The sequence below is a fragment of the Spermophilus citellus genome, assembly GCF_964194105.1.
Source record: "Spermophilus citellus genome assembly, chromosome: 9".
In the NCBI taxonomy this organism is placed as follows: Eukaryota; Metazoa; Chordata; class Mammalia; order Rodentia; family Sciuridae; genus Spermophilus; species Spermophilus citellus.
Window position 1 is genome coordinate 115,530,736 of NC_138191.1, and position 54,210 is coordinate 115,584,945.

Consider the following 54,210-nt stretch of genomic DNA (forward strand, 5'->3'; position numbering starts at 1 on the left):
GCAAGTCTGATCTCTGGAACTACAAAGACTTGGCCTCAAGTTCAGGCTCCATCACTGTGTGACTTTAGAAAAATGACTTAAATTCTCTGGGTCTTACTTACCCCACAGGGAAAATGGGAATCATAACACCAACCTCACATGATTTATTGGTAAGCTATAAAGATAGTGCACTTGAGGAAGAGTCAGTGTCTGGAGCGTGTGGGTTTCCTGAACCTCTATACTGGCTCTGACCCTGAGAAGTCCCTCTTCCTCCTTGTGCCCTGTGAGGAGTGTGGGACCATGAGGTCCAGCAGAGTCCCCAGGTCTGCTATGTAGAAAAGGCTCCATCCCACCTCTGATTGATGGGGACGCAGCCTGGCCAGGAGCCAGGGTCCGGCACATGGGCACAGGCTGTGCATGCTGGCAGCAGCAAGACCCCGACCCCTCTGTATTTGTAATGCAGTGTCCTTGGGACCAGAGTCCTAGGCCCAGCCTTGGCTTGTCACGGTCCATTCCTCCACCTCCTCACCTGCAGGATGAGGGAGATGAGACCCAATGCTCTGAGGCACTGGGTAGATCTCATCTGTGGCCTAGAGGGAACGCCCCCACACCCCGCCAGGTTTCTGTTCTCGTGACTAAAAGGCTCAGGGGTCACTCCAGTAAAACTGGGCTGACTGGGCTGTGCAAAATAACCACACAAGAGACACAAATACCTTTTTCTTTGGGGTCGCTGTGACAGCTCCTCTGACCTTAAGGCTCTACGGGAAGAGAGAGCGAGAGCACTTGCTGACCCCTTTTATTGAGGAGAAGCTATTCAAATGAGGCAAGGGGTCAGGTTTCAGGGGACTGAGTCTATCTTCATGATGTCCACTGTCAGCAGGTTGACTGACACCTGGGTAGGCCACACCCAAGGGCACAGTAAGAGAAGGGGACACACACAAGGCACTTCCATGGAAGATTCTATCGTAAACAGGACAAGGGGTTATATTACAAAGGAACAGGTGAGCATAGCTCCACCCATGGGGCTGTAGCAAGACACACCCATGCACGAGACACCGACCCTCAAACCCAAGAAGGGTGGGGAAAGCTCTGCCACATTTCTGCGACTGAGCACCTCAGCACCCAGACGGGGAGTGTGACTCAGTCACATGCAAGGTTGGTCTCCCACACACCCCCCCCAGATCCTGACTATAATTGTAGGGAGGGGGTGCAAATGAGGAGCAACAGCAGGGTAGATGGAGGGCCCCTGATTAGTCCCTGGAGAGCAGCCCAGTTTGCAGCTATATGTGTGTGTGTGTGGGGGGGGGGGGGTGATTTAAAGACTAGAGTATCCACAAGACACCCCAACCTTTCAAATCCCTGTGGCTCCCCCCCCCCCAGACCCTTCCATTATGCCCTTGTCTTTTCCCTCCATGGATGTCTGCTCTGTCTTCTCCCTTGGGGCAGGAACATCCCCTCCAGGGCCATTCCTGCACTTCCCCCTCAGCTCAGCACCAGGTCCAAGAAGTGCTGGCAACCCCCAGCCTTCACTGTTTCCAATAGGGTAACTGTAGGGACCTTGTCTGCATGCCCATCTGGGGACTCCAGGCAATTAGGGTGCCACCAAGAGATAGGATTGCACTAGTGTCCAGAGGATTACTGAATGAAAAATGGGAGTTATCAGGCTGATACCAGGAACCTCATCTACGTTGAAGGCAATTAAGAGGATGGCAGAGGCAGCCGAGCCCTGGCTGGAGGAGGATCAGCATGGATCTCATCCAGGGCTGGAAAGGCTTGACTGATTGGCAGCAACCCCCTCTGAGTCCCCTATATGTAGTCAGCAAGCAAAGTGCTGGTACATTTTACACTTCAACCATTGAGACAAGCCCATGGGGTTAGTGTCATTATCTGGGGGTTTGAGCAAGGAAGCACTGCTTCTCAGGGGACCGGCAGCTATTACTGAGCAGAGCAGGAAATCAAACCAGGTCCATCCAAAGCTAAAGCCAAACTGCTCCCTGGACCTCTCCTGAAATGCTCTTCAGCTTTGAGGACTGCTTCAGCAACAGGCAGCGGCCACCAGATCCGGAATCCCCTACGCTTCAAAGTGAGCTTAAACCAGCCCTCATGGGGTTGTGCAATCGTGAGTCAAGTCTCAATGACCAGCAAAGTGTCTTATGACTCCTTGGTTCAGGGGTGGACTCAGGAAGACCCTGTGTGACTGTAAGCAAGACCCTCTCCTGCTGGGCCTCAGTTTCTCCACGCCTACTAAGGACATGGTAGGATCTACCAGTTTCTTAATGTTGGGTCCTCTAACTTGCCCTGCTCAGTGCCTAATAAGGCCATTATCTCTGAGTCCTCCTCTCTGTGGTGCAGCAGAGACAGAAAACAACAGAGATGAGTCTCTTGGTGGCACAAGTTCTCCTCCAGGGTTCTGGGGACAGGCCTTCCCTCCTGCCAGGGAGCCATTCTCTGAGGCTGACTGCTTGGCAGCACCCCTGGCTTCCTCCCCACCTGTTTAGCTCTCGGCTCTATCCACCACCCCACAGCTTGGGCCGCTCCTGGAGCTCACCCCAGGAGACTAGCTGGAAGTGCTGGAAAGTGGGGGGGGTGAGGAGGGAGTGGGAAGGTGGGAGAGGAGGTGGGTACTGACCAAGGTGCTGAACTGCATCGTCATTGTCCGTCAGGTCGTGGTTATTTCTCCTTACAGAGGGATCTCTAGGATCCTGAGCCACATAAAGGATGGAAAGCAGAGGAGGAAGAGGGCGGGGCGCTGGGGAAGCACCGTCAGGAGACTCAACTTGCAAAAAAATAGCAAGAGAGGGGGAAATTCTTTTTTTTTTAAGTGTGTTCATTTTTGTTTTTCTTTTCTATCTTTATGAAATTGTGTGTTTTTTACACTAAACACGGAATAGAACAGTCTTCTATCCATTTTCAAAATTTCAGCAGGTCTATTGTATTTTGATTACAAAATGTTCCTCCCTTGCTCTAGGAATTAGATGAAGTGGGGAAAGGCTGGCACTTTGGCTCAGAGGTATAGGGGTTTCCTACCCTGATATCATGACTAGGGAGGACCTGTCAGGAAGCTGGAGTCAGGCACAGAGCCCCAGTCCTGGTGAACTCCCCCAAACAGTGCACCTGAATATGATCAAGTGTGAATACTGGAGGAGACTGGGTGACCCTCCAGCCCCACTAAAAGTCCAGAGAGGGTTAGTTTCTGGCTCAAGGTACACAGCATGTGGCAGAGTTGACACCAGAACCCAGGTGTCACTGTTCCCAACCAGCATGCCAGGGAGAATGGCCAGCTGAGAGGGCCCCAGCTGGTCAACAAAAAGAAGCAGCAAGGGTGGGCCGGAAGGGATGGGGCAGGGCTGAGGAGGGAGGGGCTCGGAGCAGGGCCTTGATTCTTCAGAGGTGGAGGGGCTTAGGGGTGCTTATCAGAATTGGGGGCCGCAGTGCCTCTGAGATGAGAAGAAGGAGACAAAGGGATGACAGAATTGGGAAGTACTCTAAGGTGGGGACAGCCCGGCTGGGCATGCCAGTCAGCACCACAGGCCCCAGGACAGGTGCGGAGAGCCCAGGGCTCTCAAATGCACTGCTGTACACACAGGAAAACTGAGGCCCAGGTGGGAAGACACCAGCCTGCGAGACAGTCCAGCCAAGCCCCAGGCCTCCGCATTCCTAGCCCCAGCTCTGGCCAGGCCATCTCCAGTCTCCCCGTGTGGCGCCCCCTCCTCTCCCCTAGAAACCTGGAGTCCAAGCAGAGGGGAGTAAGCAGGATGCCCACAGCCCAGGCACCAAGAGCTGGGCGTCTTCCTCTGTCCCTCCCCAGGGAGAAGGGAGAGTTGGCCTGGACCCCAACCACCCTCCTCCCGGGCACAGCCGGCTGGTGTCTGCCCACACCAGGTGCCTCCCCTGTGGCAACAGAGCCCAGAACCAGCACCAGCCACAGCAAGGACAGCTCAGCTTGGGCTGCTCCTGGAACTGCAAGGAGTCCCAGGGAAGTGAGGGAACCAGGCCGCTTGGGTCAGCCCTGGGACCTCAGGTGGCTGGGTGGTTTAGGAGTCTTTTCTCCTCCGAAAATGGGATTCCCCGCCCCCCTACAAGCTCTGCAGGCTGAGCCACTAGACCTGTTTTCTCTGCCCACTGCTACTTCAGACCAAGGCACCCCCCTGACCTACCAACCAGGAGCAAGGCCCTGGGGTCCAGTGGCTGTTCTTGTTGTTGGGGTAGGGAGATGAGGATAAAGGTCCTAAGAGTCCCCAGGAAAAGCAGAGACAGGCTGGAGATATTAGAAACCTGGGCAAAGCTTGTGAAATCTGAGGTGGGCCCTGGTTTTGTCCCTGAATCACAAGTGACCGTGGATGGCCCCCTTCATCTCCACCTTAAGAGTCAGCAAGAGGGATGGGTGGCCCTGAGCTTTGGCAGCCCCGGGTTCTAAGGTTCAAGCCTGAATCAACTTTATAGAGTTTGCCTAATAGTTCCCACCCGCTTCCCTTCCCTCTCTGGAGGCCTCCCTCTGTCACACTCCTAAAATGCCCCCCACCCCTTTTATTCCTCCACCCTAACTTGCCCTCCTGTGTCCCCAGGGTCACTGCCTTGCTGACCTGTACACATTTATAACAGGAGCCACTCCCAGCAGATCATAGCTAATGGTGACAGTTGAGGCACTGTGACAAGCAGGTGGGGGAAAGATTACCGAGGAGGATGGAGAGGGAGAAGGGGCTTCCTATGTTACCATATGGGCAGCACTCCAGCAGCTGCCACTGTGTGGGCACAGACTAAGCTAGAAATGACAGGGCTCTGGTCACCAAGCCGATCAGTCCTACTCTGGGTCTGGCCCCCTGCCCTCACCCTCCCACCAGCACCCAGCACAGCCTAATGGTGACCCCACCACCTTTCTGTTTACAGGCGCTTCCTCATGGGGAGGGGAAAACTACATATAATGTTAAAAGCAGAGCACCTAGGCGTCTGGCATCCCAAACCGAGAAGAGTCAGCATATTTTTGTCCTTTGCCTATCTGATTTTGCAAGCCTCCTCCTCTGCCTAGAAAGCCCGGCCCTGCTTTGCCTTCCTGTTAAAATCTTACCCTTTAGGACTAGAGTCATAGCTCATAGCTCAGTGACAGAGTGTTTGCCTCGCATGTGTGAGGCTCTGGGTTCAACCCCCAGCATCACACACAAAAACAGTCTTACCCTTCATGTCCCATTCAAGACACTCTGTGTCATTGTCCTGGTCCAGCAGAGTTCATGGCCCGGGGCCCTGAAGCCTTTCAGGTCTCCCCTGCTACTGGACCATGAGCGTATTGAGGCAGGAACCATGGCCTGCACTTCTGCCTCTGAGTACAGACAGGGCCTCAAAAAATGTGAACTGGTTAAAACTGGAATCCCAAGGACCAGAGATAGCCCCTCCCTAGAGATGGACAGATGGAAGCTAACCAGGGGAGCCTCACTGACCACCCCCTACCCCTACTGTCACACTGTGCACAGGGAGAACCAGGGGAAATGGCAGAGACTCAGAAAGTGGTTTGGGTGTTTTGGGCACTTGGCCACATCCCCAGCCCTATTTTGTATTTTATTTCCAAACAGGGTCTCATGAGTTGCTTAGCACCTTGATTTTTCTGAAGCTGGCTTTGAACTTACGATCCTCCTGTCTCAGCCTCCTGAGTCGCTGGGATTACATGCATGCACCACTGCACCGGGTGATTTGGCTGCTTTTTAAACAAATTATAAAATAACTTATGTTCATTGTTTTTAAAAAATCAAATAGATGTACGAGTAGAAAGTAGACAGTTCCCTCATCCTACTCCCAGAAGTCAGCAGCTGCTAACAGTTGGTGTGGGTCCTTCCAGGCAAAATGCTTATACATAAACAAAAATGTCAATTTTTTTTTACAAAAACATGATCATTCTTCACATACTATTCTTCATCTTTCTATGCATTTTGTAGAAAATTCCTTCAAATGGGATTGTGGGTCAAAAGGTTTGCTCATTTAAAGTGTACTGCTTTTAGGCTGGGAATATAACACAGTGGTAGTGTTTGCTGAGCATGAGCAAGGCCCTGGGTTCAATCCCTAGTACCATAAAAATTAAAACATGTATTGCTTTCCTAAGAAATTTTGTTTCTTAAGACATGCTAGTTGTAGAAAACTTGGAAAATATAGTCAAGACACCCAAAGAAAAATCACCCTTCAGCCAATGACCAGAGGTAATCACTGCTAGAATCTGATAAGGCTTAAGATCTTTTGGCCACAGGATTATATTTTACAAAAAATTGAAACATGTTCTATCTATTGTTCCATAGCCTGGCTTTTTTTTCACTTAACAAAAGATCATGCACATTCATCCATGCTGTGAAATAGACCTTGACAGCGCCAGTTTAATGAAGTAGGTTTCAGAGCACCCTGGAAGCCCACTTGCTGCCGCCGCAGGCAGGCAGAGCCCTATCCTCCAGGATGCAACCTCTGCCTCCCACTCACTCCCTTTTAGGAATGAAATGCCCTGGGAGGGCCTAGCACCTGCTGCCTCTGTGCCTCCCCAGTGCCCTGCTGATGGAGATGCCGCCCCCCTGCAACTTCTCTCCTGCATGCCCAGTAAGAAGTGCATGCCCACCCCTTTCCCCTGCCACTTCCCTGGACCCTGGGCTCTCCCAGTAACGCTGTCAATCTAAGACCCAGAGTAGGGAAGAGGTGGGAGCCTGCGTGGTCCTGACTGTGAGGCGAGGAGGGCCCCTAGACTCAAGGAGGGCAGTGGCGGGGTAGAGCAAAGGTTGGAGGCAGGAAGACCAGAGAGGAGGCTGCGAGGCTGGTGGGCTGAAGCCTGCATGGGGTGAAAGAGGGAAGAGGTGAGCAGGCTGGGGTTTCTTCTGGGAGGGCTGAGGCTGTTTCAAAGCTGGTTGCTCATCCTTGCCTCCCTGTTTCACAGAGCCCCAGAGAGAACAGAGATGGCCTTCCCACCTCCCCGCTGGGTAACCTTGAACAAGACATTTCACCTCACCAGCCTCTTTTCCCATTTGAAAAATACAAATAAAAATATCTGTCCTTGCTGGGAGGACCAAATGCACCAACATAATAGTAATAGCTAAAGAGAGTTAGAATTTACTCAGGGACTCCCATGTGCCAGGTGTTATCTTCCTGGGATGGGCCACATGCCTGGCTCAGGGTAAGTGTTTCAAACTTGCTTACAGGGAAATACTTGGATAGCAAGATGCCTGGCAGTGTGTAGACCTGGGTTCAAATCCTGCCTCTGTCTCTTACCAACTTCCTTTTAATTTATTTTTTATTTTGATACAGGGTCTCACTAAGTTGCATAGGGCCTTGCTAAGTTGCTGAGGTTGGCCTCAAACTTGTGGTCCTCCTGTCACAGCCTCCTGAGTTACTGGGGTTTTTTTGTTTTTGTTTTTGTACTGGGGATTGAACTCAGGGGCGCTCGACCACTGGGCCACATCCCCAGCCCTATTTTGTATTTCATTTAGAGACAGGGTCTCACTGAGTTGCTTAGCACCTCACTTTTGCTGAGACTGTCTTTGAACTCGCTATCCACATGCCTCAACCTCCCGAGCCGTTGGGATTACAGGTGTGCACCACTGAGCCTGCTGGCACCAACTTTTTAATCTCAGAGAAGCAGCCTCTGGTAAATGGCAACAGCCCAGATAGCTTGTCAGGTTGGAAGAGGAAAGGCAGGGAAGCCCCTATGTTAGCAGTACCTCTCTCCTTGTAGTCCAAAAACATGGACCAAGCACCTACTGAGTGTCAAATGCTGGGAGAAAGAACTATTGGCCACATGCCCAAAGCCACTCAATCTTGGCCTCCAAGTCTGTTCTTGACCTGCACCATGCCTCCTCCATCTTGTAGGTCCCCAGTGTGGTCTGGGTCATGACTGCTGAGGGCAGGGGCATAGCCTGCCCTGGGAGTGCTGTCCACCATCCCTGCCCTGATGCCACCACCCCTCTGGCCATATGTGGGTGGTCTGCTCATCCCCTCTTCTGGTTGTCAGCTATATCTTATGGAAGATGTGCCACCAGAGGTCCTGGGTCACCTGTTACAGCCCAGCATCCCCATGAGGGGTCCAGACAAGCATCCCAAGGACCACAGTGATGGAGAGGATCCATTTCTCTTTGGCTGTTAGTCTCCTTGTGCCAAACACCCAGAAAAAGCCCTGTCACATCTGCATTGCTCAAACATGAAACATTTAGATGTGTCATAAGGGGAGAAAGTCATCTTACTCTCTTGAGGCAATGAAGTATGATGTGCCCCACTGGATAAAGCCCCACAAAGACCACAACCATGGCGTCTGATCTCATTGACTTCCTTGTTCGGTTTCTTCTGGACACAACTCACTGTCCCCCTGGATCAAGGAAGCTCCATGCTGACATGCCTGCAGCTGTGGCCCTGAGTGACTGTGGGCAAGGCTGTCCCTGGCCACACACTGCCTCCTTACTTCCCTGGGACCCCCTGAGCTTGGTGCCTCCACAGGAAACCTTACCAAGGAGCAGGACATCCTCCTACAGGGACTAGATGGAGGCATCCCTGGTTTCATCCCAGCTGGGATATGGCTGGTCACACTGCCCAGGGTTTGTGGCCCTTAGAGTTTTCCACTCCTCATATCTTAAAACGGCCACACCACCTGTGCTTTTCTGAGGAGATGGAGTCCCAAGAGGTGGCTCTCACCCAGCTCGTTTTAAAAGCCCAGAATTCTCACTACTGCCCAAGATCTCAGCAGGCTGCTCTGGTTGTCTTCTGGCCACAGGGTGGTGGCTTCTTCCAACCATGGGGTCTCATCTCTCATCTAGATTATTCCAGACCTTTCTCCCCAACTCCTCTCAGCTCTTCTCCTGTTCATTCTTTAAGTAGAAGTTGAAGTAATTCTCTTAAATGAGATCTTGATCATATTACTTCCTGTCTTGAGTGTCTTCAGGGGATGCCCAATGCTTGGATACCCAAGTGTGTACTGTGTGCCAGGCATGCCAAGTGCTGACCCAGAACCCAGGGTCAGAACAGAACAGTGACAGCAAGGTAAGAAAAGTGCCTGGGTGAGGCCCGGGGCCTGTGGGAGCACAAAGCAGCCAGAAGAGGAGGATTAGGAAAGTATTCCAAGAACTGGAGTCTAAGCGGAGGGTGGGGGCTTGCTGGAAGGAAGAGCAAAAGGGTGATCCAGGCGGAAGGAACAGAAAACATAACGAAGGGCTGGCAAACCGTAGGCCATCTCCTGGTTTTATAAATGAATTTTTCCTGGAACAGCCCCATGTCCAGTCATTTAGGTATTTTCTGGCTGCTTTTCTGTGCACGGCAGAGTGCCATAGTTACAAGAGAAACCCTGTTCTTGTTTATGTTTTTGAATCATAGCAACAGCCACTTATGCTTTAATATGTTTTTGGACTATAAAAGGTGGACTCAAACCCCAGGAGGGGGTCGAAGGGTGTAGACTTGAAGCCTGCCCCTTGGCCCGCCAGCTGGTGGATCCAGATCACCAACTGGTGAATAAAGTTCCGTCTCCAGCTTTAAGATTGGTGATTTATTGCCATCTCGCCTTAACAACACAGGTATCACAAGAACTTTCTTCAGTGCTCTGCTGGATTGTCCTGAAATTCATAATATTTTCTGTAGTAGGGGGTCTGCATTTTAGTTTTTGCACTGAGCCTCCTAAATTATGTATCTTGTCCTGATGGAGGGTCCCCCTGCACACACCTCTCTCTCTGTGGGCCCTCCTCACCCCATACTAACAGTTAACAACCAGTCAATAAATATTTACTGACCTAAAAAAAAAGAAAGAAAGAAAGAAATCTCCAGGAGATTTTTAAACTCTTCCCCAGTGCCCCGCATGCTGGCCATTCTAGTGAATGCCACCCATCACTACCAACACCACATTACCAAACCCTGCACCATTCCCTTTTCTTCCTTCTCTTTAGTTACCACATAAAAATCCATTGCCAAATGTCTTCCATTCTTTTTATAAATATATCTCAAATTCATCCCCCCTTCTTCACCCCACTACCATTGCCTAATTCATGTTCCTATCATCTCTCTCCTGGCCTACAAAAACTGACTCTCCTAATCTTTCTGCTTTTTCACTTTGCTTCTAATCTCTCTGTTTTCATTATCATTGTATAACAAATTGCTCTAAAATTATGTAAAACTTAAAACCACAAACATATGTCATCTCACCATTTCTTCAGGTCAAGAATCTAGATGTAGCTTAGCTGGGTGTATAGATACTGGGGTGTGGGATCACCTGGAACATCTTAGAGACTAACTGCCACACCCTTTTATTGCCTCCTAGTGCATCATTTAAAGTGCAAAGCTGGCCTCTTCTCCCCTCACCACTCAAAAAATCTGTTGATTTGCTCATACAGCACATAACCCTTCATAATATTCCCCCTATCTCCAGTCCATTCTCCTCTTCCATTCTGTACTCCAGTTCCCAGGGAGAACTCTGAAGTATCACACCACTAGTCCTTTTTTTAATTCAATTTTTTATTTGTTATTTTAGTTTTACATGACAGTAGAGTATATTTTGGCATATTATGCATACATGGAGTATAACCATTCTTGTGGTTGTACATGATGTGGATATTCAATGTGATATATTCATATATATATAAATAGGAAAGTTATGTCCAATTCATCCTGTCTTTCCTAATGCCATTCCCCCTCCCTTCCCTTCATTCCCCTTTGTCTTATCCAATGAACTTCTATTCTTCCCTCCTCGGCACCTTATTGTGGGTTAGCACCTGTATAACAGAAAGGACATTCAGCCTTTTGGGGGGGGGCAGGGATTGGCTTATTTCACTTAGATAGTCTCCAGTTCCATCCATTTACTAGCAAATGCCATAATTTTATTCTTCTTTATGCTTGAGTAATATTACATTGTGTGAGGCTGGGGATGTGGTTCAAGCACTAGTGCGCTCACCTGACATGTGCAGGGCACTGGGTTCTATCCTCAGCACCACAAAAAAAAATTAATATAAAGATGTTGTGTCCACCGAAAACTAAAAAATAAATATTAAAAAATTCTCTCTCTCTCTCTCTCTCCCCCTCTCTCTCTCTCTTAAAAAATATTACATTGTGTATATAAACCACATTTTCTCATACATTTATCTTTTGAAGGGCACCTAGGTTGGTTACTCAGCTTAGCTATTGTGAATTGAGGGGCTATAAACATTCATGTGGCCACACCACTGATGTATGCTGATTTTAAGTCCCTTGGGTATATATGAAGGAGTGGGATAATTGGGTCAAATGGTGGTTCAATTTCAAGTTTTGTGGGGAATCTCCATACTGCTTTCCAGAGTTGTTGCACCAATTTTGCAGTCCCACCAGCAATGTATGGGTGAACTTTGTCCCCACAATCTCACCAACATTTATTATTACTTGTATTCTTGATAATTGCCATTCTGACTGGAATGAGATGAAATCTCAGTGTAGTTTTAATTTGCATTTCTCTAAATGCTAGAGATATTAAACATTTTTCATAGATTTGTTGGCCAATCATATTTCTTCTTCTGTGAAGTGTCTGTTTAGTTCCTTTGCCCATTTATTTATTGGTTATTTGGGGTTTCGGTGTTAAGTTTTTTGAGTTCTTTATATATCCTGGAGGTTAATGCTCTATCAAAGGTGCAGGTGGCAAAGATTTTCTCCCATTTTGTAGGCTTTCTGTTCATGTTCTTGATTGTTTCCTTTGCTGTGAGCAAGATTTTTAATTTGATACCATCCTATTTATTGATTCTTGATTTTCCTTCTTGCACTTCCAAAGTCTTGTTGAGGAATTCAATTCCTAAGCTGACATGATAGAGATCTGGGCCAACTTTTTCTTCTAGTAGGCATAAGGTCTCTCTTGTCTAATGTGTAGGTCCTTGATCCACTTTGAGTTTTGTGCAGGATAATCGATAAAGGTTTAATTTCGTTTTGCTACATATGGATTTCCAGTTTTCCCAGCACCATTTGTTGAAGAGGATATCTTTTCTCCAATGTATGTTTATGGTGCCTTTGTCTAGTATGAGTTAACAGTATTTATATGGGTTTGTATCTGTGTTTTCTATTCTATATCATGGTCTACATGTCTGTTTTGGTTCCAACACCATGCCATTTTTGTTACTAAAGCTCCGTATTATAACAAGTTCTGGTATTGTGATGTCTCCTGCTTCATTTTTCTTGCTGAGGATTGATTTGGCTCTTTGGGGCCTCATATTTTTCCAAATGAATTCCATGACTGAATTTTCCATTTCTAGGAAGAATGTCATTGGAATTTTTTAATATTTATTTTTTTGTAGTTGGACACAATACCTTTATTTACTTATTTTTATATGGTGCTGAGGATTGAACCCAGGGCCTCATGCGTGCTAGGCAAGTGCTCTACCGCTGAGCCACAACCCCAGCCCTCATTGGAATTTTAATAGGAATTACATCAAACCTGTATAGTGCTTTTGGTAGTATGGCCATTTTGACAATATTTATTCTGCCTATCCAAAAACATGGGAGATCTTTCCATTTTCTAAGGTACTCTTCAATTTCTTTCTTTGGTGTTTCTTTCTTAGGTCATATTTCTTTAGAAATATTTTTTTCGAGGCTATTGTGAATGAGATAGTTTTCCTAATTTCTCTTTCAGTTGATTCAGGAATGATGAATAAAAATGCAACTGATTTATGGGTATTAATTTTATACCCTGCTACTTTTCTGAATTCATTTATGCGTTTTAGAAATTTTCTGGTGGAGTTTTTTGGGTCTTCTAAATGTAGAATAATGTCATCAGCAAATAGGGATAGTTTGAGTTCTAATTACTCTGGCAGGAGTTTCAAGGGTGATTTTGAATAGAAGTGGTGAAAGAGGGCATCCTTGTTACAGTTTTTAGAGGAAATGCTTTCAATTTTTTTTCCATTTAGAATAATGTTGGCCTTGGGTTTAACATATATAGTTTTTACAATGTTGAAGTTTGTTCCTACTATCTCTAGTTTTTCTAGTGTTTTGAACATGAATGGATGCTGTATTTTGTCAAATACTTCTTCTGCATCTATTGAGATAATCATGTGATTCTTGTATTTAAGTCTATTGATGTGATGAATTACATTTATTGGTATTGAACAAATCTTGCATCCCTGGGGTGAAGCCCACTTGATCATAGCATACTATCTTTTTAATATGTTTTATATGGGACTTGCCAGTATTTTATTGATTTATTTATGTTCATCAGGGATATTGGTCTCAAATTTTCTTTCCTTGATGTGTCTATCAGGTTTTGGTATTAGGATGATACTAGCTTCATAGAATGTGTGTTTAAGGCTTCCTTTCTGTTTCATGGAATAATTTGAGGAGGTTTGATGTTAGTATACATAAGGTAGAACTTGAAGGTCTGGTAGAACTTGGTTTAGAATCCTTCTGTTCCTGGGCTTTTCCTTGGTAGGCTTTTGATGGTGTCTTCAATTGCTCTGCTTGAAATTGATCATTTAAATTTTCTTTCTTTCTTTCTTTCTTTTTTTTAGTTGTAGGTAAACAGAATGCCCTTATTTTATTTATTTTTATGTGGTGCTGAGGATCAAACCCAATACCTCATGCGTGCTAGGCAAGCACCCTGCAGCTGAGCTACAGCCCCAGCCCAATCGTTTACATTTTCTATGTTCTCCTGATTCAATTTGGGTAGGTCATATGTCTCTAGAAATTTGTTGATATCTTCAAGATTTTCTATTTTATTAGAGTATAAATTTTCAAAAATAGTTTGATTATCGTCTGTATTTCAGTAGTGTCTGTCATGAAATTTCCTTTTTCATCATGAATTTTAGTGGTTTGAGTTTTCTCTTCATTAGCTTGGCTAAGTGTTTATAAATTTTATTTATTTTTTCAAAGAACCAATTTTTTGTTTCATCATTTTCTTTTGTTTCATTTTCATTGATTTCAGCTCTGATTTTAATTATTTCCTGTCTTCTAATGCTTTGGTATTGCTTTGCTCTTCTTTTACTAGGACTTTGAGATGTCATCTTAGGTTATTTATTTGGTGACTTTCTAACTTTTAATGAATAAGCTTAATGAATTTGCTTCTCAGAACTGCCTTCTTAGTGTCCCTTTGATATGTTGTATTACTATTCTCATCTACCTCTAAGTATTTTTTCACTTCATCCCTGAAATTTCTGCTATCCACTGGTCATTCAATAGCATTTTATTTCATCTCCAGGAATTACAGTAGCTTGTATTTTTTATTGTTGATTTCTAATTTCATTCCATTATGATCTGATAGAATGCAAGGCATTTTATCCCTATTTTTTTGTATTTGCTAAGAGTTGCTTTGTGGTCTAAGATATGGTCTAATTTAGAGAAGGCTCCTTATGCTGCTGAGAAAAAAGCAAATTCAGTCATTGGTGAGTGAAATATTCTATATGTCTGTTAAATCAAAATAATTATTTGTATTTTTTTAGTTCTATAGCTTTTTAATTAGTTTTTATTTGGAGAATCTATTCAGTGGTGGAAGAAGTGTATTCAAGTCTTGCAGTAGTATTGTGTATGGTCTATTTAATTCTTAAAATTGAGACTCAATTGTGATGTATGTAAATGCTTCATTGTTTGGGGCACAAATATTTACAATTATTACATCTAGTTGATGTATGATTCCCATAAGCAGTATGAAGTGTCCTTCTTTGTCCCTCTGATTAACTTTGGCTTGAAGTCCACTTTATCTGATAGGAGGATAGAAACCCCTGCTTATTTATAGGACCCATGTGAGCCATGTTTTTTCCCATTCTTTTACCGTCAGTCTGAGGGTGTCTTTGCCTATGAGGTGAATCTCTAGGAGACAGCATATTGTTGGGTCTTACTTTTTAATTCAGTCTGCCAGTATGTCTGTCTGTCTCTCCCTTTTGTTGGGGGGTCAGGCAGGCAGTGGGGTACCAGGGATTGAACTCAGGGGCATTCAACTACTGAGCCACATATCCAGCCCTATTTTGTATTTTACTTAGAGACATGGTTTCATTGAGTTGCTTAGTGCCTTACTGCTGCTGAGGCTGGCTTTGAACTCATAATCCTCCTATCTCAGCCTCAGGAGCCACTGGGATTACAGGTGAGTGCCATGCACCTGGCAGTCTGTGTCTCTTGATTGATGAGTTTAGGCCATTTATATTCAATATTATTATTGAGAAATTATTTTTATGTCCTGTCAGTTTGATTTATTTGATTTTTAATTTGAATTAGTTTCTCCTTTGATTGGCTATTCTTCTAGTATAGTTCCTCCCTTTGCTTTCTTTTTGTTTTTGCTTCTTCTTCATGAAATATTCACCACTATTCCTTTGTACACACTATTCCCCTGGTCTGAAAGGCTCCTCTCAGTCTCTCAGCTTTTCTATCTGGTCAACTCCTACTCATCCACCAAGACCCACTGTTTCTGCTAAGTCTGCCCTAAACTGAATTGACAGACTCCCTGATCAAATCTCATTTGGCACCCTGTGTCTTCCTCTAACATAACACTTATGCTATTATCTCATTTGCACATCTCATAGAGCTCAAATTTAACATATCCCAAAGTTTATTTCTACTGATTTTTCTGTGAATGGGCTTTAGCAGGAAATAAACCTTGAGAATCATCCATTCTTCCCCCTGAAATCTGGCCCTTGGTTAGGGGCACATGCTATTGAAACTCACCAACTCCATCCGAGTTATTAAAATGCCCAGAGAGCAACCATTTGGTGTTAAAGTGCTATTAAATAAAATGCATATGCTGCTATAAAGGAAACTAATCACCACATGCTTCCTCCAAGGACAGGAAGAGGGCTGAATGGGAATAGTGACTGCAAAGTCGCTTCCCAACCTGTTCCACTGGTTACTATCGGCAAATTACTACACATCTAAGCCTCAATTTCCTGACTGGCAATTTAGGTGGTTACCTACCGATGATCACCATGAGCCAGGTCCTGTTCTTGGTGTTTTCAATATGTTAATGTATTCAATCTTTACATTATGGTGTAAGGCTGATACTATTGTCCATTTTACACTCGGAAACTGTGGCACAGTTAAGAACTGGCAGAACTAGGATTTCAACACCGGCACTTAGAAGTCAAGAGTTCCTGTCATAAAATCCACTCCGCGATCGGCTGGGAAATAATGCGAGTCCAGGGCGAGGACCGGGCATGGCAGACAGCTATTCTTGATTGTCTTAAAATGCTGAACATCTCAGCCTGAAATCAAGAAATACGACAAAGCCCCGGGTTTTCCGCGTGGACTCAGCAAGCGTCTTCCCTCCAGCATGAAAGGAGAGGAGATGTAGACAAGGGTCTCCAGAGACGAGCCCCCTTACTCCGCACCGCTTCCGGGTGCCCTTCCTCCAGGAGATCCCTACTCCACGTAGAAGCGGAAATAGCCAGTGGGCCAGAGCCCACTTCCGGAACTATTCCCGGCCTTTCAAACCCGGCAGAGACCCGGACACCCTTTCCCACGCTACCCCAGACCCGGGTTGACCTGTTTCCCGTGGGAGCCCCTCCTTGAGTGAAGGTTCGGTTTTCCATTGGTGGAGTTTGCGAATCAGAGCTGCGTTTCCTCCATCTTTCAACCAATAGCTTCCGCTGTTTTTTTTTTTTTTTCCCCTTTCAGTATGGTAAAGTCGGTCCCTTCTCCCGGCCAATAGAGGGCGCAAGAGTGCGTAGCGCGAAGACTGGGAAACTGTTGGGTACGGAAGTGATGTCACGCACCGGAAATGCACGAGTTTGACGGAGTGGGCTGGTGAGTTCCGGCGTCTAGGAGCCTTATAATCACGGTTCCGCTAGGCTGTAGTGAAGAGGTTCGTTTCTTCCCGACAGCCTTAATGTTCAGATGAGAAAGATGAGGGTCCTAGAGGAAGGGGTTTCTCATATTCACTCAGCAAGAAACTCCCGAGACCAGCGCGCTTTCCACATGACTCCACAGGACTATCCCTGAGGTGGGCGTGGATAGCGTTTCCCCTTGAGGAGTTCCCGAGGCTGATCTCGCAGAAATGTCCCCATTCCACAAATGGGAGAAAGGAAAGCCCGAGAGGGACGTCCGGCATAAGGAACTTTCCAGGGCAAGGTTACCAGATTTAGCAAATAAAATGCAGGACTCCCGGTTAAAGTTGAATTTCAAATAAACGACGAGTAATGCCTTATCATAAGAATACCTCAAGTATCACATGGAACATACACATACTTAAAAACCACCCGTCGTATATCTGAATTCAAATTTAGCTGAGTGTTCAGAATTTTATCGGGTGGTCCTACCCAGGGTCACCTAGGGTAGCCATTGAGGTATCCTGTATGCCTATGTATGTCCCCCGGCTTAGGTCTCACCAAGTGTGGAGCTGGGTTCTTCCCAATAATTACCCTGAGGTTATTTTCAGCTCCCCTCACCCCCCAGCTCCTTCCAATGGTCACTGCACGTTCTAGGGCCACTCAGGAGCTAAGCAGAAGGGGCAAGATGCCCCTCCTTGGAATTCAGGGGTATCCTCCATCCTCTGAGCTGGTTTAAAAGACTAGTCAAAAACACTAAGGAACTGAAATGTGAGAAAGGGGCATGAGATGAAGTCAGTAATGTAGACAAGGGTCTCCAGCAATTCAGCTTTTATTGGCATCCCTGTGGGAATCAGCTGAAAGGTTTTCAGAAGAGGACTACCAAGATTGAATTTATTTTTCACAAAGACCCTTGGACCACCAAGAGGTCAGAACAAATCATCTTATAGGGCTTTAGCTGCTCATCTCATAGATGCCAGAAAGGACTTAAAATGCAGCAAAGGAAGGATAAAACCCCCATGCTATTGCCTCTCCTGTGGTCACTTTACAACTGGAAGGGCTGGCATGGACAGAGTTTCCAGGAAGTAGGGTGGGGAAAATGGCTCCCATGGAGAGATAACGTATTTTTGTGTCCCTCCTGAGCAGGGGCAGACAGAGATGACAACCTATCTCCCTCTGTCCCCATGGGCTAAGCCTGCCTTTCCCAGGGTGGGGGCAGGGTGCAGGGTTAAGGAGGTATGTGCTAACACCAGTCCATCATTTCTTCTGTCCCTATACCTTTTTTTTTTTTTTTAAAGAGAGAGTGAGAGAGGAGGGAGAGAGAGAGAGAGAGAGAGAATTTTTTTTAATATTTATTTTTTAGTTCTCGGCGGACACAACATCTTTGTTGGTATGTGGTGCTGAGGATCGAACCCGGGCCGCACTCATGCCAGGCGAGCGCGCTACTGCTTGAGCCACATCCCCAGCCCCTCCCTATACCTTTTGATACTCTTTCATTTATGTTCCCAAAGGTCCTGTCATGCTTGTGTTTCAGAAGCATACAAGGCTTCCTACTTCAGAATTGGCTTTCTCTTTCAAGGCCCTCAGTGAGTCTTCTGCATTGAGCTCCTTGAGGACTGAGGGACTCAACTCTGCATCACAGTATCAACCACAAGGCCCCAGTAAGTACTCAATAAATGCCTAAGAAATTACCTTCCAATGCCATTTATTGTGTACCTAAGGATATGATAGGCCTTAGCATATCCATTTTCTTATTTAATCCTCACAATAACTCTGAGGTCAACATATTCAGCAGTCGTGTTTTACAAATGAGTTAATAGATTCAGACCGGTTAGGACCTGTTGTTGATTTGGCATATATTTCTGAGCATTTGCTCTGTACTGGGTGATAAGGACAAAGCAATGAAAAAATAAATTTGGTTCCTGCTGCCAAGGAGCTCACATCCTACAGGGGCTGATGATACCCACACAAACATGCTGTGAAGTATGTCAAGTGGTAATAAATGCTGCAAAGAAAAAGAAAACCAGTTAAGGGGAAAGAAACTGGGAAGTACTGTTTTCTAAAGGGTGATTCTGGAAGGCTTTATATAAAAGGAAACTTTTGAGCAGAACCTGAATGAAGCAAGCAGTTCCCACAGGGAGGATCACTATAGAGAAAGGAGAGCGTAAATGCAGGCCCAGCAGTAGGATGTTTGAGAAATGGAGAGGAGACTGGTGTGATCAGGACCAGTGGGGCAGGGAGGAGTGGGAGTCAGAGGTGGTTGTTGAACTTTAAGTGTTATTGTGGGTGAAATGGAGTAACAGGATTTAGCTGCTGAGTGAGGGTGGCCTGTGCAAGGGAGGAGGGGACTCACCTGAGAGGGAGAGGGTGGGGGTCTATCTGTAGCTGTTGGGTCTGTTGACCTCCCGGAGTGAGTGAACACACAGGAGCTTCAGAGGTGTGATGCAGGCAGGTGTAGGCAGTGTTGGGAGGAGGATGTCCCTCTTGAAGTCCCAAGGCAGATGGGTCTCAGGGCCTCTGCCAACAGACTGCTTAGCAGGGAGCTCCAAGGGGATAAATGCCTATGCAGCCAGGGCTCTGGGAGACCTCTGGTGAAATCTTCTGTGTGCACACACGCACACGCATGCACGCACACACACACAGGCCTGAAGCCTTTACCATTCTTCACATTTAATAGTTTTTTCTTCTTTTTCTTCAGAAAAAGATAAAAATAAGGGAAAAAAATAACTGAAAAGAAATGATGGTTAGCAATTATTCTCAAGTAAATCTCATCAAGGTTGTGTCTGTCTCAGAAAGGTAAATCCCATGTTCTCACAGCAAAGAGAATATGAACTACGAGAAAGGCTCCAGCTGAGATATGTGTTCAGGCTCCATGCCAGCTGCTGTCAATTCAAGCGCCCCAGAGAGCCCGCCCCAGTGGACCCAGCACTGCCAGCCACATCTCCCAGAGCCTCTGCCACCTCTGGCAGCAGATGCCAGTTCCAGAAGAAAAACTTGCATTGGCCATCCGCTACCCCAAAAGAGAAGCAGGAGGGGGTCCAGATCTGCCTAGACATCTGAAATAAAAGAAGTCTCAGAAATAGTCTCATAGATGGAGGGTCAGTAGTTCCACAGTATGAATGTCTGTAAAGCGTGACTTTGGGTGACCTCCAAAGGGGCAAGGGAGTAACCACTTGAGATTGCCCTCTGAGTCTCTCCATCCAGAGTTCTCAGCCTATTCATTATCAAAGTGCAAAAAGTAGGCCTAGCGGGCTGGGAATGTGGCTCAAGCGGTAGCGCGCTCGCCTGGCATGCGTGCGGCCCGGGTTCGATCCTCAGCACCACATACCAACAAAGATGTTGTGTCCGCTGAGAACTAAAAAATAAATATTAAAAAAAAAAAAGTAGGCCTAGCCTAGAAAAAGGAGATACCTGTGCTTCTAGCAAGCACATAGTTCATTCCAAACACGAGGCACATTGCCTCAGTGGATGACCTCACAGCCATGTGAAGGCCCCAAGATTGACTAAGATACTGAGGCAGGATAGCAGCTTACCCCTAAAAGGAGCTCAAGTAAGGATATGAAAACCATCCTAGTGAAACATCCAGAACAGGCAAATCCATAGAGCTGGAAAGTGGATTAGAGTTGCCAAGGGGTGGAGGAAGGGAAGATGGGAGTGACTGCTGATGGGCAGGGGGCTTTTATTGGGGGAGATGAGTATATTCTAGAGTTGATAGTGTGAGCATTGCAGAACTCTGTAAATGTACTGAACACTGTTCAACAGAATTTTAGCCAGGTGCAGTGGCACACACCTACAATCCCAGTGACTTGGGAGGCTGAGGTAGGAAAATCCTAAGTTCAAGGCCAGCCTTGGCAACTTAGTGAGGCCCTGTCTCAAAATTTAAAAATAAATAAATAAATAAATAAATAAATAAAAAGGGCTGAGGATGTGACTCAGTGGTAGGGCATCCTTGGATTCAGTCCTCAGTCCTATGAAAGAAAAATGTGAATTTTATGGCATATAAATTATATCTCAATTTTTTTAAGAAGAAAAATCTTTAGGGTTCCCAATAGCAGCTGGGAGAAATCTAAATTTTGAACTCTTTTGCTAAGCAGCTCATATACCTCAGGCTCATAGCTTGGGACCCTGGCAGCATGAAGAACATTTGTCCTGGTAAAAAACTGCCAGTCTGAGGAGCTATCAGGGATGTTGGCATTGGACACAGCAGGACTCTGTAGCCAGCCTTGTCGTAACAGTACTGCCTGAATGAGCAAAGCCAACCACACAGCAACCTCACTCTCTCACTGGTTGGCGAGGCAGTTAGAGCAACACAAACATGTTGTAGACCTCTTGAGGGGGAAATGCGGGGCCAGGAATGTAGCCTAGTGGCAGAATACTTGTCTAGAAAGTGGGAGACCCTGGGTTCAACCCCTGGAACTTCAAAAGCAATAACCTCCTGGACACTCTTCCCTTTACTCTTTATCTTTCCTATGAGTTTCCAAAGCTGTATCAAATACTCAGTTGTTGCTTCTCTGGGCCAGGCCTTAGACTAGTTGTCAGGTTCACACAGAGGCCACTGGCCAGTCATGAACTCATGAAGGGAGGCAGTTCTGACCATGCACCTCAAACCTCACAGCACACCCTTCCTTATCGCACCAAGTGTGGCAGCCTCAGAGAACACAGATGAGTTAGAGAGAGAGTGGATGCCAATGGGTGATGTCCACATTTCAGCAAGGGCTCAAGAGTATGGTCAGGACTGAAGTGGACATGGGCTCATCAGGGCAGGGAGGTCTCTCCCCAAGCCCAGCCCAGTCTTCTTTCTGAATTGAACTGCTAGACTCCACTGGAGTATTAAAAACCTAAATATTTATTTGCTTCATATTTACAAAGGAGGAAGGATACCGAGGGAGACCCCAAGAACACCCCACGCCTGGCTGACCAGGCCGCTTGCGCTGCAGAGGAGGCGGACACGTCTGGAAGGGACAGGATTTATGTTGCATACTTGAACTACAGTGAGTGTAAGACTGGTCCTATTTACAGGGCAGAAACACTACAGGTGGAGTGTGGGGGCAGCAAAGCGAGCACCAGAGTCCTGGCCAGAGGGTGCCCTGCTTGCCGCCTTCCCCACCTCTCCCAGAGACATCTCTGCGGCCCCACTGGGGTTCTCCGGAGGGGGGGGACAGGGCCCGCTCACATGATGCTCGCTGGGGTGAAGACAGGGCCCACACACAAGGTGTCTGTGATCTCCCAGCCACAGGACAGAGGCTTGCACATGCCTTCAGCATCTTCGTCTTGTTCCGCAGGCAGCAGCTGCCTTCGCAGCGCTTCCCTGAGGGTGAGAAAGGGGTGCTGGAGGTAGCTAGCAGGTCCTGAAGCCTAGGGGCTCCTGATGGCCCCTGTATTGGATTCTCTGGCCCCTTAGGCATAAAGCTCTCACCTGAACCCTAAGCCGAGCCAAGGGCAGGGGCAAGGGCTCTTCTCCACTGCCGCCCCCACTGCCCAAGAAGAGAAAGGAACCCATAGGATGATCGTTGAGCACTTACTGTGTGTCACACATGGCCCCAGGCACTTTACTTTCATCATCTAATTTTATCCTCCTCCAAACACTATGAACAGCCTTTACCACCCTATCTTACTGATGAGGAAACAGACTCTGAGGAGTGGCCTGCCCAAGACCACATCCCTTGTGGGTGGTAGGACTAGGTTGAACCCAGCTCTCTCACTCTAGAGCCCACAGTCTTCATACTGAGGCTTGGGTCTTAAAAATAACTCATTCCGGGGCTGGGGATGTGGCTCAAGCGGTAGCGCGCTCGCCTGGCATGCGTGCGGCCTGGGTTCGATCCTCAGCACCACATACCAACAAAGATGTTGTGTCTGCCGAGAACTGAAAATAAATATTAAAAATTCTCTCTCTCTCTCTCCTCTCTCACTCTCTCTTTAAAAAAAAAATAAAAAAAAAAAAAACTCATTCCCTGCTCCCCTCATACAGTCCCACAAGCTATTTCTCCTCCTCTGCACCCACATGACTAAAGTTCCATCACCTGAGCCACTGCTCTGGCTACAGCTGGGAATCTTGTCCCAACACAGTCAAGCTCCACCCAGCCCAGCTCCTGAACCACCCACTGGTCTCCATCCCACTGACATCACCTCTCCTAGGACCACGACAGGACCACACATCTCCCTGACTTGTTCACCTGCTCTCACCCACTCCAGACAGTTCAGCACTGGCCTAGGCCCATCTTTCTAAAAGTCAAACCCTCCTCTTGAGCCCCCGGTAACTTCCCTTCACTTTCAGGCCCTGGGTCAGCCCTGCCTGCCTCCCTCTCCATGCTTACAGCCCTGCTTTTCCACACCGCCAGAGGCCATCACATTAGCCACTTCTCAGGCTCTCACATGTCCCTTCCCAGGCCTGTGCCCATGCTTATCATCCTGCCTACATCATCAACCCTCCCCTGACCAATTCCTCCTTGGCCTATTTGTCTTGGCTTCAGTGACAGAGCTTCAGAAGAGCAGGACACAGCAGAGTCCTACACTCAGGATCTCTCTCCTTGATATCAATAAGGCTTCAATATCTGTGACCCTGACATTTCTCCATTTACAGCAGGACAAGGAAACGTCTGTGTTACTCCCTGCTGGTGCCCCTGCAGCAAGCTAGCAAGTACTCATGGGCAGGAAGGTGTGGAGCTGTCTGGACACTGGGTGGGGAGAGCACTGGGCTCAGTATCCATGGACCTGGAGGGGCCATGCCACTTGTCCTTACTTGTTCTGGGTTCTGCTTCTCCACAAGACCTTCCCTCTTCTGTTCTTTCACACATTCCACACATTCCAGTCCCTAACCTGCAGGAAGAGCTCCCTCTGTGCTGAGTCATACAAGTCAATAGCAAATCAGGAGTTGGTGTCTCCAAAGCCCACTGATGCTGGTCCCTTACTTGAGGAAGGCTCTGGGCTAAGTACCCTCTGACTGAGCCTCTGTCTCCTTATCTTTAAAAATGGGTTGGTCCAGTTTCTTAAAATCTTTCAATGGCTCCCTACTACCTTTAAGACCAAGTCCAGTCTAGACCTCCAAGGTCCTTTTATTTCTCACTTTTTTTTTTTTTATTGTTTCAAGGTCCTTTTAGATCCCAATCTTCCCCACATGCCACTCCTTGCATGTGGAGAGCTACTTGCAATTTTGTGACCAAATAAGACCTTTCAGGCCTCTTGGCCATCCCTTTGGCCTGTTTTGGCCTCCTGGGCCTGGCTGACACCTCCTAAGAAGCTGTCCTAACCATGCTCCTTCACTATCCCTCCTTCCTCAGTGGCCTTTTCACTCTGTGTCAGCATCTCTTGTGTGTAGATCTGCACCCTGGCTTCTCCAGTGCTCCTGTACTCCCAGGACCTAGCACAGAGCAGGTGGTAAAGCAAAGCATTCTGCTGAGGCCACTCTTCTACAGGGGATTTCTTGGCATGTCCATTCAGTTCGTCAGCATTTTTTGTTCCTAGTAATGAGTTCAGCCAACTCTATGTGACCTCCTCCACCTGCAGCTGCTGATGACAGAGCCAGGGAGGGAATACTAAGTCTGTGGGGTGATTGTTCTTGAAGTTTGTCTTTAGACCTTGTCAGAATGCCCCAGGTGGCAAAATCACCACAAAAGCCTATCCTGTGCCCTCACAGCAAAAACAACAAAGGTTTGTAGAATGCATGAATGAAATACGACTCTCCTGATGCCAAATTAGGTCTGGGGTTTGGTGGTTTCCTGGGGGCCTGGGAACATGGGCCACACTCATCTGAAAGCCCAGGGGAAAAAAGCCCCTCCCAACTGCCCTGCCCTCTGTAGCCTTTTCCCTCCCATAGCAGGGGCCCTTCCCACTGCCCAGCTGTATGACATCAGGCAAGTGACTCTCCCAGTGATAACACTGATCCCCAGAGTTGTGAGTAAAAGGAGATAACAATAGATGTCCAAGGTAAGCTGTGCCCTCGGGGCTCAGCAGGCCTGACTCTCCATGTCACACACCTCTTGCCTCGCTAGACCCCAGCACTACCTGAGGCAGCAGGCAGGGCTGGTGCTGTGCCTTTTTCTAAATAAGACTGAGACTCAGCCCAGGTATGACAGCTGCCATCCAGCTGGTCACTTGTCTGCCTCTGCCTCCTTAAGGTAGTTGGGGGGTCTTTACAAAATGCAAATAAGACCATGTCTACCTCTTCTTCAAACAGGTCCTTGCTTCCTATTACTCTTAAGTCCTTTGCTCAACCTTCAGTGCCTTCCCAGATCTAGCCCTGCCTCCCTGTCCAGTCACAACCAACCTCCATTAGTGCCTTGAGTGGTACCTTGGATGCACCACACTTGTACCACGTTCCCTTCCCAGGAACTCCTGCCCACCTCCTTCTGCCTCTTGCCCACTACCTTCCACCCGGCAGTGCCATCTTGAGGACGTGTCTATGCCCCTGCATCCTCTGGGGCTGTGAGCTCCTTGGGGAGCTCCTCTGTAGCCACAGCCACATGCCCAACACAGGCCTCAGCTGAGTCAGCCACCAGCAGCTACTTGTCAAACTAGGTTACATGGGAGAGGGTCTCAGATCTCAGCTTCCCTTATTTCTTCATCCCAGCTTGCCTCCCACCTCTCCTCTTCACAGCAGGGGCCCCTTACCAGGCTACCCGGGACATGGCGTAGGTGATGCGGCAGGCCTGAGTCTCTCCAAGGAGGGACCCTGTGCCCACTGTGTAGGCTCCCATGTTGTCGAAGACCAGCCAGTCTCCTACATGTAGTTGCGGCAGCCACAGGCCTTCAGCCACACAGTCTCGGACATCAGCTGGGCCCCACAGGCTGCTGCTGTACAAGGGCTGCTCCGTGGATGGTTTCTGCAGAAGAGAGAAAGAGCCCTATCAACTCTTCTGGCCATTCAACACCCTTAACACTTCCTCCCTCAAAAGTCTTACATGGCTCCTGTAGTCAACAGGGTGATGACTGGATAAGCCTCCTAGCCTGGCATTTAAGGCTCTAACCACTTCTCTGTATTGGTTGCCTCTTATACTGGAAGCCACAATACCTGGTCTCAAATCCAGGTTCCAGTGCTTGCTAGCTGTGTGACTTTGGGCAAGGTACTTAATCTCTCTGTGCCTCAGTTTCCTTATTTGTAAAATGAGAATAATAAATAATACCTACTTTATAGGCTACTCAAAGGATAAATTAATTAGCATATGTAAAGCATTTAGAACAGTGGTTTGTGCCTGACATAATGGTACACACCCATAACCCTAGCTACTCAGGAGGCTGAGGCAAGGGGATCACAAGTTCAAGACCAGAATTAGCAATTTAGCAAGACCCTGTCTTAAAATAAAAAATAAAAAGGGCTGGGGATATAGCTTAGTGATAAAGCACCCCTCGGTTCAGTCCTCAGTACCAAACAAATAAACCAAAAAAAAAAAAAAAAAAACCAGCAGCTGGCACATGGCAGAGGCCCAAGAAGTTAGTGTTATTATTGCTGCTTTTATAGTCATTCTTGTTATCACATCTGTGCTTCAGTCTTCCCTGGACACTTTCCAGACCTCAGCTATGTCCATGCCACCACAGCCCTCTCCCATCCTTAGTTCCAGCCTATCTGCTGGTCCCACCCCCTGAAACTCCATCTTCTATAAAGGTTTCTTGGATCCCCTCATTTCATATCAGATCCAGTGACAGGAACCCAAAATACACAGGTGGGTTAGACCATCCTTCCTCAAGTCTGTAAGGAATGCAGGCCTCCCCCAGTCCATCACAGGGTAACCTCACAAAGGACCCCATGGGGCAAACACAATAACTTCCATTTCAGGGAACAGGCTAAGAAGTTAAAGATTTGCTCAAAGGCACAACATCCAATGTCAATACATTTTAAATTTTTTCTTGAATGACTTCCAAATCCAGAAAAGGAAATTAACACAGACCATTTGCAGGCAACCAAGATATCAGGGCAGTTTGTCACAGTGTAGGTAGGGCTCCTGCCAGGCAGGTCCTACAGGAAGAGTCACAACCAATGGATGGACATATGCAGATCCAAACTGCCCCCCAAGACCCCTTGGCCCTTCTGCTGCTGCACTCCATGTTCTCCAGTTTCTCCTGTTGCTCTGGGCTTCCCTTCCCCTACCCACTGCCTCCAATCATGTTCCTTGAGGTTCCAAATATGCCAAGTCCTGTTTTCCTTTAGATTCTAGAAGAAACAAGACTCCAGGGAAGCCTATCCTGAAATTCCATGCTCTCTAAGTTTTGCCTTCATAATGTTTGCCATGATTTGTAACTAAATATTTGTGAAGTGGCTGCTCAAGACTGGCTTCCTGGACAGGTGATAAATTCCTCAAGCCTGAGATAGTGTCAGATCTGTTCTTCCCGCCTCTTGTGTACCTTGCAATCTGGCATACAGTAGGTGCTTGTTGCAGTATTATTTTGGAATGAATGGATGGGTAACATACATATGAGTGATGAGAGTGGGAAAAAAAAAAAGAAAAAAAGGGGACATGAATAGAAACCATCCACAGGTGATAGGAGGAGGTAGTGAGGACCGACTGGTGGAGAAAACAGGAAAGGCATTTCGATGCCTTAGCCAGAGGCAGGAATGAGCAAAATTAAGAAAGAAAAGTCACAGTCTCCACAAGGAGAGATAATGTTTATTTCACAAAAAGTTAATAAGCTGCTAGTCCTGTTTATAAAGAAAATATGTACAAATTATTAGAAGCAAGAATGAAAACTGTCCTATATTCATTAATTCATTCATTCAGCAAACATATTGAACACCTGCTCTATGCCAGGCTCTGATCTAGGAGCTGAGGGGCAACACCAAAACAGATACATTCCTCTGTCCATAAAGCTCATGTTCTAGGAAGAGGAAACAAACAGATCTTCATTTACCTTAAGTTCTTATTTACAAGCTTTTTGTTAATGACTAAAATTAGTATCGATTATTCTGAATGATTTCCCTTAGCCCAAATCATTAAAAAACATTTAAAGTTTGGCAGGGGATATGCTGTATGAAAGTATCCACAAAAGTCTGAGAAAATAGGTTTTAGATTCTTCCATAATAAAGAGAAAAGGCACTCTTGGGTTGTAAATTAGCGTTCTTTCACTTCTTATTAGTGAAGCCAAATAAAAAATAGATGGAAAGGGCTGGGGTTGTAGCTCAGTGGTAAAGCACTTGCCTAGCACGTGTGAAGCACTGGGTTCAGTCCTCAGCACCACATATAAATAAATAAAGTTATTGTGTCCATTTATAAATAAAAATATTTTTTTAAAAAACAGAGATGGAAACAATATTTTAAGGCTTTACAGGAAATAATGCAAATCTCCTGTTTAACTATTTAAATCCATTTTTTAAAAAAGGAACCTGCAGGGGCTGGGGATGTGGCTCAAGCGGTAGCGCGCTCGCCTGGCATGCGTGCGGCCCGGGTTCGATCCTCAGCACCACATACCAACAAAGATGTTGTGTACGCCGAGAACTAAAAAATAAATATTAAAAATTCTCTCTCTCTCCTCTCTCTCTCTCTTAAAAAAAAAAAAAAAAAAAGGAACCTGCAAAAAAAATAATCCAAAAGAATGTAGCAACAAGACTGTAAATCTCAGCCCTGTGTACAAGTCTGATAACTTGAGCAGAAAAAGACAAGCCGCTGTAAAAATCTAAGATGCCAAATCTACTGGCCACTGGGCCCCTCTGAGAAAAGACAGGAAGTTCACTGTTTACAAAGCACGACAATCACAACTTTAAATCTCATCTGGAAGGCAGGTGGCACCATTGTGAGGCCCGGCTAATAGAAGAGAAAACTCAGAGGGAAGTGACCTGTCCCAGGTTCTGGAAGGAGTTAATTAGCAGAACTCTGAGCCATCTCAGATCCAGCTGCCTTCCCCAGAGACCCACTATGGGAACAGTTCCATAGAAGAAACAAGGTCAAACACCACGAAAGGTATATGCCCTGGATGAAGCATGTACTTGTAAAAAAAAAAAATTAAATCAATAACTCCTGTGTTATATAAAGTGTACAGAAATATTTTAAAAGAAAAAAATGAGATGAACAAAGGCAACACACAAGTGCCAGAACAAAACGTATTTAAAATCTCCTTCACGAGCTTATAGGCAAAAATCTGATATGAAACCTTAACTAACCAAATCCAGGCTTATATACAAAGAATCATCTTCAGAAATCAGATGCTTTGCTCTCTGTGGAAGGTGAAGACAACATGGGCAAAGTCAACCACTGTCTTCATCATAATACAAAAAGTACAGATCTACAAAAAGTAAAGATAATTTTTCCAAAACATGTCAAGATAGTATCCAATAGCCTATTGCAGCTTCTCTAAAACTACAACCAAAATCCCACAATGAAGAGAAACTATTGTACATAGGGAGCCAACTCCAACTCCATGGAAATACACTAAAATGGCCTCATTTCAAAACCAAAAGCAACCTTACTAAGCAAAGTTCAGTGCCCTCATTTTCCAACTAAAAAAGCAAGGCTCAGATTCAGTAACTGGCCTGAGGTTACTCATCTATGATATGGCAGAGCAGGTCAATCTCATGTCTTCTGACTCCCAATCTGAAGCCTTTTATCATCATTCTTATTTTATACATCTTGAGAAACTCTGGCAATCACTATTAGGGGGGAAAAGGTATGTAGAAAATGAAGAAATAAAATATTACATTGCAAATAATATGTTCACTTGAGAAATCAAAGGGAATGGTAGTTCCTAGAGGCTATCAATGAGTCTTAACAAGTAAGCCAGTGTCTCAGCACAAAAACCACAGGGGAAGTTTGCACTCAATTTAAATTCTTGGATGTACCTGGGCCAAGAAAATAATAAGACCTCAATGGAGAAAAAAAAATACTTGAGCTCTACCTTTTCCTAGCTGGAAAAAAAAAAATTAGTATAGCAAAAAAGAGAAATCTCATCAGGCCTAGTGGCACACATCCATAATCCCAGCTACTCAGGATACGAAGGAGGAGGATCCCAAATTCAAGGTCAACCTGAGCCACTCAATGACACCCTGTCTCAAAATAAAAAATTAAAAGGAATGGGGATATAGATCAGTGGTATAATGCCACTGGGTTCAGTTCCCAGTACTGAAAGGAAAAAATGAAAGAAGTCTAATAAATAGGTTAAATAAACTACTACTAATTGAAATCCCCAAGATATTTTCTTTACCTTAAAAACCATGTGATAAAAGAATAACTGAGACTATCAGAATACTAATAAAGCAATAACTGACTCAATTTTTGTTAGTTAATTCATTAAAAAATAATGTATCATGTGTAAAAAATAACTGAAAAATGAATAACTATATACTTCCCACCCAGCTAAAAGAAATACAAAATTTCCAGTATCTTTGAAACCCCCTTTGTGGCCCTCCCTAATGATATCCCCTTCTCTAATCTCTCTAGAGACAACCATTATCCTCAATTTTATGTTAATCATTTTTCACATGTTTCTTGATTTCTCAAGACTCTGTAACTAGCCCTAAACAATAGATTTAGTTGTGCATACTTTTGAAATTTATATAATTTAAATTATAGTTTGAAATCCCTGCAACTTGCTTTTTTCTTGTTGGAACTTACATTACCACAATTCATCCAATTGATACATACAGCCGTAGTTCACAATACATTGCAAGAATTCACTGCATGGAATGCACTGTAATTTATTTATCGGTTGTCCTGCCAACAAACTTGCTTCCACTGTTGTATAAAGATTGCTCTTGGGGCTGAGAGTGTGGCTTAGTTGTAGATTGCTGGCTGACCATGCACAAGGCCTTGGTTTTTGATTCTCAGCGATATAAAAAAAAAAAATGGGATTGCTTCTGTGAATACTTTGATATATGTCCTCAAACATGTATGCCAAGAGTTTCTTTATAAGATTCACCTGGGAACTTAAGGTATATGTTTGTTAGCTTTATCTGATGACAATTTATTTCACAAAACAGTATACCAACTCCCACCTAACAGTGTCTAAGAGATCCAGCTATGTCATACCCTCACCAGTGCTTTTATATTGCCATTCTCTTATTTCCTAATCAAGTTGGTATAAAATGGAATCTCATTTAAATTGTAATTTTCCTGTCCTAGAGTACAAGTGAGCATCTTTCATTTTCTATTTGGTTTCCTCTTCTGTGAACTGTCTGGTAAAGTCTTTTGCCCATATTTCTTTTGCACTGCAACTTAGCAAAACCCTGTCTCAAAGTAAAAATAAAATGGACTGAGGAGGGGCTAGGGTTGTGGCTCAATGGCAGAGCACTTGCCTAACATGTATGAGGCACTGGGTTTGATCCTCAGCACCACATAAAAATAAATAAACAAATAAAACAAGGGTACTGTGTTCATCTATAACTAAACAAATTCAGTAACATAAAAAATAAAGGTCCATCTACAACTAAAAAGATATTTAAAAAGGGGGGGGGGGCTGAGGATTAGGCTTAGTGGTAGAGTACCACTGGGTTCAGTCCCCATTGCCACCAAAAAAAAAAAAAAAAAAAAAAACCATGAAAATAAAACAAATACTGAGATATGCCATTTCAGATAAATTAGACAACAAGAAAAGGTCATATGCAATGCCTTTGAGCTTATTGTGAAATGGGTACAATTAGTAACAGTAGATATTAGTCAAAAATGCTGAAAAAATAATGTGGCAATATGTATCAAGAAGCCCAAACAATGCTCTCCTATTTTTACCTGGTAATCTTATTTCAGACATTCTTCAAAAGAAAAGAGTTTATATCCTGCTATGTGCACATGTAACAAGTTCTACTACTATGAATGATTATAATGCACCAATAAAAAGAAATTTTCTTAATTTTTAAAGAAAATCATTTTCAAATATGAATACACTTGAAGCACATAAAATGAGCCAGTCATGCAGAGATTACCAAAGAGCAAAATTCATAGAAGCATGAATAACAAAAAATTAGCAATGCTTAAATGCCCAGTGATACAGCAATTTTATAGGGAGACAGTAATTTTATAGAAAAGTAGTTAAGAGCTTTTCTTTGGCACCAGACAGATAATCAGAGATGAGTCAGACATAAGCTCTATCCCCCAGAGTCTTGCAGTCTACAGTTAATAAGCATTACCGCTTATGAAGTATGTGACTTTAAACAAGATACTTCACCTCTCTAAGCCTCAATTTTCTCATTGTAAAGTGGATTGATAATTCCTACTTTAAAGGATTATTGCAAAAATTAAAAGAGAAATGCTTAGTGCAGCTCTGCTGCCATAAGTGCACAGTGACTAGCCACACCAACATATACGTGAACTATGCAACCCTGCAGCAGCACACATGGGGCAATGTACAATGAACAGAGTTCCATTAGAGGGATGCAGAGGGTTGATTAAGCCCCTTTAAATTTTAAGTTGCTTATATAATTTTTAAAAATATATTCAATTCTAAAAGTGGTGTTACGAGCCTGTTGTCCCAGTTATGGAAGCTGAGGTAGGAGGATGACTTGAGAACAAGAGTTTGAGGCCAACCTGGACAACACAGTGATACCTCATCTCAAAGAAGGAAGAAAAAAAGAATGGAAGGGAAGAAGGAAGGTAAGTTGATGTAGCCAGCTGTACACATTTCTAGTCCCAGCTACTCAGGAGATTGGAGGCAGGAGGACTGCTTGAGCCCATGAGTTCAAAACTAGCCTGGGCAATATGGAGAAAACCCATCTCAAAAAATAAAATGAATTCAATTCTAACATATACTAAGTGCTTACTGTTTGCCAGGTTCTATACTGGGAAAACAAGTATGAATAATTTCTGCCTTCAGGAGTCTCACAGTATAATGGATGATTCATTCAGTCATAATTCATTCAATAAACGTTATGCACCTACTGTGTGCCAGGTGCTGAAAATTCAGAGGAAACAATTGAACAAGCTAACTATCTTATCTTCATAAAGCCTACCTGCTAGTGTAGAAAACAGACCAATGGTAAGTAAACAAAAACAAGATAATTATAGACATTATACGGAAAATAAACAGGATGACCAAATTATCTGATGGTTGGAGGCCTGCTTTAGAAAGGGTAATGAGGAAAAGACCTCCTGAAGAGGTGACATCTGAGATGAGACATAAAGGGAGAGAGTAAGACAGTCATCTCAGGAATAAGTAAACATCATTCTAACCAGAACAAGTGTAAAAGCCCTGAGGTCAGAAAGAGCTCAGATGTTCCAGGTACAGAAAAGAGGTCAGTGGGGTGTATCAGGTGAGTGAGAGGGAAGAGTGGGGAGAGTCATCTAGAAGGATGGGCAGGAGCCTCACTAACTAGGGTGAACAGTCAGAATTTTATTTGGAGAGTAATGGGAAGCCATGGAAGGCTTTAAGCCAAGAAGGAATATGATCTTTGGATGTTTAAAAGATCATTTTGTCTTCATTGTGGAGAATGGTTTGTAAGATGGCAGGAAGAAGGGCCAGAAGAGCAATCAGTGGTTATCTGATGGTCCAGGCAGGTGGAGTTAGTGATTTGCATTTAGGATGGTGTCAAAGAAAGAATGAAATGAACTCAAAATGTATTTTGAAACTAGACTGAAGAACTGCAGGTGGATTCCCTGTGGGAAGAGGAAAATCAAGAAAAATGCCAACTTTTTAAATTTAAACAATTACCTAGTGGAAGTGCTGTTTACTCAGAGGAGTTTTGGTTTGGAAATCAAGAATTCAGTTCTGATCAGATTAGATCCGAGATGTGGGATATCAGGAGAAACGTCTTGTGGGTAGCTAGATGCCACAGTCTGGCTGGGCACAAATAACTGTGCTGCCCCGAAGCACTTGTAGGTTCAAAACAGCAACTCTTTTTTTTTTTTTTTTTAAAGAGAGAGTGAGAGAGGAGAGAGAGAGAGAGAGAGAGAATTTTTTTTTAATATTTATTTTTTAGTTCTCGGCGGACACAACATCTTTGTTGGTATGTGGTGCTGAGGATCGAACCCGGGCCGCACGCATGCCAGGCGAGTGCGCTACCGCTTGAGCCACATCCCCAGCCCCAAAAACAGCAACTCTTTATGGCCGAACTCCACCAGCACACTCCACGCACACTCCCTGGGAACTCTCCCTCTTCTCCCAGGCTCCGCATGCGTGCACTCCCTCGGAACCGGGAACTCCCAAGTAGCGCCCCAAGCTGCCAGTAAAGGTCTAATATACAGTTGAATACACAGCTTAACATAACCATCATCATCTCAATGGCTCCCTGGCATCACCTCTCAACCACTCCCTTCTGGCAAAATGCCATGTGTCATCCCGACTCAGCCTTGGCCCTCAAAGCTAGATAGTCAGGTCTGGAGCCCGGGTGTGTGATTCAGATTAGAGAGATAAATTTTGGAGTGACAAGAGAAGGAATTATATTGAAAGCCTCCATCTGGACATGTTTGCCTAAGAAGTGCATGTAGACAAGGAAGAGGACCCAAGACTGAGGCCTGAGAGAGAATTGAGAGAGTAGGCTGTGGAAGAAGTAAGTACCAGAGAGACAAGGATAGGGCAGAGCCCAGGACTTTGCCACAGAAGCCCAGAGAGAGTCAGGTGTGAAACCAGAGGAGGATGGTCTGCTGAGGACAGAAGGGCCACATGGAAGACCTAGCATTGCGGATGTGACTCTCAAAAGCGTCCTGTGTAGAGTGCTGAACAGACACTAGATGGAAGAAGTTTGGAGGGTGAGTGGGAGCTGAGTGGAAAGGCAGCGGATGCAGGCCATGTGGTAGAGAAGGTCGGACATGAAGGGCAGCAGCCACCTTACAGAGTCCCTGGAAGAAGGGAAATGTATGGCCAATAAATATACAAAGAGATGTCCGGCTTCCTTAGTGATGGGGGGGAATGCAAATTAAGACACAATGTGATACTATTTTATAGAGTTCCATTGGGCAAACATTTGAAATCTGATGATAACAAGATACCAAGTGTTGGGGGAATGTGGATCCACCAGTCTCTCTTACACAGATGATGGGATTGTCCATTAATACAGCCACTTTGGAAAACAGTTCCACACTGTCTCATGAAATTAGCATTCACATACCTTATCCCCTGCCTTTTCACTCCTTGATAATGTGACACAGCTATGTGCAAGAATTCATAGCATTCACAGAGGCAAAAACCTAGGAAAAGTTCAAATGCCTCAAGAGAACAGATGAATAATCTGTGGCATTTCCACCATCAGTGAATGCTGTGTAGCAGAGAAATGGATGGACTCCAGATCTGTGCTCAGTGTTGATGACCCCTGAACTGTGATATGAAGGGAGAAAAGGCCCAGGAAGGTTGCATACATCATAATGCCATTTTTATAAAGTAAAAAACAAGTGTAATAAATTTTAAACACTTTTCAGGAATAGATTTGTATGTAATGAAACTATACTTAAGAAAGCAGGAGACTGGTAATGCATGAGTCAGATAGTATTACTTTGCATGGGAGGTGACAAAGGGATAAGGCCGTAAAATGATAAGGATGCTTATTACACTCAAGGAAAGAAAGACAAGGCCTCCTATGAAGTATTTTTATTCAAAAAAACTTGGAATCTATCTAACCATGAAATGTAAATAGTTATATTTAAATTAAAAAAAAAAACATGTTCAGCAGCACCAAAGGGAAATCCAGAAAATCCACCAATCAGGAAAATCCAGAATGCAGGATGCAGAACACTATAGGGCAAACAGCTCTGTTTCATCAACAAGTAAATTATGAAAAACATTTGAAATGAGTGGGGAAACCAATAGGTTAAAAGAGATGTGGTGGGGCTGGGGGTGTAGCTCAGTGGTAGAGTGCTTGCCTAGCATGTATGAGGCCTTAGGCTCAATCTCCAGCACCAAAGAGAGAGAGAAACCAAATGTACTATGTGGAGTTTCTTTGGCTCCTGATTCCAGCAAGTCAACTATTTAAAAAAAAAAAAAACACTTATAAGACATTTTGAAAACTAATGAAGGACACTATTAAATTGTTAATTTTTTAATTTGATGATGGAACTGTAATTTTTCTCAAAGTCTAACTCTTAGAGATGTAACTAAAATTTTTTTAAAAATCTAGTAATACTTGTCCTATACTTTCCTCATGACATTCTAATTTGTGTGCTAATCTCTCTCACTCTCTCTCACATACATACACACACACACACACACACACACAAGCCAACAGGACTGTATTTCCAAGACACAAAAGATTCTTACCTACTATCATCTGCCAACCTCAGCACAATACTTTGTTGAATTAAAAAAAGAGGAAATGTAAACATCAGAGGGCTAAGCAGAAGTAAATCCTTATTCCCTACAACTTTTTATACCGGAAGTCTAAAACCAAAGTCCCTGAAAAGGAAGAGTAGGGACACAAAGCTGTCTTAACAACTCATGAGGAGTGCATTTCTTGGAGAACAAGGTGGAGACAACCCTGGCTGGGCTAAGTCCCCCTGATACCCTCCCCACATGGCTGGATCTAAATTACATATAGCAAGGTCTCCAGCACCAAACTGGGCCATGCCCTGGCTCTCTTCCCACAGGGCCACCCTGGGTAAATGGTTGAAGGAGGAAACCGAGGCATCCTCCAGAGAGGGAAGAGCACAGACCACAAAGAGTAGGTCACATCCTGGTGGCCAAGTCAGAAATGCCAATTAAGGATCTGTCAAAGCAGAGACCCTGGCACATCTACAAGTCAGTGGGCAGGGACCACAGTCCTGTTATTCTGAGGAGCCAATGAAGGGACTGGAGAGTGGGTCAGCGATGAAATACAACAGGAAAAGGGGGACTGGAAGGAGAGCTCTGCCTGACTGCCATTTGGGCTTGGCTGGCCAAGGTTCAGCCTGGTCCCTTCTCCATGCAGAAAGATGTGGGCTACCACAGAAATGCAGGCAATGCTAATGTGAGTAGAAAATTGAATTCCTCAGCACAGTAGGGGGGCTGACTCAGCTGAGCAGACATAGCCATATATAACTACAAAATGAGAACACCCTAAGCCCCACACAGTGCAGGGGCCCCTGGGAGATGGTGGGGGTTCCCTCTGCTTGCAGTGGCATAAGGGTAGGAAGAGTTCCCAATAGGATCTTTCAAGACTGATCTGAACAGAAGAGGAACCACATGCACAAAGTCCCAGAGACACGAAAATACAATGATGTGTCTGATACCCAGTAAAGCTGCTGGAGCCTGAAGTGTTTTCTATTCTTGTTCCCCTGTTGATATAAAAAACTCATTACAGATGAACTGTTTCTTTTTACTTCTAGGAGTCTACCCCAGAGCAATAAACAGGGGTGTGTGCCAAGATACATTCACAATGCTTGAAACAAGAAGCCATTTAACCCCCAGTACAAGAAAAAAAAATACAGGAAACTACATGGCCACCCATTGGAGTTAGATGTGTTGAAATACTATGTAGTCATCAAAAAACATGTTATCAAAAATTAATTAATGGGGGGCTAAGGTTGTAGCTCAGTGGTAGAGTGCTAGCCTAGCTAGTGTGAGGCCCTGGGTTCAATCCTCAGCACCATATAAAGATAAATAAAATATGAGGCTGGGGTTGTAGCTCAGCGGCAGAGTACTTGGCCTTGCACATGTGAGGCACTTGGTTTGATCCTCAGCACCACATAAAAATAAATAAATAAAGAAAAGATATTGTGTCCATATTTTTAAAAAAAGATAAATAAAATAAAGGTATTGTATCCATCTATAACTACAATAAAAATTAATTAATGGTATGGAAATAACTATGCCCCATGATAATATGATTTTAACTCAATGAAAACAAAGTACATTACTTTTGTTGTTGTTTTTTTTTTTTTTTTTTTTTTTGGTACTAGAGATTTAATCCAGGGATGCTTAACCACTGGGATATATCCCCAGCCCTTTTTATTTTGAGACAGGGTCTCACTGTGTTGCTTAGATGCTCACTAAATTGCTGAGGCTGGCCTTAAACTTGCAATCTTCCTGCCTCAGCCTCCCTAGTCGCTGGGATTACAGATGTGTGCCATTGCTCCAGGCTACAATGCATTTCTTTTAAAATATCTTTTTTAGTTGTAGATAAACACAATACTTTTATTTTGTTTTTTATTTTTAAGTGGTGCTAGGGATCGAACCCAGTGCCCCACACATGCTAGGTAAGGGCTCCAGCATTGAGCCACAATTCCCAGCCCCTACAATGCATTTTTTTAAAAGAACAGAAATAAATATAATGCACAAGAAGTCTATCTTGGTATAGTGAGGTTATGGGCAATAATTTTGTCCTTGTATATTTTCTACAATGAATGTGTTTTTCTTTTTAAAAATTAGATAAAGGACTGGGGATATAGCTCAGTGATAGAGCAACTGCCTAGAATGCTCAAGGGTCCTGGGTTCAATCCCCAGCACCACAAAAAAGAAAAATTAGGTAAAAACACAACAGGTTATTGAAACACACACAGGTGAAAACAGGCCCACAAGGGGTAGGCTCACCTTCTGCAGGATGGGGGTGGGGCAGATGTTGTCAAACAGGACTGAGTTGAAGATCCCATACACACCGTCATCAAGATGGTACACGATGGTCTTGGGGGCGGAACCATTTTCCTCTGCAGGGAGGGGAAGGGTCAGGGGCAACACAAGCAGAATGTGAGGGGCCTGAGAGTGGGGAGTTGGTACCATGGTGGGCCCAGCAAGCATGACAGGTCTGTGAAGCCAGAGGGCTGCCTCTTCCTCAACTATGGGGTGGGTCCTGCAATTGGAAGCACCAACAGCCATCCTTCTGATGACATGGGTTCACGGTTGTGTTGGGAACACCCACCCTTGCAGCGTTCCTGCCTGGGACACATTACCAGCCTGCAGCTGAGCCCCTAGGTGTCCTAGCAAAGGCAGAAGAGTAGCCCACCCAAATTCAAGGCCCCAAGAAGTTAAGCCTCTTGCTCAGAGGCACATAACAGGGTGGTGGATGAGCTGGAATGAGAAGCCAGGTCTTCTGACTGGACTAGGTAGGCTAATCCCCCAGATCTGTGACAAAGGCCAGAATGTCATTCCTGCACACATGCGCGTGCGTACACACACACACACACACACACACACACACACACACATACACATGCAACATCTCTACCTGGAACCCACCACCCTGCCATGTGAATCATCCCTGAAGCTCTCCCTAGAGTCCTGGAAGGACAAAGAAACAGGGCAAAGCCCAAGATCAGAGTCTCTGACACCTCTCCCTCAAAGAGCAAAGAGAGGTGCCGAGGAGGCCTGATTTGTCAATCTGGAAGGGCAGAAAAGGATGTTTACACTGGTGGTATGGGCACACAAGCTGAATCAGCCCAGCCTGAACTTGAATTCCAGCACTGCCTCTTGTCAGTTGTGTGACCTTAGGCTGCTAACCCAACCTCTCCTTGCCTTCATTCTTTCATCTGTAAAGGGGACTTTAACAAATATAAGTTGTTGTTAATTATTTTATTAAATTATGAGGATGGATGAACAAGAGTATCTTGGAGAGGAGACAGACATGGGTCAAACACAGGCTTTACCTCTTTACAAGCTATTAAGCAATTCACTTGTGTTCCCTTTAACTCTGTTTCCTCATCAAACAAAAATGGAGTCAGTAAAGAATCTATTCTAAGTCCATCTTGATCTCAATCTGCACAAAATATGAACATGCCTTGGAAAAAGGATGCTAAACAAGTGTCTTGGGGTGAGTGGACCCGATTGTAATTTTCCCTACAGCAAGCACCCATTCTCCAGACTCCCCCACCCCCACCTCTAGGCCTAAATCTAGACGCTGCTCAGCCAGCCACTGTCCCCAGCTTTAGGGAAGAATGGGGCTCTGCTATCCATCTGGCACCTACCCTCCCTGCCAGGCTGGTCCAGAAGAACCTCCTTCTTGGCAATGATGCTGACTGCCACGGTGAAGGCGGAGGTCACATAGTAGCGCCCCAGCTCAGCAAGGATGTCCACACCACAGCCCTCTGGGAAGTACAGGTCCAAGGCTGAGTTGATCACAGAAGCAATCTGGTGAGAGGAGATGAGGGGACAATTGTATGTTCAAAATAGACTGGAAGCCTATTCTGGTTTGAAAGTTGAGGTTTATGCTAAAGATCTGCTACAGCTCCAAGTCTGTTTCTTGAAAGCTGCTTTGATTTCAGGAAGAAGGATTTGGCAGCTGCTAAGGCCCCAGCTAGTAATTTGGGGCAGCTAGACAGGTGGGAGGGGGACAGGGCTGAATCACGACCCTCGTGCTTATATAAATCACCCTGTTCAGTGCCCTCATAAAGGGGAAGAGCATCCTTTTGTAATGCTAGGTGCTCAAATCCAGAAGCCCTGATGTGGATGGATCTTTCTTTCATAAATAACCAGTTCATTAAATAATACATTAAATTAGAGAAAAAAATTTAAAACAATCAAGGAGGAAAAAGAAGATAAAAGACATCCTAATTTTATCATGTCAAGGAACCTAATCATTGTGAGCTTTCTAGAGAAACTCCTTTAATTCTTTTTATGCAAATATTTTTTATTATAAAAAAGATGGGTCTGTGTATATGTTCTGATTGCCTGTTTTACTCAGTAGATTGAGAATATGTTCATGTGAGTGAATATTTTCATTGTAAGAATGTTCCATGCCAAGGCGTGGTGGTGTATGCCTGTAATCCCAGCAACTCCAGAGGCTGAGGTAAGAGGATCTCACATTTAAGGCCAGCCTCAGCAACTTAGCAAATCCTTGTCTGAAAATAAATGGCTATGGATGTCACTCAGTGGTAAAGTGCCCCTGGGTTCAAATCCCAGTGCCAAAAAAAAAAAAAAGATCTATGATCTAACCAATCCCGAGTATTAGATAGTCTAGGTAAATGCACTCAATTTTGATTATATGCAAAGCTGCAACTCTGGTCTATGAGGCTAATTCTTTGGGTCCATTTGGTATTAGCTCCTCTGGGTCAATTCCTAGCTGTGGAGATTCCAGAAAAGGCCTCTTTCTAAGAAAAAGTGACTCCTAGTGGTAAGAGTAAGGATTGCAATGACATTTTCCTGCCTTCATCTCACAGGTGGGAAGGAGACACAGACTGGGAGTGGATCCAAGGTTGGTTTTCCTTCCCCTGCCTTCCCACCTTATTTTTTGTCAGCTCACCTGAGGGTGGACAGGGCATACTCAGACCCTCAAAGAGTCTTATGACATGCAAATAGGTTTTGGCTAAGCCTCACACAGGTTTGGTAAGCGGGTTCTGGTACCAGGCTGAGCCTGGTATGCAGCCAGCTCTGCTGTGGACTCAGGAAATGTCAAAACCTCTGAGTCTTGGTTTGCTCAGCCTTAGCATGAGGTTAACAGTAGTGAGATGATCCAGGGAAAGCAACGAGGACAGCATGTGGCACACAGGACCCACTCACAGTATCCTTGTGATCACTGTATCCCTCCACCGTGTCCCCCTGCTCCCTACCCAGAGGGCCCAGCAAGACACTACTAGCACCAGGGTTACCTCTTCAAATCTCACTTTGGCTCCCTCTATGCCAGGGAAGCCTCCACCAAGGTCCAGAATGTGCATTGTGTGGCCCAACTCGGCACCCATTTCAAACACAAGGCGGGCATCTGCGATGGACTGAGCATAGGCCTGAGGGTCAGGACAGCCACTGCCAACATGAAAACTGGGAAAGGAAGGAAGAGACTCAGCTTACATGAAGAGCCCCACCCCACACCCTGCCCCAGTCCCAGTCAGGAACAGCCTTGGGCAGACACGTGGGACAGTGTACCCATGTTAAAGGTACAATGACTGAAGGCCTGAACCATTAAATGGGTTGCAAAGGGCCATGTGGCAAGTGAGGACTAGACAGGAGGCACTTGGTGCTCCTCCCATCCCCCCATGCTGCCCCTGGAGAGGAACATTAAGGGATAAGAACTAGGGCCCCAAGAAACCCAGATCCAGACATGCCTGCCCCTCAGCTATGTGGCCTGGACAAGTTATTCAGCCTGCCTTACTTTAATTTCCCCAAGGCCAGGTCCCTGAGAAGAACCTTCTGGAATAAGACCTTCTGGAGATTGTGGAGTTAGGGAAGGGGACATTCCAAACCTTCTTTTCACAGAGAGGAAATTCTCAACTGGCAAAATTCCAGGCCCAGGGGTAGGCCATGCTTGGAAGCTCTGGGCAAAGTCTCATACAGGATGATTAATTCCTGGGAAACAGGCAAAGGGCTGAGCATGGGTGTGGGTGGTGGGGATCCTGGTGCACACCTCACACCCACCACCTCCATGTGGCTCTTCTTGGCATTTTCAAGCAGATGTCTGCAGGATTTCAGCGACGCTCCAAACTTCAGGCTTAGGCGGCTCAGGGAGTGGGAGTCGTCGGTGGCAATGCACAGCACCATCCTAAGGAAACAAGCAGTGCACCCTGCTGGGTGAATCCTGCCTGCGCCTCCCCAACCAGGTCTCCTCTGAACCCAGAGCTGGGGACTCATGTGGCTCAGAGCCAACTGAGTCCACAGCCTCCCATACCCCTCCTCTCCTGCTCAGCCATCAACCTCTGAGTCTTGGATAACCCACTCTCTAAGTGTCCTAGGACCCATTCCTACATTCCTGGTCTACTTCATCAGATCTCCCCTGGGCAGCTCCCATCCTTCCAAATCAGCTTCCACACCTGGCAGAGTTTTCAGACATGTCAAGCATGAGGGGAAACATTTTGCTGAAAAAGCCTTATGAAGAACCCCAGTAACACGATGGAAGCCGCTTTGGGTAAACCAGAGTGGCCTGCCACTCAACCTGCTCTTCACCCAGGGCTCCTTCCTGGATCCCCAGGGTACCTAGTAACCTGTAAAAGCCACAGCCAGAGCAAAATGTCCAGCCCTGACCCCTTCCAGAATCCACGTCTGCATGTCATTCACTGTGTTCTCTGCCCATCATGGCGTATTCCAGCTGCATCACATTGCTGCAGATTCCTTGGATAACCCATACTGTTTCCAACACCAGTCTGTTTGCTCATGTAGTTCACTATGTGTCCTTCCCAAATTTTATTCATTCCTCAGGGCCCAATTCATGTGCCATCTCCTCTTGAAGCTTTCCTGACCACCCCCACCCCCGCCCAGGTTCTCTCAAGCCTGAGACTTGACTTCCAATACCGTGGGTTTTCTCTGCCTGGCTTGTAACCAGTGCCTTTGATCTAGTCAGACCTTGGCATCCTGGGCCCAGTCATAGAGCAGCCACCCCAACCTCCTGTAAGTGTGGCCAGGTCCAGGACGGGGTCTTCTCCCAGCTCCCCACACCTCCCACCCTTCCTGCCCACACCCAGCAGCCCAGCCTCCCTGCATGAGTGACTCTTAGCTTACTTGGCACTGGGGTGGCTCTTGACCACCTTTGCCAGCTCCATCTCATTGTCGAAGCTCAGTAGCCGCACCCCATGCTTAGCAGCATACTTGATCTGTGCGATTTGCTTACAGGGGTTGGCATAGATGATCTTACTGGCAGGGACACCAATGCGCTGGACCAACTCCATCTCTGCCTGTGGGGTCCCAAAGGTGGTGGTGAGGAGGCACCAGGGCCTGCTGGCCCATGGGAGCCAAGGAAGCACAGGTGAGGGGCAAAGTCTTAGCTACACATGGGGAGGTCCATAACAAGTGGGCCATCCATTTAAGACAACAGATAAACAAAAATCAGGACTTTATGCTGATTCACTCACTCTGCTGCTGCATACAGCCATCCCGTGGTGCGCTGCACAATCCTGAGGAGTCCCATTCACAGCAATTAGAGGGGTTGTTCATACATTTATTATAACTCACTGGTAGTAAATCATCTAATTCTTATAAAATCAGCATATTTATTATAACAATTAAGTCTCTTAAGGGGTACATTTTCTAATTCACATGAAGGCCCTATAGGGACTCATGATGGTCCTGATGACAGGCTTCTGATACATTTTTCTGGCAAATTTAAATGTTAAATGAATATTACTTGGAAAACAGTATGGAAGTTCCTCAAAAAATTAAAAGTAGAGCTATTAGGATCCAGAAATCCCATACTGGGTATATATCCAAAGAAACTGAAATCAGAGCCAGGCACAGTGGCACAAACCTGTAATCCCAGTGACCTGAGAAGCTGAGGCAGGAGGATTGCAAGTTTGAGGCCAGCCTCAGAAACTTAGCGAGGACCTAAGCAACTTAGCAAGATCTGGTCTCTAAATAAAAATAAAAAGGGGTGGTGCATGCCTATAATCCCAGCAGCTCAGGAAGCTGAGGCAGGAGGACCATGAGTTCAAAGCCAGCCTCAGCAAAAGGGAGTAAAATCTAATCTGTCTCTAAATAAAATACAAAACAGGGCTGGGGATGTGGCTCAGTGATAAAGCACCCCTGAGTTCGATCCCTAGTACCAAAAAAAAAAAAAAAAAAAAAAAGGAGGAGAACAAAATTGAAATCAGTATGTCAAAGACATGTCTTCTACACTTTCATGTTCATTCCAGCATCATTCATAATTAGCCAAGTTATAGAATCAACCTAAACATTCATTGATGGATGAGCAGATAAAGAAAATGTTATACACACACACACACACACACACACACACACACAAAATGGAATAATCTTCAGCCTTAAAAAAGGAAAGATGTCTTGTCATTTATAATTTTTTTCTCTTGTGATGCTGGTAATTGATCCCAGGGGCTGCATACATACTAGGCAAGCATAGTACCACAGAGCCACATCCCCAGTGCCTGGAAATTGGTCATTTTTGATGACATGAATGAACCTGGAGGACATTATGTTAATTGAAATAAACCAGAGACAGAAGGACAAATACCATATGATCACACTTGTATGTAGAGTCTAAAAAACTCAAATTTAAAAGAAGCAGAGAATAGAATGGTGTTGGCCAGCAAGGTAGAGGAGCTGTGGGGAGAAGTTGTCAAAGGATACAGTGTCAAAGATAAGTCCAAGAGATCTCTTGTATGTCTTGGTGACTGTAACCAAGAACAGTGTACTGTATGCCTGGAAATTGCTAAGAGTAGATTAGGTGTTCTCATCACCAAAAAATGAATATGTGCATCAATGTGTTATGTCAGTTTGATTTAGCCATCCCACAATGTAAATATATATCAAAATATTATGTTGCAGCCAGGTGTGGTGGCACATGCCTATAATCCTAGCAGTTTGGGAGGCTGAGGCAAGAGAATTGCAAGTTTGAAGACAGCTTTGGCAACTGAGTGAGAACCTGTCTCCAAAAAAGAAAAAGAAAAGGGCTGAGATGCAACTCAGCAGTAGAGCACCCCTGGGCTCAATCCCCAGTACCACCCCCCAAAATATTATGTTGTATCTTATAAATATATATAACTTTGTCCACTTGATAAATAAGACCATTACTTTGTGTATTAAAAAGTCTATAAGACTGAGCACCTAGCTGGACACAGTGGTGCACACCGGTAATCCTAGCAGCTCAGAAGGCTGAGGCAGGAGGATCATGAGTTCAAAGCCAGCCTCAGCCAAAGTGGGGTGCTAAGCAACTCAGTGAGACCTTGTCTCTAAATAAAGTACAAAAAAAATAGGACTGAGGATATGGCTCAGTGGTCGAATGACCCTGAGTTCAATCCCTGGTACCTCCCAAAAAAAGACTGAGTAGATTTCTGGGAGATCACCCAGCCCCAAAGGTCTATGCTATGCAGGGTACCGTGCTGGGTGACTCCAACTCAGCCCCTCTCCCCTAAGGCCTCCTCTTCCTCACCTTTTGTTTATTTGTTTGGTTTTTCTGGTTTTTTTTTTTTGTTTGTTTGTTTGTTTTTTGCAAGGCTGAGGAGGGAACCGGAGAGCTTTGAGCATGCTAGGAAAATGCTCTGCCCTGAGCTACACCCGCAGCTATTCCTCACCTTTATAGAATACAGCACTACTTGATTGCTGCATTAATGGTACAGATAATGATGGCTGGTGGTGGAGGCAGTGGTGGCGGCTGTGAGAGTAGCCATGTTCATTGAGCACCTGCCACAAGCTGCCCTGACAGAGGTGCTTAATATGAAGTGTTGGTAGACCTTTTTTAGTAGAAGGTCTGAATCATATTTCAAGCTCTGCACATCATGTGATCTCTGTCACACTATTCAGTTGCCATTGTGGCACCAAAGCAGCCAGAGACAATGCATAAATGAAAGAGTATGGCTGTGATCCAGTAAAACTTGATGCAGTCAGGTAGTAAGCTGGCTTTGGACCACTGTCCATAGTTTGCTGACCCCTGCTTTAAATGCTTCAGTTTATTCAGTCCTTACAATAACCCATTCAGGCGGGTATTAGCTCCATTCTACACAGAAGGAAACTGGTGCTCAGAGAGGCTATGGAACCCGTAGATGGCAAAACCAACTTTCAAATTCAAGTCTGACTCTTCATGAATAAGTGAAAGAAGTCAAGAGCGAGCCAGTTTTGAAACATGGCAGGAGACATAAGAGCCATTTGTAACCATCTGAGTTTGTAATTAAACTCTAATTTTTTTATTTAGCAAATTTTTAGCACTAGGTATTTATATGCATTATTTCATATAGTGCCTATACCTATCCTATGAAGTATTTACTGGCCACATTTCACAGAGTACAAAATTGAGTTCAGAGAGGTGCACCTGCCTATGAAGATACTGTCAGTAAGTAGCAGAGTAGGACACAAAGGTCCAGCTCCAGAGCCAGACTCAGTCCCCCCACAGCTTGCTTCCCAGAGGTGGATGTGGCCTCCACTATGAGGTCAAGTGCATGTGAAAGTGTGTTTTTGCTCCCTGCCTTGCCACATGAGGTGAGGGGAAGAAACAATGATAACACCTGTGATTTAGCTTTGATTATAAATACTTAAATATTATCATTTATAAAGGCTCGCTATATGCCAGCCATTGCATTTAGTTTGAATTTTAAATGCATTCTCAATTAACCTTCATAATACTCTTATAAGTAAGAGACTCAAAAGAGGTTAGGTGACTTGTCCAAAGTCACATAGTTTATAATGAATGACACAGCTGGGACTGCAACTGCCATACCTCAACCTGCACTGACAGGAGTCTCTTGTGCATTTATTGAGTTCTAAGGCTCTCTGATGGGTGCTAATGAAAACAAGTCAGGCAGCACGTCTGACTCCATGGAGCTTTCAAGCTGCTGGGAAAGACAGGCAGTCACAGATGAATACTGAATAATGGTGGAATTATAAATTATTAAAAGGTTGAAGAAAAAGTACAGTATGCTAGAGAATGCTGGACCAAGAGACCTAGATGTGAGGGTTAAAGGACAGCCTTTCTGGGGGTCAGGAATTGAAGCAAAGCCTGCAGGGGGCCTCTGCCAGACCAAGAAGGAAGAAAAGAAGGTTTCCAGGAGACAAAGCAACCTGGACAGAGATTCTGGGGCAAGAAGGTGCTCAGGCAAACCAAAGAACAGAGGCTGTTGGCTTGGCTTGGGCAGGGTACATGTAGTGAGGAAGATGAGGTCAGGAGGTGGGCAGAGCTCCCGAGAAAAACCAAGAAACTGCTGGTAGGTTTATAGTTTACCCTGAAGATGATGGAAAGAATTTTAAGAGTTTCAAGAAGGGAAATGACACAGTCAGAACTATATTTTAAACACAAGGTCTAAGTGTTTATTATTCTGTCACCTGAGGAGGGGCCTGAGGGGATTCTGGGGAGAGTGGTCACTGGCTGTCATAATTGCCCTGGGAGAGATGACATAACCAGCTCTGGAAAGACTGGGAGATGTGTTCCAGAGGCTGGCTACTAAGCTGATGATGGACGGCATGTAGGGATGAGGGGTGAGGATATGTGAGAGGCGCACACACTCCCAGCAGACCTAGGCGTCCTCATGAGAAGAAGAGGGGGAGATCAGGGGTGTGTGTGAGCAACCTGGTCCAGGCCTCTGCTGGCCAGTCAGCTAGACAGACAGGTAGGAGCTGGAGGTCAATATGTGAGAGGCTCTGGCATACTGATGGTATTTAAGCATTGAGACGAGATGAAATTCTCTAAGAGGAGGAAGACTTTACAAGAGGGGTCTAAGACAGAACAAGGAGGAATGCTACCATTTATAAAGCAGTAGATGATGGGAGAAGCCTGGCCCAAGGACTCAGAAGAAGAGAAGAGGGAGACAAATCCACAGATGATAATGCCATTCTCAAGGAGCAGCAGCGCCTAGCGAAGGTGGGGCAGCCCTGCAGCACACTCTGTCCTCTTACGTATCTCTGAACTCTCTAGGGCACACGTGAATGTTATTTTTAAGAATATGTTGCTGAGTAGAATGCAGTTAAGAGGTCAGATAGTGCCTGGCGGGGTGGCACACATCTGTAATCTCTGCAACTCGGGAGGCTGAGGCAGAAGGATCACAAGTTCAAAGCCACCCTCAGCAACTTAGCGAGGACCTAAGCAACTTGGAAAAAACCTGTCTCTAATAAACAATAAAAAGGGCTGGAGATGTGGCTCAGTAATTAAGTCCCCCATCTCCCAAAGTTCAATCCCTGATACCAAAATAAATAAATAATAAAAGATGTCAGATAAAAAGAGGAGCAAGGAGTATCTTCAGACCAGGTCCAGATGTGTCAACATGGACATATCTCTAATACCTACTGAGTTTAAAGTTGTGTAGAACAGTATGTACCACGAGTGCTTTTTATATACTGTTAGAAAATTGCAACATATTTTATATACTCTCTGTGACTCGCTGATGTGTTTTGTAGATGCTATATATCCACCAAACCCATAATGGTCATTATCTATGGAGACATAAAACTGATGCCCTACTTTATCTTTGGGTGAATGAATCAATGTATTATCTGAATAACTCACAAATTACTGCTTAAAATAAAGTGCTCATTGGATCTTGAAGGTCCTTGGGTACCTTGATAACAGGAAATTCTTTCCATCAGTGAGAGTGAAGGCTGGGCAGCAGTGGCCTGAGGAGCGGTATTGGGGGACGAGACATTGAGTGGGGACAGGCAAGCATGCAGACAACCCTGCTGATTTGACCATCGTGGGGGAGCAAGGCACTGGGCTGGAGGAAGATGTAGTGTCCAAGGAAGGCTTCTAAGGATACAAGGAAGCTGAGGGAGTCAGCTAAGGACAAGGGATGGGTTTGGAACAATGACATAAAGTCCATGGGAAGAAGACCAGATGGACCTGAGCCCTGTGCTAGCCATGGCCTGTGCTCCTGGCTCTGGAACATGTTGAATGGGTGTCTGTCTATACATCCAGCCCTAGCTTATGCCAGGCCCTTCCCTTGGTCAATGTCCACTACGGCATGGTGCCATTAAGCATGGCCACCCACTAATAACAACCAGAAGAGGGCAGCCTCTCCCCTTTAAGAAAAATTCTAAGTCAGGCTGAGAATGGAGCTTAAGAGAAAGTGCTTGTCTAACAAGTAGGAGGCCATCTCCAGTGCTGCAAAGAAAAAAAAAAAAAAACTTTTAATTCCCAGGAGCCACCTCTCTGTAAATGATGCCCCAAAGGGTCTGAATGATCCGAACCACAGGAGGGAGCTCAGACCTCTACTTGCCCTTATAGGGAAATGAGGGCAGAGGACACTAGTCAAGTACCAGCTCAGCCACCTCCTTTTCCAAGGACCTTGGAAAAGACAACAGCAATGGAGTTGGAGATCACATTGCTAGACTCAAGCTGTCACCTCACAATGCATGACCCTGAGCAAATCTCTCAACCTCTGTGCTTCATTTCCTCGTATGTGTAACGTGTCTCCACAAGACTGTTGTCAGAATCCTGATAAAATAATGACCTCAGAGAGCTGTTGCGAGAAAAAAATGAGATCATGTACAGAAACTTCTTGGCAAAGTGCCTGGCACAGCAGATGCCCTCAGCAAACAGTAGAAGTTTCTACCATCTTCAAGGTCTCCTATGCCCTAGCACCTAGCATTTCTGCCCTTTGGAGGCCAGCCCCAGAGACTAAAAAGCCAGGCACCTCCTCCCTGGGTTTCCAGAAGCACAGCACTTCAGTCAGTGAGGTTTTGTCCTATCCTTCACCTCTAGACTAGGGGAACCAAAGGATCCTGTTCCTTCTCGCCCCAAGTGGAGGCCCAGTGTGCTGCAGGAGGTGGCTGGGAGGACAAAAGTCTTGGCTCTGGATTTCTTCCCACAAGCTTCACAGGGCTTTATGTAAGACACACATAATATGAGATGTGCAAAGCAAGAGCAAGAGACTCACCACCAAGAAGAGCAGGAGTATTAACATTCACTCCCCAGCAAAGGACCTTGTTCTGATCACTCCACCCCCATGCACACCTCTCCCCACCATCCTGCCCAGGCTGGATCTCTTCCTGTCTATTCCAGCAGTCCTTTCTAGAACTCTCCTCACAACATCCAGCCACCTTGCCCATCAGGGTTTAAAAGGGAGTTCCCTCAAAACAACCATTATTAACCATCTAGAAACTGAGAACAGCAACAATATCCCAAAACAATGCTCAGCAGGCCTGTTCCTATCTCAGAGCTTTGCACCTGCTGTTCCCTCTGTCTGGAATGCTCTTCCCCTAGCTATCCACCTGGCTTGATCCCCTGCCTCCTTCAGATCTGCATTCAAATTTCAGCACAGCCTTCCCTGGCCAAAACAATGCAATGCTCTCGCCCAACATTCCCTACTTCTCTTTCCTGCTTCTTCACCCCAGCGTTTACAACCTAAAACACTCTGTTTTCACAGTTTCCTTTGTTTATTTTTTTAAAAAGCAAGCTCCATGAAGGAAGGGCTTTTTTGTTTTGTTTGATTCATGGCTAAATACCCACCTAGAATAATATTTGGCCCCACTCTAGCTGCTCAATAAATATTTGTTAAATAAATGAGATATGTTCAAAACCATACCCTGAGGAAACTTTATAGCTTAAAGGCTTTTTAATCTAGTCAGAACAGAATGAAAATAGATGAAGTAGGCATTCTACTCAAGGACAACAGAGTTTGTCTTGTGCAATGCTATACCTCTAGCTCTACCAAGCAGTCACAATTGTGGTTCAATGACTATTGAGTGACAGTACATAAGCAAAGTTGATCAAAAGCCAGTAGGAGGAATTAAGATAACATCAGAAATCAAATTAGAAAGCCAGTAAAATTGGCAGCAACAACAAAATTGTAAAAGGATTAAAGAAAAGCACATTCACACATTAATATTATAAAAGAAAAAATAAAACCAACAATATAGATGTGTTTTGTTTTGTTTTAATTGGAAGAATACCACATATAACTATGCCAAGACATTTAAAAACCTCCATTAAAAAAGAGACCCATCTACCCAGGGACACACAATGTTCCAATTTGGAACTTCAAGTCTAATAAATTTCATGCTCATTTCTTCCTCCCTCATCCCTGGAGCCTCCTCCTGAGTGGATGGCTTTCCCAGAAGGTAGGGTCCAACTGCAGATCACTCTTTCCCGGGGCCCAACCACCCATCAGGGCCACAATCAGTAGGCATCAAAGATCAGTGCCCAGGTGAGGGCAGGAGCTCACCTTGTTAGCACAGCTGAAGCCCAGCCCCAGCTCAGCCAGGACCTTCAGCACACCCAGGCTGCTGTTGCACTTGACAGCATAAAAAGGCCGGACTCGAGGCAGGCACTTCAGAAAGCAAAAGTGCTTTCTCACCACGGCACCCAGGTCTGCCACGAAGAAGGCAGCAACCTCGCCCTGCACAACAAGAGGTGGATGGATGTGAGACACTACAATACCCAGCTCCCTCCCGGTGCAAGCCATCCATAATCATTCCAAATACCTACCTCCAGTTCAGTTCTGGCCACAAAGTTACCCTGTTGTGTAGGATGGAAGGCAAACTCCTTAGCCTGGCATTCAAGGCCCTGTGATCCAGCTCTCACCCCTCCCCTTAACACAGCTAAAATGCCAACTATAGGCTGGATCATTTTTCTACCTCCAAGCCTTTGTTCCCACCGACTCCTCCACTGGATTTAGCAAAATCCCAATCTACCTTCAGGTCTCCTTCCAAATGCCACCTACCCCAAACCTGTGAAGCAACTTAGCCTTGAATGCTGCTGTTGCATTTTGCATGTGCTTCCAAAGTAACAGAACTGCATATACATCAGTCTGCACCAGGAAAGGCAGATGCTGTGGCCTACAGCCCACCACCTTCCACACACAGTTGCTCATGAAGCCTTGAGGTTGTCTCACCGCCACCACAAGCAACACCTATGGACAACTGGTTATCACAAACTGGCTTGAAGGCTGAACATGTATGAGCCTGGGTAAGATACATTATTTAGACCTTCCTTAAGACTCATTTTCCTTTTCCTGCAACACTTTTTTCCTCATGCCCATCTTTCGTATTAGACAGGCTGCTAAGGGACAGAGATGATCAGACAGGTCTCTAGCCCTAAAGGGGCTTCGGTCAGAAGAGACCCCTTCAGTGAGTGCTAGCAGGATGTTTCCACAAAATGTATTGGGGGCCACAGAGAAGGAAATAAAATCTGTGCTTGGGGCAATCAGAAAAAAGCAACACAGATAAAAAGAAAGGAATACTAGAAATGGGTAAAGGGAAGAGGCTTTCTGGATGTTCTCTGTCTGGAACATCCAGACAGAGAGGACAGCCTGGTAAAGTCAGGGCAATAGAACATAAGGCATCACTGGGAAATATGAATAGAGTAGTTCAGCTCTGATGGAGCATAATACATACTGTGGGAATATAAAGGCAGAAATGGGGCAATGGAAACAGACTTGATCCTGTAGCAACAGAATTCTGATTTTGAGCAGGGCTATGATATAGTTAGAAAGATGGGATGAAACAGGGGGTTGTTGCTCAGGAGGCCTTTAGAGAGATGAGGACTGAACTACATGATGATGAGGACTGAATCCCTGGAGGGTTATTTAAGGAGGCAGACCTCACAGAGATGGGTGATGTTTACATGTGGGAGGTAAAGGAGGAAAAGTAGAGAACTCCCAGTCTGCTGTACTGAAAGGCTGGGTACAAGGCATTGATACTGTTTGTTCATCAAGGCAGGGAACACAGGAGGGGCAGATTTGGAAACTGGAGATAAAATGAGCCAGTCTCTGGCAAATATTTAGGACTGAATACCAAATAAGTGGAAGAATAATATGAGGGCCCTAGGAGCCCCTCCAGAGGAGAGGACAGGGGACCCATCCCCCACTCCCAGCCTCTCACCATGGTGGCCTGTGAGGCCCCCAAAGTGAGTTCCTCCAGCAGGTCTTTGGTACTGAAGCCCTCCTCCACCATCACAAAGTCCGATTCACTCAGGTAGCCAGCCATGCTGAGCAGGAACAGCCGCCGCTGCCGCCGCCGCCTCCGCCTTAGAAAGTATGCAACACACTGCGGGGGGGGGGGGGGGGGGCAGAGACGAGGAGGAGGAGGAGGAGAGAGATGCAGGGCACAGCTAAGAGGCAGGATCCGCTGCGCCCCTCGCCTTCCAAATTCCGTCACGCCCCGCCCCCAGGACAAGCTTGGGAATTTGGGTTCACTGGGAACGTTGGGGACGATCAGGAATTCTGGATGGGACAAAACTTTGTATGCCTAAATGTCATGTCTGTCAGCCTCAGTTGCCCCACTTGTAAAATGGATGGATTGTTTTGGAGACCATTTCCAGTTCCGAAATTTTGGGTTTGGAAAGAGGTAAATAACAAGGGGGCAGGAAATCTAAGACATCTGGGTGGGGAAGTTTCCAAGGCGCCCCCAATCCTGACCACGCCCACCTAGAGAGGATGCCTTCGGTCAAGCCAAAGATTCTTAGCCTGAAAACAGCAGCTTAGGTTCGAGTCCGCTCTCTGCTATGTGACCTTGGGTACTTTCCGACCCCTCTCAGAGTTCGGTTTCCCCGTTTGTAAATGGTTGGTCCTGTCATGCTAGAATTCTAAGCAAGCATGAAGGTGCCACATGGTGGGCGGGGTCCGCGGGCTCTGGGGCGCGAATCTAAAGCCGGGATTCTGCCCGACTGACCCCTCTCGAGCGCAGGGCTGAGGTTCCGTCCCAACCCCCATACCCCCTTACCAAGCCCCGTCCTCCTTCGCGGGGGCCAGAGCCAGGCGCGCTGCTAGGGGGGGTCGCCGGTGACCTCGAAACTTGTGCAACACCCCGAGAAGGAGTGGCAGTTGCGGAGCCGAGGCCCCTGCTGAGAGGAGGCAAGAGGGGCCAGGAGGCAGGTCAGCACCGAAGCCGAGGGCGCCCGCTCCCCGAGGCTCCCCAAGCCACTCCCTGCACTCGCCTTAAAACGCATTTACACGGCTTCGGCCCATAGGTCTCCCTAGCGAGTGAATCGGATCCTCGGCGCCTCCGCTCGCTCGCTCCCCCCGGCTCCGGCCCCGCGGCCTGCGCCCCGCGCGCCCAGCAGCCACCGACCCCACGCCCCGCCTTCCGCCTGCTGTCCGCTTATATGAGCCCCGCCCAGGCCCCGCCCCTAGGATCCTAACTCCGCCCCTGCTAGCTCCGTCGCCCTGGCAACCGGGTGCCGCTAGCCCATTGGTCGATTCGGACATAAAGCATTCAGCTCTGCTTGTGGGCTCCGCAAACCTGCGCCGCAGTCCCTCGCGGATTCTTCTCCGAGGTTACCCAAGCTGGGAAGTGGGAACGGCAGAGCCACCACCTCGGAAATTCACAGCGTCTACACAGGTAGCACCTTTAGATCCTACATCTTGGGTCTTGGAGGGTGGGCAGAAAGCCCACCCTTGAAGTGGCTCCAAGAAGCCTTTTCTGAGTCTGGTCGAACTCCATGGTGCCTTTCTCTTCTTTTCTCCCCCTTGTGAAGTGTTCGCTCACCCACTAAAGCCCAGGATAAATGTCA

At 45.7% G+C, this 54,210-nt stretch overlaps 1 protein-coding gene and 1 long non-coding RNA gene across 6 annotated transcripts; one reads left to right on the forward strand and one right to left on the reverse strand.

The window, feature by feature from the left end:
- The first annotated feature begins 16,057 nt into the window (after positions 1 to 16,057).
- Positions 16,058 to 21,654, forward strand: LOC308656689. 3 transcript variants are annotated; one of them, XR_014023770.1, is made up of 4 exons: positions 16,058 to 16,416; positions 16,516 to 16,702; positions 18,176 to 18,325; positions 21,534 to 21,654. It is a non-coding gene; the product is annotated as an uncharacterized lncRNA (long non-coding RNA). The 3 variants fall into 3 exon arrangements; XR_014023771.1 differs by having other exon boundaries at positions 16,059 to 16,416; positions 16,516 to 16,644; XR_014023772.1 differs by lacking the exons at positions 16,058 to 16,416; positions 16,516 to 16,702 and adding an exon at positions 16,712 to 16,840.
- AZIN2 (antizyme inhibitor 2) lies at positions 21,555 to 53,791 on the reverse strand. 3 transcript variants are annotated; one of them, XM_081308010.1, is made up of 12 exons: positions 53,635 to 53,791; positions 53,421 to 53,541; positions 52,581 to 52,745; positions 51,187 to 51,216; positions 50,924 to 51,097; positions 42,831 to 43,003; positions 41,743 to 41,877; positions 40,994 to 41,159; positions 39,374 to 39,536; positions 38,007 to 38,119; positions 25,272 to 25,483; positions 21,558 to 21,972 (listed from the first exon to the last, which is right to left on the reverse strand). In XM_081308010.1, exons 3-12 carry the CDS (start codon positions 52,683 to 52,685, stop codon positions 21,834 to 21,836), a joined length of 1,410 nt encoding a protein of 469 aa, XP_081164136.1. In that variant the 5' UTR covers positions 52,686 to 52,745; positions 53,421 to 53,541; positions 53,635 to 53,791; the 3' UTR covers positions 21,558 to 21,833. The 3 variants fall into 3 exon arrangements, with proteins under 3 accessions (XP_081164135.1, XP_081164136.1, XP_081164134.1); XM_081308008.1 differs by lacking the exon at positions 51,187 to 51,216 and having other exon boundaries at positions 21,559 to 21,972; XM_081308009.1 differs by lacking the exons at positions 42,831 to 43,003; positions 51,187 to 51,216; positions 52,581 to 52,745; positions 53,421 to 53,541; positions 53,635 to 53,791 and having other exon boundaries at positions 21,555 to 21,972; positions 50,924 to 51,061.
- Positions 53,792 to 54,210: the final 419 nt, after the last annotated feature.

What these genes read in the sequence shown, in the direction of transcription:
- AZIN2 (XM_081308010.1), bottom strand. Translation starts at nt 52,685, where the DNA reads ATGGCTGGCTACCTGAGTGAATCGGACTTTGTGATGGTGGAGGAGGGC. An exon ending in TGGCCAGAACTGAACTGGAG is followed by an intron (nt 51,098 to 51,186) that starts GTAGGTATTTGG and finishes CTTGTTGTGCAG; the next exon opens with GGCGAGGTTGCTGCCTTCTT. An exon ending in GGACCAGCCTGGCAGGGAGG is followed by an intron (nt 38,120 to 39,373) that starts GTAGGTGCCAGA and finishes CCCTCCCTGCAG; the next exon opens with AGGAAAATGGTTCCGCCCCC.